Genomic DNA, 72,089 nt, shown 5'->3' on the forward strand with positions numbered 1-72,089 from the left:
TGCCTCATAATGACAGAAGGGAATGATTGCCTTGGAAAAAAAAACAACGCAACCTTGGGAGGCGTTCGAAGCGTGGGGTTGGTTCAAATTCCACCATCTGTGACGTGAGGTGACGCTTCGAAAGTGGCAGTTGAGATTTCAAAGATACGCTGACCTTTCCACTTCGCTGACGTGTCGGTGCACTAGGCGACCAAACTCACCACGACCACCCTTCAAGCATGGCGACCAAATGCTCCGCGACCGCCGCTCATCTGCTCATGCGCTCGTAGACTCGCGGACTTGTGAAATTTTTTTACACTGTAAGACCTGGATTTGCAGAACAAGTTAATTTCCGACTCACGCGTAGAATCAGGGTAAGCGTGACAGGAGTTTGATATTTGAGAAAGATTAATGAAGAAGAAAGTTCAGGAATTGCTTGAGGAATGTTGCGTAGTCGCTGTAGGAGTTAGTGCGAGTCGTCCGCACACCTGCTTTATGGCGAGCGTGTCCAGAATCGGCTATTTCGCTTTTAGAGCAACGTATTAAGTGAGATTTCGAATCCTTAGAAAATTTAAAGATTCTCTTTATTTTTCCTTCGACCAGCGTTTCATTTCGGAACTCTGGACTGTACGCACGATAGTATTTATTTTTCGGAAGTCCGCCGACGCTAATTTCTTTGCTTCGAAACCCTATTTTCGAGCGATGGATGAAGACTTTTTCTATTCGGGACTTCTAACGAAGTTTCCGTCCGCCATGCCAGATTTGTTTCGACATTTCCAATCTTTCTTCAGTAGGAAGTTTTGTCGTTTGAGCATCACAGCAAAAAGTAGTTTTTCGGGACAGATTAACTTACACCGCTTTTGGGATTTTAGATATCGTTTTTCCCAAATGTCAGAGATTTGTTTTGAGTTCTGGAAATCTGTCGCCAGAATCTCTCTTAGAATTCCTCGGTGAACGTGCTGCAAAAATCGGAATCGTGAAATCTTCATTTTCCCGCGATTTCACCCGCCTATAAATAGCGCGAAAAAGCAAAAATCCTCTCATTTTGCTCCATATGACCAATCTTCGTGCAGTTCGTCCCTACTTCTAGGTATCGAGGTAACTATCATGAATCCTACCTCTGATTACTGTTTCTGCTAAGTTTCTGAAGTCGTTTCTGTGCTCACAGTTTTGAGCTTTTTCTAAAATTGTCTGATTTCTTCGATTTCTTGCTTGGGTTATGTTCCTTACGTTCCCATGAGTCTAAAACCTCTGTCAGTAAACGCTGATTGTGATCCAGTTGTCCAGGATCTGAAAAACTGTTTCAAAACCCTTTTTGTCTCACATTTCAAAACTTTATTGTCGAAAAGCTATAATCTGACTTCGTGCCTTTAGGATTTGTTGTCACGGATGTCATGAGGATCGTTGCTGTCAAATTTGTTTTCAGAACTGATAACTTTGAAGTTTTGAGCCTTTATTTTGGACCAAAATGCCCCTGGATAGTCGTATTTCGACCCGATTGTTCCGACAGTTTCTTTGCCTTAGTTTTACCCTAAAACTACCTTGTAAACAGATTTGATCGAAGAAAAAGAGCCGAAGCCCTTTTTCCTTTGTGGCCGTGACCTTGTAGTGTTGGGGAGGGAGTTTTCGTTTTCGAAAACTTGTCTTTTCGTACCCGGATGTCGTATTCTGAAGCTTTAATGCTTTGTCTATCGTTTATGTATTGTATTGCGATCGAACTAATCGATTTTGTTTGGTTTCTGCTTTGTTTTCTCCGAGGTTCAGTTGAAGGAACTTTGGAAGGTTCAGAGCACTTGAGTGAAGGAGCTTGTGATTTCGAAGCTGGATCAGCTCGAGGTTAGGGCAACTTACTGTATTAGCTATGATTGCATGATAGGCGTCGATAAATTCGACTTATGCTTTATCTGATGTTGTTTATGATGATGAGTTGATGTTATGATGCTTTTCCATAACTTGTGATATTGTGATATTGTTGGATGGTGCGTTTTGACGCGATTTCGGAGTGGAGATTCATTGATCTGGTGATCTGTGATATTTCGGGTTGGATGAACAACCCCAGGCAAGTTCAAATGTGGGGTTTGAGACTTAGCCATTTGTTGGGATTTGTTTGAATACTTAGACTTTCCCCGGGAAACTTCTTTTGGGTGGTTGGTTTTCGGAAAACTTAGAACGATAGGGCTTTGAAAACTAGAGACTTTGAGAAACTTAGACTTTGAGAAATAAACTCATAACTTGACTAACTCGAATCGAAACAATTTTTATTAACGTTTAAGGATAGGTGAACTGAAGGGGAAAATATTTACGAAAGACGGGGAAAAGTCGACTTTGTTGTGGGTTTGGGAGAGTTATTGGAATTGGGAAAGCCACTAAGGTGAGCTATGGTGATGATTGAAAGTCACCGAGTACTCTAGTACTCTTGGGAGTGTTGTTCGAGTCGTGCTGTATTGACCGGCACAGACTCCGGGCTTGGTTGTGGGTTTTGTTGTTGGGCTTGTGTTGTATTGACCGACACTAATCCCTTGGGTTATCTTGTTGTTGGAGTCGTGTTGTATTGACCGACACTTAGTGCTCTTGTTGTTTGGGCTGTGTTGTATTGACCGACACTAGACCCTTGTGTATTCTGTGGATGGAGTTGTGTTGTATTGACCGACACTTACTCCGAGTTGTGTTGTATTGACCGACACTAACTCATGGGTTTGTTGAGATGGGGTTGTGAGCTAAACACTTTCGTGGTAAGGACGATTCGTTGTTTGGCTAACCATATTGCATCAATCGGGTGAATAACGGGAATGGTTGACCTGTGCATATCATGGTGAATAACGGGAATGGTTCACCTTGCATATATGATGAATAACGGGAATGGTTCATCATACGGTGAATAACGGGAATGGTTCACCAAGGATGAATAACGGGAATGGTTCATCCAGGATGAATAACGGGAATGGTTCATCCATAGTGAAGAACGGGAATGCTTCACTTGTGGCGAACGGGAACTCGTCACAAATCCGGATTCATATTGTGCATCTCACGCATACATTCATGCTGACTTGGATTGTGTGCTGGTTGTTTATTGAAGCAATATTAGAGCCATAACATGCTAGGATTGTTTATATATGAATATATCAACATATATCTATACCCCATATCACATGTTGAGTGTATATCTACGTATTTCTGTGAGTTGACCCTAGCGCCTTGGCTTTGTTTGTATGTTTGTGTTTGGGCGGTCGGCCTGCTGCCAGATGTCGATGGCCGACTGGTTCTCGATGGTCTCTCCCTCGGGGGGGATCAGGTATGAGCTTGTGGATCGTGCTGCCCCATCGCTTGGGTGATCTATCTTGTGGGTCATCGGGCGACGTACCAGAGAAGGGTCATGGAGGACCGGACTGACGAGCGTGAACATCTGACGGAAGGAGTTCTACGACGCATGGAGCTGAGCTTCAACTCGCCAACTTTAGTTCGCAGTGGACTTGGTACCTGGAGGGTAGGTTTAGGCAGGAGTTATATCTTGTGTAGAGCTCTGATTCGTTTTGCTTTTGGGACAGGGTAGGTTCCCGACGCATGACTTTTTGTGTGATTCTCTTACTGAGGAATCACAGTGAGTCAGTCGGACCATAGGGGTCTTTGCTTAGGCCATTTTGAGGCCGACTTTCTCCTAGTGAGTTGTAATTATAAACTTTCTTACTCACACTTTTGGGTCTGTATTTATTTGCCTGCGGGCACACTACCTTGGAGTCACTGCGAGTGCGCGTGACATGGAGTGCAGCTGAGGCTGTACATGTGTATATATTGTATATCGGTTAGTTTAGTTGTTGGGTTTTGTCTTTTACCTCTTTATCGCTTTGACGTAAAGGAAAGAAAACGAAAAAAAAATTACCTGTTTCCCGCGTAGAGTTTATTTTTGGTTACTAAGGTGACACCCGGAAATCGGGGTGTTACATTGTGGTATCAGAGCTTAGTCGAGTCTTTTGGGAGTCTTTGGGGAATAGGTCTTCTGTGCTAGGTTGTGTGACTCTGCGAAGAGTGAAAATTGATTGTCTGCAGAGCGATTTTCGCTCTAATTGTTTGCGTTACTACTTAATCGGATTGAGTGGTTGTCTAGTGCTACTGTAGGGTTAGTACTAATCGGACGTTTGATGAGACATAGGATGGTGGACCTTAACCGGATGGCGGAGGCAATAGCTACACTGATCGAGGCAATGATGGATCAGGCTGCGGAAGACGCTTATATGCGCGCTGAAGAGGCTGCACGTGAGCATCATCAACGACTGATGGCGACGGCGATGTATCAACAAAGAGGAATGAACCGAACAGGAGCTGGGGGACCAATGAGGTCAGGATCTCAAGGCTACAACAGAAGGGAGAGCTACCATCAGTGGGGACCGTATCAGCGTTTCGAGGGAAGAGATCTTATCTCAAGAGTCTACAAACCAACGAATGCTGATACTGGAGGGAAGCCAGTTGGTGACAAAGGTGTGACATGTACTCGTTGTGGAAAGTTTGGGCATTTTGCTAACAAGTGCTCAATGATTGGACGGAGATGCTTCAGGTGTGACCGAGAGGGGCATCTAGCTGTGAACTGCAAGACACTTCAGGAGGGAACGTCTGGCAGTAAGATGAAAGGGAATGATGCTACCGGAGGGACAGGAAACAAGATTTCGGGAAAAACAGTGACGTGTTACGGGTGCAGGAAAGTGGGGCACTATAGTAACAAGTGTCCAGACGGGGGATCTCTATGCTTCAACTATGGGGGAAGCGGGCACTATGCCAGTAGGTGCAAGATCAAGGGAAAACTATGCTTTAATTGCAACCAATCGGGACATTTCTCCAGAGATTGTAAGGTACCCAAGGGCGAATCATCAGGGAATGTTGGGAAAGGAAAACAACTTGCTACAGAGGAAAGGATTCATACCAAGGAGGGGGCAAGAGTTGAGGAGTCGAACGAGGAAGAACGTGGGAACGATGGTAATATTTTAACTGTTCTCTTATTCTAGAATAACTTACTATTTTATCTTCAAAGCGAGTGTGACGCGCCTAACTTGTATTTGCTACTTAGACTATGATCTTATGATTATTATTCCTAGTAGGACCTTATTCGAAGTTGCTCGTGTTTTAACTATAGAAGTTACACGAGGTTGAGAATAGCACACTAAGTCTAGAAAGTAGTCTTCCACCGATGCGATTATGAGGAAGCTAGTAGCTGAAGAACGAATCTTAGGGAGATTCCGTATGGGTAGTATATGTGTTATGTTGAGGGCGTGTAGTTCCGTAGCGGAATCATTAAAGGATTTAGTATCAGGATATTTGTGACTACTGGAGGATAGGAACTCATTGACTGTTCCAGTGGGTTTTTCTAAATTTCCACCTTCGATGTATTGGGCCTGATCAACCTAATATTGAGGGGGTGATATTCGGAATCACAGCTGGTAATGGACTTTGATAGAAGGATGTGTAAGATGAATTTGAATTGATTGAGGATTAGTCGGATTTGGGAGGAAAGTTCGTGTTAAGCATTTGATTGTAAAAGATTAAGATTTAAATCTTTGGAAGGCGATGAGTGTCGTATAGACATTGATTGGTTAGTTCGTGTGATTACTCCAGGTAGAGGTAGACCAAGTCAAGAGATTTAGTGCTGGAAAAGTATTAAGTAGTTTCTCGGAAGTTATGAAGTCATAGGTTATGTGATTACTGAGTGGAATTGTTAGAGACTAAATAAGTTGGATTTAATCAGGTTTTAGATGATAGTTTGATGGTAGCAAGATTGAGAAGAATTAACTCTGAACTAGATTGTTATAGTCGAGTTCGAGGAATAAGTTTTGCTAAGCGTTGATTAATATGTGGAGACCTTATAGTCTTAAGAGATGAATTTTCATTTGAAAAGTGTTGAATTAATGATTAAGTTGGAGAAAGAAAGTTTTAGCATAAGTTGAATACTTGGGGTTGTTGATATGGATTCCAAAGAAATATGCTAAGATTACTAAGTGAGATTTACTAAGTTGGATTGAAATCTTAGGGTTAAGATTGATCTTGAGAGAGAGTCGGGAATCGCGTACGAGTAGGAGATCTTATGGTTGTAGGTGTGACAATAGGAGTTGAATCTTAGAAGATTGAAGACCTGAAGGTGAGTTTCGGGTTAAGACCATTGAGGTAAAATATAAGAGTGATCTTGAAGTAAAGGAATTCTGGGTTGTGTAGAGTGTTAAGGTTGGTTATAAGTCGGTGATCGATTGATGTTGATTATAAGGTTGCAGACATAATGACATGTGATAAGATTTGAATGATGTTAGCATAATAAGTTATGATTATGGATATCAGGATCAAGTGGTGAGTGTGGAAGCATGACGACACTTATCAGGTCGTTTGGGTAAGTGAAGGAGTTATAGTTTTAAGAAACGGATATTCATTTAAGAAGTATTGAAGGATTAAAGGTCATTAGAGGACCAAACTTGGTGAAGGTTTAGGTTTTAAATCTATGAATGTCTGTCTAAGGTGTGTAGGACTCGAAGTTTGTCGGAATTTGATTGAGAGATTAAGAAGTTGATTGACGAGATGGTGATTGAGTGACAAAAAGGAAGGTGTTGGTATTAAGATGAATACCTGAGGTTGTTATATTTTGACGAGTTTCGTAGAGTTTAAGAGTCAATGGGACTTTGTTATGGATTTTGATGATGCATATTACGGGTAACAAGTGAATTTTACTAAAGTTGAATGAGAATCCTAGGGCTAAGGTTGACCTAGTAAGCTGAGATTCATGTACACATAGGAGATTTGGTGGTATTAGCGGTTACGATAGCAGTTAAATCTCAGAATGTTGAAGGATCGGATGATAAAATGGCTAGTTAAGTCCCTTGAGGTATAGTTATGATTTAATCTTCTAGAGGATAAGTCTCGATTTGTGCGAAGTGTTAGGGATTTCAGCAAGTGTAAATAGGTTTGAGTGAGGGAAGTTTTGAGGAAGAAGACGATAATAATGGATTGTTAGATATTAAGAGGAGGATTATCTTATAAGTTGTTGATAAATTGATGTTGAAAAGGGATAAGATCAGTGAAGGACAAGAAATAAGGACATAAGTCGAGTTTTAATTCGAATAGTGACTAAGTAGAAATTTGATTTCTTGGTGTGTGTAAAGATAGTTACGAAGTTAGAGGTGTTTTAATGGACTAGCAGTTTCCAAGGGGGTGATTTGTCTAGGAGTTATCGAGCGAACAAGTGGAGTTTTGGACTGTAGATGAAGATCACGAGGACAAGTTGAGTATCTACTTTGAGATGACAGAGAGGCACTGAGTTTAGGAAGAATTTCGGACGACCGAAAGTAAAGAAGTAAGTGGCTAAGGTTGTGCGACTGCACGGAGTGCCAACCGGTATCATTTCAAGCAGAGATCCGACGCAAGTAATCGAGTCAGACGACATGAGGTTGAATGATGTTTTGTCTTTTGAGACGCCGACGGTTAGCAGTGGGGATATAAGAGTGAAACAATTAAGGGGAGAACAGATTGCTTAAGTAAAGGTTATGAGGAACAATGACATAGGCAATACTACATGAGAATTGGAAGATAAGATCGAGGAACTGTATTCCGGACTTTTCGCAGAACTCTGAGTTTCGAGGAGGAAACTTTCTTTTTGGAGGGGAGTATTGTAAGACCTGGATTTGCAGAACAAGTTAATTTCCGACTCACGCGTAGAATCAGGGTAAGCGTGACAGGAGTTTGATATTTGAGAAAGATTAATGAAGAAGAAAGTTCAGGAATTGCTTGAGGAATGTTGCGTAGTCGCTGTAGGAGTTAGTGCGAGTCGTCCGCACACCTGCTTTATGGCGAGCGTGTCCAGAATCGGCTATTTCGTTTTTAGAGCAACGTATTAAGTGAGATTTCGAATCCTTGGAAAATTTAAAGATTCTCTTTATTTTTCCTTCGACCAGCGTTTCATTTCGGAACTCTGGACTGTACGCACGATAGTATTTATTTTTCGGAAGTCCGCCGACGCTAATTTCTTTGCTTCGAAACCCTATTTTCGAGCGATGGATGAAGACTTTTTCTATTCGGGACTTCTAACGAAGTTTCCGTTCGCGATGCCAGATTTGTTTCGACATTTCCAATCTTTCTTCAGTAGGAAGTTTTGTCGTTTGAGCATCACAGCAAAAAGTAGTTTTTCGGGACAGATTAACTTACACCGCTTTTGGGATTTTAGATATCGTTTTTCCCAAATGTCAGAGATTTGTTTTGAGTTCTGGAAATCTGTCGCCAGAATCTCTCTTAGAATTCTTCGGTGAACGTGCTGCAAAAATCGGAATCGCGAAATTTTCATTTTCACGCGATTTCACCCGCCTATAAATAGCGCGAAAAAGCAAAAATCCTCTCATTTTGCTCCATAGGGGCCGCGAGTTCAAGGAGAGGGAAGGAGGAAGAATTTTTCGCGAAAACTTGACCAATCTTCGTGCAGTTCGTCCCTACTTCTAGGTATCGAGGTAACTATCATGAATCCTACCTCTGATTACTGTTTCTGCTAAGTTTCTGAAGTCGTTTCTGTGCTCACAGTTTTGAGCTTTTTCTAAAATTGTCTGATTTCTTCGATTTCTTGCTTGGGTTATGTTCCTTACGTTCCCATGAGTCTAAAACCTCTGTCAGTAAACGCTGATTGTGATCCAGTTGTCCAGGATCTGAAAAACTGTTTCAAAACCCTTTTTGTCTCACATTTCAAAACTTTATTGTCGAAAAGCTATAATCTGACTTCGTGCCTTTAGGATTTGTTGTCACGGATGTCATGAGGATCGTTGCTGTCAAATTTGTTTTCAGAACTGATAACTTTGAAGTTTTGAGCCTTTATTTTGGACCAAAATGCCCCTGGATAGTCGTATTTCGACCCGATTGTTCCGACAGTTTCTTTGCCTTAGTTTTACCCTAAAACTACCTTGTAAACAGATTTGATCGAAGAAAAAGAGCTGAAGCCCTTTTTCCTTTGTGGCCGTGACCTTGTAGTGTTGGGGAGGGAGTTTTCGTTTTCGAAAACTTGTCTTTTCGTACCCGGATGTCGTATTCTGAAGCTTTAATGCTTTGTCTATCGTTTATGTATTGTATTGCGATCGAACTAATCGATTTTGTTTGGTTTCTGCTTTGTTTTCTCCGAGGTTCAGTTGAAGGAACTTTGGAAGGTTCAGAACACTTGAGTGAAGGAGCTTGTGATTTCGAAGCTGGATCAGCTCGAGGTTAGGGCAACTTACTGTATTAGCTATGATTGCATGATAGGCGTCGATAAATTCGACTTATGCTTTATCTGATGTTGTTTATGATGATGAGTTGATGTTATGATGCTTTTCCATAACTTGTGATATTGTGATATTGTTGGATGGTGCGTTTTGACGCGATTTCGGAGTGGAGATTCATTGATCTGGTGATCTGTGATATTTCGGGTTGGATGAACAACCCCAGGCAAGTTCAAATGTGGGGTTTGAGACTTAGCCATTTGTTGGGATTTGTTTGAATACTTAGACTTTCCCCGGGAAACTTCTTTTGGGTGGTTGGTTTTCGGAAAACTTAGAACGATAGGGCTTTGAAAACTAGAGACTTTGGGAAACTTAGACTTTGAGAAATAAACTCATAACTTGACTAACTCGAATCAAAACAATTTTTATTAACGTTTAAGGATAGGTGAACTGAAGGGGAAAATATTTACGAAAGACGGGGAAAAGTCGACTTTGTTGTGGGTTTGGGAGAGTTATTGGAATTGGGAAAGCCACTAAGGTGAGCTATGGTGATGATTGAAAGTCACCGAGTACTCTAGTACTCTTGGGAGTGTTGTTCGAGTCGTGCTGTATTGACCGGCACAGACTCTGGGCTTGGTTGTGGGTTTTGTTGTTGGGCTTGTGTTGTATTGACCGACACTAATCCCTTGGGTTATCTTGTTGTTGGAGCCGTGTTGTATTGACCGACACTTAGTGCTCTTGTTGTTTGGGCTGTGTTGTATTGACCGACACTAGACCCTTGTGTATTCTGTGGATGGAGTTGTGTTGTATTGACCGACACTTACTCCGAGTTGTGTTGTATTGACCGACACTAACTCATGGGTTTGTTGAGATTGGGTTGTGAGCTAAACACTTTCGTGGTAAGGACGATTCGTTGTTTGGCTAACCATATTGCATCAATCGGGTGAATAACGGGAATGGTTCACCTGTGCATATCATGGTGAATAACGGGAATGGTTCACCTTGCATATATGATGAATAACGGGAATGGTTCATCATACGGTGAATAACGGGAATGGTTCACCAAGGATGAATAACGTGAATGGTTCATCCAGGATGAATAACGGGAATGGTTCATCCATAGTGAAGAACGGGAATGCTTCACTTGTGGCGAACGGGAACGCGTCACAAATCCGGATTCATATTGTGCATTTCACGCATACATTCATGCTGACTTGGATTGTGTGCTGGTTGTTTATTGAAGCAATATTAGAGCCATAACATGCTATGATTGTTTATATATGAATATATCAACATATATCTATACCCCATATCACATGTTGAGTGTATATCTACGTATTTCTGTGAGTTGACCCTAGCGCCTTGGCTTTGTTTGTATGTTTGTGTTTGGGCGGTCGGCCTGCTGCCAGATGTCGATGGCCGACTGGTTCTCGATGGTCTCTCCCTCGGGGGGGATCAGGTATGAGCTTGTGGATCGTGCTGCCCCATCGCTTGGGTGATCTATCTTGTGGGTCATCGGGCGACGTACTAGAGAAGGGTCATGGAGGACCGGACTGACGAGCGTGAACATCTGACGGAAGGAGTTCTACGACGCATGGAGCTGAGCTTCAACTCGCCAACTTTAGTTCGCAGTGGACTTGGTACCTGGAGGGTAGGTTTAGGCAGGAGTCATATCTTGTGTAGAGCTCTGATTCGTTTTGCTTTTGGGACAGGGTAGGTTCCCGACGCATGACTTTTTGTGTGATTCTCTTACTGAGGAATCACAGTGAGTCAGTCGGACCATAGGGGTCTTTGCTTAGGCCATTTTGAGGCCGACTTTCTCCTAGTGAGTTGTAATTATAAACTTTCTTACTCACACTTTTGGGTCTGTATTTATTTGCCTGCGGGCACACTACCTTGGAGTCACTGCGAGTGCGCGTGACATGGAGTGCAGCTGAGGCTGTACATGTGTATATATTGTATATCGGTTAGTTTAGTTGTTGGGTTTTGTCTTTTACTTCTTTATCGCTTTGACGTAAAGGAAAGAAAACGAAAAAAAATTACTTGTTTCCCGCGTAGAGTTTGGTGACACCCGGAAATCGGGGTGTTACAGACACCATGTTGGCGACTTAAATATTTTTGCACTAAGCACTTTAATTAGTTATTTTGATCCTTAAAGACACACTTACCCCTCATGTTTTGCACTCGGTGTCTTGTGGACTGGGCGAGCCCCTAGGGGGCCTACGCCCAGGGGTTACCCGCCAAGTGGCGGTCGCCCAGCTTGGGAATTGGGCCTCCTCTCGCGAGGCCCAACCGACCCTATAGAGGCAGTTACGTACATTAGGTCCAGCTCCCCTACTATAAATAGAGAGCGGTTACTATTTGTTAGGGACTATTGGCTCATTTGATCAATACACACTTGTGATTTAGTTATTTTCTCTCTCTAAGCGGTTACACTATCTCTCTAGATACTCCCTCTCTTAGTGCAATCTCTCTACTATAGGTACTACCCACTATCTCAATATTCATGGCAAGAACAATGCTCGTGTGCTTTCACCACACACCTTGCATCAATGTCAAGTCAACCCATGTCTATGTGCCACATGGATAAATTTTCTTTAAATGCCTAGAACACCTTGCGTAATCTTGATTGCTTCAACTCATCCATGACTTGTCGCCAACCAATTTCAACTTTCAACCGTGAACCTAATAGGTTCCTAAGAAAGAGAGGTGGTCACAACAGATACGTTTAAATACCAAGTCATTCATAGCAAGAACTTTTCTAAACAACACTTTCAAAGTATCATATTTCTTTAGCAACTTCACAATATGAAACTTCTTTTCTTATGTGGAAGATCAGACACTATTGTTAGCAAGAACTTTTCTAAACAACACTTTCAAAGTATCATATTTCTTTAGCAACTTCATAATATGAAACTTATTTTCTTATGTGGAAGATCAGACACTGCTGTTGTAACATCTCGATCTGGCGACTAGCCTCACCGTAACAACACGAGTCTTTCCAACAAGTTTTGTCCTTACTCACGTGCTTCTCGAGAGAACTTCCTAGAAGGTCACCCGTCCTAATATTGCTGCATGGCAAGCACACTTAACGTTGGATTTTTTTTTTGAGTTAGGCTCCCAAAAAGAAGATGCATCTTGTTGGCATGACTAACATCAATCAAATCTTTTATGTCCTCCTCCACTGTATGGTCTGATACCTATACAATCTCAAAATCCTCTTTTTCGGGTTTGACATTGATTCAATCATGTTTCCCTTCACCTAAGCGGTCACTCCCCTTCCTTGGTGGTCATTCCCCGCCCTTGGTGTCACAGCTGCAACCACAGAGCATACTAAGAATGTGATATCTCATCGAACTGAAAGCTCCAATACCACTTTTTGAGAGACAAGGGGAGTCCAAAGCATGAGACCATACACCAATGGGCCAACACTAAAGATCACTAAGAGATTCAGCCACCTCACATCTTTACCCAAAATGTTAAGAAATTAGATTTATGGCTTATAAAGTCTTCACTTAAAAAGATAAAAAATCATATTCTGGTAGCACAATCAACGGTTCTCAATATCTATTTCTTAAATAAAAGAATAAAACATACTATAGAAAGCAACTCCAAACTCATGTATATATGTGCTCTCCCAGTACTCTCCTAGTTTTCCAGCTCGCGCTAAGCTGTCCCTATCCTTCCTAATTTGTTCCCCTAGAAAGAAAAAGTCACACTTCATATTCCCTTAGAACTGATAAGTTGCTGCTATCTGTTTAAACTTGAAAGAAACAAAGACGTGAGAAAATGATGCTCTATGTACCACATCCTGCAGGTGGTGTAAGTAGTAGCAAAAACATCAAAGGCTTTGCTCTTCAAGTTCTTACAGGTAGATGGTTCATGATGTTCGCATCATTTATGATCATGTCAGTATCAGGAGCAAGCTACATGTTCAGCCTCTACTCCATAGAAATCAAGTCTTCTCTTGGATATGACCAATCCACTCTCAATCTGTTAAGCTTCTTCAAGGACTTGGGATCCAACGCAGGCATTCTCTCAGGCCTAATCAACGAGGTAACGCCTCCTTGGGTTGTCTTATCAATTGGTGCGGTTTGTAACTTTTTTGGGTATTTCACGATTTGGCTTTCTGTGACCAAAAAATTTGCAAAGCCCCACTTGTGGAACATGTGCTTGTACATCTTCATTGGAGGAAATTCTCATTGTTCAACCAACACTGGAGTTTGGGTGACCAGCATAAAGAACTTTCCTGGTATAAGGGGTGTTGTCATTGGAATTTTGGATGGTTACCTCTGTTTGAGCGCCATAATCATCACTCAACTCTGCTATGCCTTCTTCCAAAACGATTCCAAATCTGTGATTTTGATCATGGCGTGGCTACCGACTGCTACCGCTTTAATTTTTTTGCCGGTTTTCAGGAACGGCAGGAGGTGTGTTCAACAGAAAAAAGACTCCAATGCTTTCTACATGTTCATCTATTCGACACTAGCTCTGGCAGTGTTCTTCATGATGATAATCATTCTGCAAAAATGTTTCAAATTCACTCGGAGCGAGTACTATGTTACTACCGCGCTGATGCTTCTCTTGCTCATCCTTCCAATTGCTGTTGTCATTGCGGAAGAACACAAGATTTGGAAGAGCAAACAAGAACACATCAATTATGAAAATCCTCCAATGAAGTCTGAACAGGTTCCCCAAAAAGGAGTTTCCTGTTGGCAAAACATTTTCAGGCCGCCGGAAAGGGGTGAAGATCATACAATACTTCAAGCCATTTTCAGCCTTGACATGGTAATTCTATTCCTTGCTACTATATGTGGATTTGGTAGCAACTTAACCGTGGTAAACAATTTTAGTCAGATTGCTAAGTCTTTAGGCTACCCTGCACATACCATAACCACATTCATCTCCCTCATGGCAATTTGGATATTTCTTGGTAAAATTGCACAAGGGGTTGTCTCAGAGTTTATGATAACCAAATTCAAAGCCCCTAGGCCTCTCGTACTCACAATACTCCTTGTGTTGTCTTGTATTGGTCACCTTTTAATTGCATTCAATGTTCCAAATGGTCTGTATGTAGCCTCCATTGTTGTTGGGTTTTGCTTTGGGGCAAACTGGCCAATACTTCAAACCATCGTATCTGAACTATTTGGGCTTAAACATTACTCAACATTGGCCAATATTGGGTCAATGGCGAGTCCAATTGGGTCATACATGCTCAGTGTGAGGGTTGCAGGGTATCTGTATGACAGAGAAGCCAGAAAGCAAATGGCAGAATTGGGGCTAAAAAGAAAGGTAGGAGAGGAATTGAACTGCAATGGGGGTGAGTGCTACAAATTGGCTTTCATTATAATCACTGCAGTTTGCATGCTTGGGGCGCTTGCCTCATTCATTTTGGTGCTTAGGACTAGACAGTTTTACAAAACTGATATATACAAGAAATTCACAGAAGAAGCTAGAACTGATGCTGAAACTGAAATGGTTGTGTCTCTGAACAAGATTGGACTACCTCCTACTTCGGATGAAGGCTAAATATATATCCCCAAGGCCAACAGCTGCAGCGTCTACAGTACGTACGGTATCATTATTCAGCAGTGTCTAATGTAGTGGTCTGTAAACATTAGTAAATGAAGGTTCTTGTCATGTTACTAGTATCTAAGCCCGTGCTTTGCACGGTTATTATGTTACCAGAATTTTTTTTTAAACAACATATTCCTTACATATGTAATATAACAACTCATGATTGTGAAGTTGTGGACAACAAACCAGATGATACAGCAACTTGTTCAACACATGCCACCACAAACTAAGTGAAATAGCAACGGATGTCCAGTGCAATTCGAGACTCAAAGCCTTCATTTCTTAACCTTTTTTTTCCTAGTTCCTTTTCTCTGTATCTAAAATTGTTTCTACCTATTAATTATTCATTCCTTCTACTATTTCATCAAAGAAATCATCAAGATGCACTGTTATAGTCTCTCAGTAACTCTTCACGTTATTAACTTTTTCTTGGATATCACCACATTGTGTTTCATAACCTGCTATTCTCTCGAACTCCACTTTCAATTCTTCCATCACAAATCACAATATTCGCTTTTGGAAATCAAAAAGCAGAATCCCTAGTTGCCCATAAATCGGTTTTTGGCTTTTTGCTCTATCTCCTTTGCGCCTTCTACTGCAACATTGTTATCATTCTCATTTGTCTTGTCCATAAAACACAAGTTTTTAAATCATCAGTAAGAGTACACAAAAAAAACCTACACAACCAAGAGATCATAAAGAGAAATGAACCTGAAGATCGTTCATTCTGAGAACCTTGGTTGGTCTCCCTTCTAAATCGGACTGACCAGAAGCGGACTTGGAAAGACAGCTTAGAAGGAGCGTGGTGGTGGCGATTTAGAAGGGAGACCAGAATAGGCGAGGACGACAGATTGGACTGACCAGAAGCGGACTTGCCGAGCGAGTTGAGGATGAGGTTCTCGAATCGCGAGTCGTTGTTTCTGGCGACGTCGTTCTCCGTGATGGCGACGGCGAGAAGGTCGCCCTTCCATTCGACGACGTTGAGCATTGGCGGCGAAGGAGAGGTTGGGGGTTTTGGTGGTGGTGGGAGTTGATTTGTGAACTGCTTTGTTTGTGAATGAGTGTGGTTGATAAGCTTGGCTTGGACTAAATTTATACAACTGGACATAAGAGAACACAAGAAAATCTATAGCGCCAAGAAATTTGATTTGAGCGAGACCCGTAATTGACACTGAGCAAATCTGTGGCCAACGCAATGGGGAAATCAGCGACAAAGAGGATCTGTTAAACTGAAGACTAAAAGGACTTCCATAAAAATCGTCTGAGAATATGACACGTGGACAGTTGCTTAGAGAGTGACACTTCGGATTTTTGTCCTCCTTAAGGACTTGTGCTTTGTATCTAGTATAGATGTTTTTCCTTTCTATGTACGGTATCATTATTCAGCAGTGTGTAATGTTGGTTAGAGTAGTTATGATCAATGTTGTGAAAATCGGACCGGTCATCAAACCGGTTGAGGCACAGGTTCAAGGTTCAAAGGTCGAACCGGGATCAAACCGGGGTTCGACCGTGGTAATATAAATAATACAGTACATATATATTAATATAGATAATATATGTTATTTTAGTGAATAATGAATAGCTTATTAATAAATTATAATCAAATACTTTTTGTTAAATATAAAAATAAAAGAAATATAATATTACAAATTTACTCAAATTATTACTTAGTTTATGTCATTAATATGTACATACTTGTAAATTTATTTTTCTTCAATATGATAATAAATAAAAAATATATATTAATGTTTGATAAATAAAAACAAATATATGTTAAAGTAATATGTATATATTATTAAAAATTGTTACTTAAGTAAAATATATGCCTTGAATGCAATATTTGTTTCCTCAATCACTATGTACTTATAATAAATATAAAAATACAAATATTTTATCCCAATAGAACTTGTGGCCTAGTGGTATACAAACCTTTTTGGAACTCCAAGGTCCCAGGTTCAACTCATAGTGAGGACAAAATTTATTCTAAAAATATTTTTTTTCTCAAACCGTTGACCAGTCGGTTTAGACCGGTTGACCAACCGGTTTTCCCGGTTCTTGACCGGTTCACCGGTCTAGAGATCGGTTCAATAATCCCCGATTTAATCACCTGACAAAACCGGCCAATGGTCCGGTTTCAGGTTGAACCGGTCCAACTGGCTGGTCCCGTTTTCAGAACACTGGTTATGATATTCGTATTACAATATTTTTTTGGTTTGATTTCCCAAGGTATCCCCACAGCCGACAGCCATGAGACTAATCCCCCGAGGCTCTGAGATCACGTTAAGTGGGTAGGCCTCTCCCAACAAATGCTTCTCCATACGCACCACCCAGGAATCGAACCCTGGACTAGATGCTTAAGGACAGGGCCGACCCTAGGCTTGTGCAGGCAGACCCACAGCCTAGGGCCTCCAAAAAGAAAGGGCCCAAAAAAAAATTCACATTAAACTTTCCCCAAAAAACAATTTAGTTATAATAATTAATTGTAAAGATGTTATTAATGACTTTAGCTGGTCTAGTGGTTAGTAACTGTTTATGTTAGTTTTATGTATTGAGTTCGAAAACAATTTAGTTATAATAATTAATTGTCAAAATGTTATTAATGAATTTAGCTGGTCTAGTGATTAGTAACTGTTTATGTTAGTTTTATGTATTAAGTTCGAATCCTACCTTTTGGCTTTTGACATGTTATTTGTTAATTAACTTGAATTGAAGGAATTCAAAAATTAAAGCAAAAGGTTTCCAAAATTAAAGCAAAAGGTCCCGCTGTTTGAATTCGAACACGCGACCCCTGGACGGGTTGACAGAGGCCAGTTGCCAAACGAACCAACATAATGGTTTTCATGAAATTTCAAACGTTAAATATATAACGGTATCTGGCAGTGGTATCTCCAAGAGATATTTGTCTTTATTAGGGGTCCATTTTTACTATTTACCCAGGGCCTCCAAAATATCGGGACCGGCCCTGCTTAAGGAGCCCAACTATTTAGCAATTGTGCTACACCTTATTGGGTCTGTATTACAATATTGAAGCACCAAAATCGATCCTTGTGGTTCAATTTCCACATTATATTATTCAGCAGTGTGTAATGTATAGTGGTTTGCGTTATGCCATTATCCCAAGTATTAGGAGTCCAAATCCAAACCATTAAAACGATTCAACATATAATATAATGCAAAAAAACTTAAATATAATGTGCGTATAATGACTTTCAAAAAAAAAAATGTGCGTATTGATGTGGACTGCGGGTTTGCAACAAGCTTTTATTTATATCTTAATTGATTTGATACTTTATTCAACTTTTAACATTTCTCAACTAAGTTTCAAAAAAAAACATTTCTCATCTCAAAATTAGGTTAAGTTATTCAGTAAATGGCACATGATTTTTATATTATATTCTAACATGCTCCCTCACGCAAGAGCCATTTTGGTTTGAAGTGTGGTTAATGCACATGCCTACCATGTGTTTATTATTAATTCAACTTTTTATTAAAAAAATTGGGGTAGTAAAAATTGAACTCTAGACCGCTTAATCATAGAAAGTTCTTATACCATGCCAAGTAACCATTTATTTTAAAGCATATATCATTAGATTAGGATCATCATAAATGACTTTATACTATATTATAATTTTAAGTGCATCTATTTGCTGTCACTTTCTTACATGAAAAGGATTATGGTCATCAGCTTTCCCTTTGGTTCATTAAGGTCTTACGTTTGGTCTTTTAAGAAAAGATAACGATATATTACCAACAAAAGGGGTTACATGTTTCAAAAGTTAAAATAAATTTTCAAGCAAATTGATTTTGGAACAGAAGGCATATTGTAAACAAAATTCATTGAAAGGTACGAAGTTGTCAAAATATGATCAAGGGGACTAACACTGTTCGATAACCAAAGTCCAACACATTTGGTTGACATTTGGGCTCCCTCGGCATTTAGTCAGGTTATTAAAATATAAGAGGTCTAAATCAATTACAAAAACTAACTCAAGAGTTTAATGTTGTCCTATCTTTTATAAAGGATATTTATGTCATATCTCTTGTCAATGTGAGTCTTTTAACACACCCCTTGCGCTCAAGGCTGTACATCGGCAGTGTGGAATTCGCTGGACTTAACAGCTTCGGGGTGACCCAAATAAGGAAGGTCTCCCCAAATAAACCGATCTAGGAAGGACTCTAATATCATATTATAATTAAGAAGTTTTAACTCAACCATAAAAGTTACCTCAAAAGTAGAGATACCTCTAAAAGCTATTTATATATTTCTAGTCAATGTGAGACTTTAACATGCATATTCAATCCCTCCCTGATTTGTTTGATTAAGTCTACTCACTTAAGTAAATCTTAAAGTCTCTTCTCTCTATCTAATCGAGAAGATAAATCTCATATCTACTAGCTATGAGATATCTTGCTAAGAAAACAAAGAAGAACTCTGCCCAATATTTATATGTAATGGACACCTCACTAAATTAATAAATGGCAAGTAATTATGCTCCAAGTAGAAAAGCCAACACTAGTATTGTTCCTTCCACCCGCCATCGTTTTCACGTACAAGAAAAGAGAAAGAAATTAACAACAATTTTGAGCCTTTAGATCGACCCTTTAATTAGGTGGCTGTTAGGGTGCAATTGCAACCTAGGTCTTGCACCATGTAAGAGCCAATTTTACCTGTTATAACAGGTAAAAGTTACCTACTGAAAAAATATTTAAAAAGACATTTTACAAAAATATCCAGCTCTCTTTCCTTTTCTCCATCCTTGTCCTCCACCGCAGCTCCTCCTCCCTCTACCACCATCTCCCTAATCCCTTCATGCACATCCTAAGAACCCAAATAGATCTGTTACTGTAGCCTTGCACCACCGAGATCCCCGCCGGAAAAAGGCACACGAACTATATCCTCCGCCAGAAAACCCACGCGAATCCAGATCTCAGCATCCCCTTCGACATCGAGGTCGACATGGCAGAGGGACCCGCCGTGGATTGTAGCGGAGGGACCCTGGTTTGGTGTGCAGGTGGTTCAAATTTCGAAATCACTGCAGTGGCTGCGGTGGATGTTGATTTGACCAAAAATTGATCGAAGCCAAAAACCAGTGCTTCAAACCCATTTGTGAAGCTCTGCAACAACTCTCCTTATCGCCGCTCTCATGATTATGTTCTTGTTGTGGGTGCCAACCTATTAGTTTGAAACAAAAGCACTGGTTATGAGATCTTTGTTCTTCTTTGCTTTTGTTTAAATTTTCTCTTGCGGAGTTGGATTGGTTTGAAGGTTAAATTGTTTGGTGGTTTTGACGGTATTTTGTTGTTGAGTCATATGGTTTCAAATTAATGCTAAATCTCCCTCTCGATCCTTCTCTCTCTAGCTGATTGGTGTTTTTTGAGAAATGGGTTTGGTTTTTGTTACATAGTGGGTTCATTTTTCTGGGTTAGAGTGGTAGTGGCTGGGAGTGGAGGGATTCTTTATCGTGGAAACCAAGTCTACATTGCTACAAGTCCTTGAAATTGCAGAGCAATCATCAAATCCAGAAGCAGGAACCAACCCACGACCAAATCCTGTGTCAAACTTTCCCAACTGGGGCCACCCGTTTACAAAACCCGGGTTGAGAGAAAACAAATTGAGCAAATTAAACGTATGGGGTTGTTTTCAATACTGTATGTATATTATTAAGAAAATTTAAGATTTTAGTGGGGACTGAAGTGGAGTGATGTTATTAACTGGGTTGATGTTCATATTATTTGGAGTGAAAACAAAAAGTTGATTAGAGAAATTGTATGAAGAACCCATAAATTTTCTCTTGCTGGATTTTAGATTTACAGAACCATATATCTGTTTGATTGTTGGGTTTGGGAAAAGGGGATTGATGGTGGTTGATTTGGTGGTGGTCAAGACCTTTGGTCATGGGGTATTTGGGCTGAGATGCAATTCTAGACTGCGGCAACAGTTGGTGGTGAGGTTTGAGTTGAGGGAGAAATGCATTAGAGGGGCTTTATTGTAAAAAGAAAAATAAAATTATAATAAAATACAAATATAAGATTACAAGTTTAACAGGTTGCACATATAGGATCTAAAAGGAATATTCAATTTCTGTGGTTATAAATGTATCTTGCACCGGTGCAAGACCCAACTTGTATTGCACGTTATCCTTCACCTTAATTTATATCTTTCTTATTGTCTATTTATGTACATGTGCATGTGATGTGTGAGTCTTATATTTTTGTTCTCTCTTTATGGTAAAGTCGTTCGTGCCTTTCAAACACATTATGAGACAATCCGTGAGAAAGAAATTTAGCGTAGCTATGAAGCTCGAAATGTCAACTATTTTGTCTTTTAATAAAAATAGGCTTTGTCGTAATGAATTTGAAATCATCACATTAATTTATTTTGGGAATACCATGGGAGCCCAAAAACTAACATCCAGTCAGTCTTCAAGCAGACTTTCAAAATTGAAGTTGGTATCATTGGCAATATAAAGATCAGTTGGTATACATAACATTGTCTGTTTTCTTTTTACAAAATAATGAGCCAGGAATTCCTCTGCTTTAGGTGATCAAGTGGTACAGAGTGAGTGCACCGACGGAGAAATGTGTTACGAAATTGAATAGGCTTGATCGTGATGAAATCACTTTCCTTAAAGTATTTCAAGCACTCTCTGAATTCGTCTTAGAGTTTGGATGCTAGAATACCCAGGATAATCAGCCTTACTTCGAGTTTGCACAAGACTAATGAAAACTCGAAATGCAGCGAAGTGTTATCTGGAAAAACAGAGGATATGATTGTGTGTTCTGAATTCTGAACATGCACACTATTTATAGGCAAAAACAGAATAATTTGTAAGGTTGCGACCCTTCATAAATTATGTCTGTTACCAACAAATGCAACCCTTCATATGTGAATAGTTGCGACCCTTCATGAACAGGTGCAAAATTCAAATTCTAAAACGAGCAAAACAAACAGACGTTACGGCAACCGCGTTGCCGTCGCCGTCGATGCATCGTGTCGTGCCGTCTACAAGCCGCCACTAGCGCCTCTACGCCCACGCCGTGGCGACACCGGCGAGGGGTGGTGTGAATGGAACATGTGACATAAAAGCTTGGGACCACCAAACCATGCACATGTGACACTATATCTTCTCTTTGTCTCTTTGTTGAATGGTTGGCATTTAATGATATATTAATGCTTTGAATAGTTACTCCACTTTCTATAGGGATGGCAATGGGTAGGGTCTGGGTAGGGTACTATAGTACCCATCCCCATACCCGCGTTTTCAAAAATTACCCGTACCCGTCCCCATACCCGCGTAGGTAGCAACTTGAATGCCCGTCCCCGTACCCTCTGGGTACCTATTTGCCCATACCGGTGCCCATTACCCGCAATTTAGCTAACCAAAATATATTTTTCACTATTTTTGTTAATAGAAAACAAAAATACAACTACAATTTAGATTTATAATATAGCCCTTAGTTGTAGGTTAATAACTTACAAATTTTAAAAATAAGTGGGAGTAAATTAGTGATGATTATGAATACCTTAAATACTAACCTACTTTTTTAAAAAAGAGTAAGTTTGAAAGGTATTGCTTAAGTTAATTTGTTATATATTACCAAATAATAATAATAATAATAATAATAATAATAATAATAATAATAATAATAATAATATGTGTGTGTGGGTATGGGGCGGGTTGGGTACTATAATACCCATGCCCGCACCCATACCCGCTACTTTTTGCGGGTAATTACCCATACCCAACCCCATACCCATCTAGCGGGTTTTTACCCTACCCATAATGGGTATTTTTTGCGGGTACCCTATGGGTCCTAAACCCATTGCCATCCCTAACTTTCTATGTGGGACTTCATTCAAATCCATTCAATGCAACACATTTGTCATTTTGGAACACTATGTAATTATTACTCCTAGAGTAATTATTACAACAAAATGTTCATGCATCATGCATGATTAGGGATTTACATGCAAACACCCTAACATTCATGTCGATACAATATCAGAGAGAATATTTCAAAGTCTTAAAAGAGAAATATGTATAGAAAATGAGCATTAATGCTTAAGTTCTGAAATGATCCTGCATCAAAAGCGTTCATCGCTGGATGCTAACAAGAAGCCGAGACTATAGCCAATTTTGCCTCGGCGTTGGGAGTCACGTTACAAAACTCAGCTAACACATAATGTGACTCTATAAATATCAGACACATAGTGACGGAAATCAAAAGTGTGGGTATGTATTGTATACCTATATCTACTTATTGTTTTAGGGACCAATAAGGAATTGTGGGTATTGACGTTTAAGGGCGCAACAATTTTTTTAATAAAGGTCGGTCGAGAACGACTAAATATGTGCATGTTTGAATTTAAGGATATTTGCTCTGTCCTCTATGATATTGGCTCACATTGATTCCTATTTTATATCCGTACATAGACTATGACATGTAACAAAAAAAAAGAATTTTTTCCTAAACACAACATGTGCGAATCAACTGATATATAACTGGACCGGGCGGGCTTTCTTCAACCTAGCTATTGCCCGCCCGAGACACTTTAGAAACACGGCGGGATATAGCCGCTTGAGATACAGGTGACCCACATGAGATTAAGAGGACACCTGTCCCATTCGTGGTCCCATACCAGCTGTTAGATTTTTCCTCTTTTGTCCTATTTGCATTAGGGTTTGAGCCTCGGTTGGAAGGCCCAAATGTATGAACATTCTAAATAAGGACTACACCCACTATAAAAGGGGGGTCCTCACCTTGTACTAGGTACCTTTTGAATCAGTTATGAGAATATTACCTTATTTACATCATCTTTCCATTTATGCTCTGCTAGGGTTTAGTCAGTGTACACTTTTTACCTAAGTAAGCTCTAGTACGGAACATTGGCGCCGTCTGTGGCTCTGACCTAGATCTACCGGTGACGTTGGAGGGTAGGAGTTGCAGCTGATGGAGACTCGCTCGTGTGGTGTCAGAGGTCGTGGCCACCGCCGTCGAGGTGGAGGTCGTAACGGCGGCCGAGGCGGCGATCGAAGAAATAACCAAGTAATACATCCCGAACCGGAGCAGGAGGCTTCCTCGGAGGGTGTTCAGTCGGTGGCGCGGCCGCATCCCTTAATGGCGACAAAGCCCACTCCGGGAAAACCTTCTGGTCTGGTTGCTAAGTCAGTTCCAGGTGTTCGGCGACGTCAACCAGCGCCGATACACATAAATATGGAGGGCGTGAAAGCAAAAGAACCTATGAAAGAGCAAGAAGTGATCGCGGGAATCACTCCAACAGCTTTGAAACACATGTTGGATACTTTACAAAACGTTCAAAGCCAGAATGAGCATTTGCAAGCTCAGGTGGAGTATTTGAACCAAATGAGGGATTTTTCGGCGAGGACAGCGCATTGAGGCCGAGGACGTGGTTGAATTTCAACCTTTCGTGCCTTCAGTAACGGCCGTAGAGATACCAGAGCATTTGCAGACAATGGCGTTGGATGCTTATTCGGGCGACTCTGATCCAATGGACCATTTGAGGTATTTCAACACAAAGATGGTCATTGGAGGGGCGACTGATGCAGTGAAGTGTCGATTATTACCATCAACATTCCAGGGCATGGCGATGCAATGGTTCATTAAGCAACCACCCTTCTCTATAGATAACTTCACTGATTTATCTACCAAATTTCTGACTCAATTTTCGGCCAACCAGACTACTTAGGCGACGATCTTTGATTTAATCAACATATACCAGCAGCCTGGTGAAAAACTTAAGACCTACATGGCGCAGTTTAGCAAGATGGACATACAGTTGGAAGAAGACAGTCCTGATGTATGTGTGGCTTCCTTTAAAAATGGGCTTCGGGCGGACTCATTAAATCGTGATTTAATGCGACGTCTGGCGCGTGACATGATGGATCTGAGGGCGAGAGTGCAAGAGTTTATTATGATTGAGCAGGATGAACAAAACAAAAAAGAGAGAGAGGATTGGCGAAAGAGCTCCGAGCAAAACACAACCCCTCCTGACCAGCACCAACACCTCGCCAGCCAAGGCCTGAACCCTACCAACATGTTAAGCAGGGACTTCAAAGCAACACGTGGCATAGAAATGCCCAGGGTACCTTGTCGGTGTCAGCGACCCAACCATCCGCACCACAAAACACAACACCATTAACAAGCTGAATGCCCCATTAAGCACAATATTGTGAGCGGTTGGTCAAACAAATGCGGTGCAGTATCCGCCTCCACCTCGGCGACCACCAAATAATGTTGACACCAATAGGTGGTGTGAGTTTCACAAAGCGTTGGGTCATACCACCGACAATCGTTGGACTTTGCGGCGAGAGATCGACCGACTGATCAAAGCAGGACACTTCGCAAACTTTGTCAAAGATACTTCAGTGCAGGAGCCTGCCAAGGCGGTTCAAGATAAAAAAGGGAAAGACAAAGAGGTGGTGGAGGAATTAGGCGACCCATCAGGGGAATGTGCGTCCATCGCAGGAGGATTTGGTGGTGGAGAACTTTCCAGCAAGGTTAGAAAAAGACACGTTGCGGCGGTCCATTCTATACATAAGGCATATGAGGGAGCATGTTGGTTGAACCATTCCCCAATCACATTCACTCCACAAGATTTTTCACATGTGATCCCACATGACAATGATCCCATTGTGGTAACAATCACGATCAACAACTACAGAACTAAGAAATTGTTATTAGACCAGGGATCATCGGCAGACATTATCTATGGTGACGCATTTGATCGTTTGGGTCTCAAGGAGTCAGATTTAAAGCCATACCCTGGAACTCTCATGGGTTTCACGGGCGATCGTGTTAATGTCCCAGGTTATGTGGAAATCCTGACTGCTTTTGGCGAGGGGGACTTCGTCAAGAAATTCCAAGTCAAGTACCTTGTCCTTGCTTGTCGGGCAAATTATAATGCTTTGCTCGGCTGTGATACACTCAACAAAATATGTGCAGTAATTTCTATTGCACACTTGACCATCAAATATCCGGCGTGCAATGGAAAAATTGGAATTTTGCGTGTCGATCAAGAAGCGGCGAGGGATTGTTACCTTAAAAGTGTAGCTCTTTATGGAAGGAAGGCCACCAAAGAAAGCCATAGGATGACTGAGATCTTTCCACAAGAAAGATTCACTTTGGATCCAAGCGATGACACGGAGGACTTTCGTCCTCAGCCTCTTGAAGAAACAAAATCTGCAAATGTAAAGGACAAGGTGCTCAAGATTGGAAGTGGTTTATCAGAGGACCAAAAGGCTCAATTGATCGCCTTGTTAGGCAAAATTTTGGATCTGTTTGCTTGAACGATTAATGAAGTACCAAGAATTGACCTAAATATAATTACACATAAGTTGGCCATTCGCCCTGAGGCAAAACCGGTTATTCAAACAAGGCGACGAATGAGTGAAGAAAAGGATAAGGTAGTACAAGTGGAAACGCACAAGTTGATTGAAGCTCAATTTATTCGAGAAGTGCAATATCCGATCTGGCTGGCGAACGTGGTTATGGTACGGAAGGCCAACGGTAAGTGGAAAATTTGTACAGATTACACAAGTCTGAACAAAGTGTGCACAAAAGACTCTTATCCACTACCAAACGTAGATAAGTTAGTAGATGGAGCCTCTGAAAATGAACTTTTAAGCCTCATGGACGCCTATTCGGGTTACAACCAAATCATGATACATCGTCCTAACGAAGAGAGTACGACGTTCATGACCAATCAGGCTAACTATTGCTACAAAATAATGCCATTCGGCCTGAGAAATGCGGGAGCTAATTACCAACGCCTGATGGACAAGATATTTGCAAATCTAGTGGGAAGAAATATGGAAGTATATGTGGATGATATGATTGTCAAGTCACCTATGGCGAAGGAACATTGTGAAGACTTGAAAGAAGCTTTCGCCCAGTTAAGAAAGTACAGCATGAGGTTGAACCCTGAAAATGCTCTTTTGGAATTCAAGGAGGAAAATTCTTAGGGTTTATAATCACATCTAGAGGAATTGAAGTAAACCCGGGCAAATGCAAAGAAATCTTAGAGATGAAAAGTCCAACCAACGTTTGGGAAGTGTAAAGGCTAACGAGACGATTGGCTGCTTTATCTCGTTTCTTGCCTATGGCGGGAGATAAAACCACCCCGTTCTTCACATGTTTGAAGAACAATTCAACATTTCAATGGACGGAATCATGCGAGCTAGCATTTAACAAGTTGAAGGAATTATTGGCAACATCGCTAGTTTTATCTAAGCCGACCCCAGATGTTCCTTTGATCCGTTACTTGGCGGTCATCGACACGGCGGTCAGCACATTTTTACTTCAAGAGGAGAAGAAAAAGTACAAGGTTGTTTATTTCGTCAGCCACACTTTGCAAGGCGCAGAAGTACGATACCAAAAAATTGAAAAAGCGGCCTTGGCAATCTTAAAAACAGCAAGGCGACTTCGGCCGTATTTTCAGAGCTTTCAAGTGAAGGTTAAAACTAATATTCCGTTGAGGCAAGTGCTTCAAAAGCCTGATTTATCAGGGCGATTAGTTAGTTGGTCTGTTGAGCTGTCGGAGTATGACATTCAGTATGAGCCAAGAGGGACCGTCCTTATCCAAAGCTTAATCGATTTTGTACCTGAAATGACGCCTTCGGAGTGTGACGGGGTGAGTGGTGAGCGGATCCTATCTGTTGATGGATCCTCGAATGACAAAGTTAGTGGGGTTGGAATAACCATTGAAGGCCCAGACAAAATGACAATTGAGCAATCATTAAAATTTGAATTCAGAGCAATTAACAACCAAGCAGAATATGAAGCATTAATAGCCGGATTGAGACTCGCCATTGAACTGGGAGTCCAGAAATTGTTTATCAAAGGCGATTCTTAGCTGGTGGTCAAACAGGTGAAGGGAGAATATCAAGTGAAGGACCCACAACTTTCCAAATACTTGGAAATCGTGCAAAGACTAATGATGGCAATTGAAGAAGTTAGGATAGAGCTTATCCCAAGGAGTCAAAATGAGCGGGCGGATGTTTTGGCAAAATTGGCTAGTATGGGTCGACTAGGCAATTACCAAACAATAATACAAGAAACTCTTCCTCGCCCAAGCATTGACCTAGTTGAGATAAAAATTTAGGCGACAAAAGTAATAACAGAAGGGGAACCTTCATGGATGGAATCAATCAAAGAGTTTCTAAAAAATCCTCCTAAAGAGGATAATTTGAACACAAGAGAAAAGCGAAGAGAGGCCAGTTTCTTCACCCTAGTGGGCGAAGAGTTATACAGGCGTGGGATCATGTCACCATTACTCAAGTGTGTGGACATCAAGGAAGCTCAGGCTATCATGGCGGAAGTTCATGAAGGTGTGTGCTCCAATCACATAGGTGGGCTGTCTTTAGCAGTAAAAGTTTTGAGGGTTAGTTTCTATTGGCCAAAAGTCAAGAAAGACTGTTTAGATTATGTTAAGAAATGTACCAAATGTCAAGTCTTTGCAGATCTACATAAAGCCCCGCCAGAGCACCTGACAACCATGATGGCGCCATGGCCATTCGCTATGTGGGGGACAGACATTCTCGGACCATTCCCAGTAGCAAAGGCACAAATGAAGTACATAGTGGCGGTGGTGGATTACTTCACGAAATGGATAGAGGCCGAGGCACTGGCAACCATTACAACCGCCAAAGTCAGAAACTTTTTGTGGCGGAGAATAGTGTGCGGATTTGGCGTTCCAACGACGTTAGTAACGGACAATGACACTTAGTTTACCAGCAATTTAACAAAATAATTCTATGTGGATCTTGGAATTAAGATGAGGTTTGCTTCAGTTGAACATCCTCAAACTAATGGACAAGCTGAATCAACTAACAAAGTGATTTTAAATGGTCTAAGAAAGAAGTTGGATGAAGCGAAAGGTTTATGGGCTGAAGAACTACCTGACGTTCTATGGGCATATAATACAACTGAGCAAACAAGCACTGGAGAAACGTCGTACTGGTTGACATTCGGAACCGACGCCATGTTAGCCGTGGAGGTTGAGAATCAAAGTTGGCGGGTATCTAGGTTTAACGAAACAGAAGATGAGGAGAATTTGATTGCTAATTCGATCATGCTGCTTGAAGAGCAAAGGGAAGCACACTTAAGAAATGAAGCGCGAAAGGGAAGGATCGCCCGGAAATATGCGACAAAGGTGGTACCAAGAACATTGAAGGCGGGAGATTTGGTGCTTCGAAAGAGGACACTAACCACAAAACACAACAAGCTCTCTCCAAATTGGGAGGGACCCTTTAGGGTGATTGGAGACATGGGGAATGGAGCTTACAAATTGGAACAACTAGATGGCGGAAAAATTCCTCGCACATGGAACGCCTCGCACTTGAGGCAATATTTTAGCTAAAAGAAAAAACAAAAAAGAAGTCGCACTCTTTTTTCCTCTAAACGAGGTTTTTAATGAGGCGACAAGTAAAAATGAAGGGACGATAGCTCCCATATCCAGAAATCAATGAAATTTTTTCTAAGTTTGATGTTTATTTCAATTACGCAATCTTACTTATGTTTCTAAAGGCGTAAATCGCCTCAAGGTACAAGATACCGCGAGTAAGTCTTTCGGAATAAGATAGTGTCGCCACTGAGCAAACAAAGTCTTGGAAATTCTAGTGGCCACTAGAAACCAAGCCACGTCCGTAAAGTGACTAAGGCCAATAAAATGTGCCTAAGCCCTGAAATAAAACTCAAGCCGGTAAGTCTCTCCATGGGCGAGCGCAAGTCTTAGTAAACAAAACCAACAATAAATAAACTCAAGCATGAAAGTAGAAATAAAGAAGCAAAACAAAAAACTTCACTTGCAACGAAAAACTGAAAGGCAATTCATTCATAAACGGGGGCGGGGCCCATTACATAACAACAAAATGGGGCGGAGCCCAGTACAAGGAAAACAAAGAAAATAAAAAGTCCATGCAAGGACGGGAAAAGCCTAATTACAAAAAAGGCATTCATAAAACTAAATCAGGCGGGGGCCTGGTCATTGTTAGGAGTATCCTTGTCCAAGGAGACATTGGGATCCCGCCCATCATCATCAACATCCTCATCATCCTCTTCTTCCAACTCACTCTCTGAATCAAATTTCGGAAGAAGATCAAGATCGATATCATCAGAGCCAACAACTTGGCCATCTCGAATCTCCTTTAAAAATCCAATTCGGGAAATGTCAAGATCAGGCTCAACAACACTTAGTTGCTCTTTAGCCTTGACGAAACCTAGAGAAAATTGGTGAGAAGCTCGCCCAAGGATGGAGGCCTTCAAACGCTTGTACTTGCCCGCTAGTTTCTTGCACCTCAACCGAGCAGCTGTGTGTTTGGTATCAAAAGTGTCCTTCAAAGACTTAGCCTTTTGAAGGAGTAAGTCAGAAGTAGACAGTTGCTCTGAAACCTTGGCGAGCTGATCCTCAGTAGGCTTCAACGCTAGATTAGCACGCTTGCTGGCGGTCTCTGCATCACTTTTCAGCTTGTCATAGGCGGTATTCCATTCATTCACCTTCTTTTCAAGGCGGGATTTAGCAGTATGAATGTTGATGACCCGGGATTTAAGGTTATTTTTCTAGTTTATTTGCATGATTTTAATATATTATTTAAGATATTTTAGTCATTTTAGGACACTTTAGGTTTATTTCATGCATTTTAATATTTTTATTAAGTTTTAGTAATTTTCTATAATTTATATTATTTTCTAGATATTATTAGGATTTATTTACTTTAATTTAGGATTAGATAAGTTTATTTTAAGTTACTATCTTATTTTTATCTTCTATTTATTTTATTTTATTGTTATTTTAGGAGAAGATATGAGAAGAGAGAGAAAATCAGAAAAAAAAAAAAAGGAAAAAGAAAAAGAAATTCGCAGCTTTTAATGGGCTCTGTTCCAGTGTGCCGCGCGTCCAGGATCTTATCGTGTACAAGCGCATCAGATCGTGCCACTTAGCTGACCCTGTTATCCAACGTCCAACCTTCTAAGGGTGCACCGTGTTATGGTGCACCTGAACGCACAGGATCATCTGCTCATCAGAAAAAGACAAAAACGCACAGGCTACGAAAAATCATTATAAAATCAGTTTTAAACCTATTTTTTGGGATCTTTTTCATCTTTCTTTTCTCCAAAACCTAATAAAAAACCTTTGGGAGACTTGGAGGCAATTTCTTGGTGGAGAGGAAGGCTAGGCCCTTGAGGGCCGGTGTCAGGGCTATGGAGGAGGTGACAACTTCTCCGGATGTTCATGGCTCTGTTCTATTTTGGGTTTTGCTTTTCTCTTTACCTATTTTATTGTTTTGACTCTCTTTTGGTATTTGGAATGACTTATTTGATTTTCTTTCTTGTTCAATATACTTTTATGCAATTATAATTATGAGTTTTCATTATTTGGTGTTTCTCTCTATGTTTAATGCTTCAATTGGTTAATTGGTAATTTAAAGAGTTTATATTAATTCATAAATAGATTGAAAAATTGATATGAGTTAATGTAGCTTAGTTCATAGAAAGGGGAAAAATTCCTATGTCTTATGTTATTGATTCTCTTTGCGCGTTCATGTATCTTTTGCCAATATGATGCTTTTTAGGATTTGCATGACAATTGAGAAGTTGGTGTGAATTTAGTTAATGAGAGAAACCACCCTTTCATCAGTCATCTTAAGAAAGGCATGTCTTAGGTAGGGTTGAGATTTTCTAGGTGACAATAGGAGACATTAACTCTTAGGTATGAATATCATGAGTTGGAAATGAGATCTATACCGAGTGACAAGTCGGGATACTCACCTCTCTAGGATAGAATTATCTAGTAGGAACTATTAGGATTTCTTGAGTGACAGTTAGGGATTCTATCCACTAGGACATGAACTTCTTAGGTTAGGAACAGAGCTTGGGAATGTCTTATCGAGTATGTATGTGCTATAATGCTCCTTTATGATCACTAGGACTTAAGGAATTAAGGCTAGGTTCTTAATTGGTAGATTCACTTAGCTAAGAAATTAGTAGGTGAATAACTCTTATCAGCATCTTAAATGTTAACTTCATCTTATAAGAGTATATTGGTTGAGAATAAGTTGTAAATCAATGAACTCATTTTCCAAATACATTTTCTTCTTTGTTTGCCTCCGTGAAACTTCTTTTCTCGCTTTAATTATAGTTTTTCCTAAATTTAAATAAAACACATATTATGTTTAAACTGTTCAAACAGTGTTTAACTAGTGAAATTAATACGTAGCAACACAATCCCTGTGGAGACGACAAAACCCGATACTATACTACGATTGAATCTTGAAAGGGATTTGATAGTAGTTAGTGGAGGAAATCCTCTTAATTAAATATCCTTTCATCAAAATGGCGCCGTTGCCGGGGATTGTGCTTCCGCTTCTATTAGTTAAGCTAGTCGGGTGTTGTTTAGAGCATTATCATAGTATGCATTTTTTTATGTTATGCTTCTTATATGTCAATTCAATTGATTTGTTCTTGTGCTGAATGCTTGTTGTGGCCTGATCAACTATAACATGATATGAGGTTTGGAATTCTGTGAACCTGACTTAGAATGAATTAGCTAGTGGATTTAATGAGAATTAAGTTCCTTAGTCATGAATTGATGATTTGATGCATATGATTTTGAGTCATAGTCTCTCATTAAATTATTTGAGTTATGTTGTGGTGTTTTAATTTGTGTGCTCGTTTTTGCAAGGACTAAGTGATTTTACAGGAATTAATCTGAGTTAGAGGGCCCAACTGACCATGTCCTGGTGCTTTCAAGTTTGCACCCAATTTGAGTACAGGGAGTTTTTCTGAACCACTCATCTCTCATTTAATTTCATGATCATGCATTTAGCATTAGTTATTTAGATTGCACACACTAGTATGCACATGCCTTGGATTTTTGGTATTTACACTTTTGTGCTTGAATAATGCTTGTTGTTATTTTTAATATAAGTTCTGAGTTTGATGCTAGTTGTTATAATAAAATGAGCTTGATGCATGGGTGTGAGTGAAACTTGTGGAACATGTGGAGAGTTAGGTGATAGAGACTTGAGTGAGTTTTAGGAAAGTGCAGTAAGGTTATTAAGATGCCAGGTTAGTGGGGATAATGCATAAAATATGTAGTTTTCCTTTTAATCTTTATATTGAGTGTACACTCTTTTTGGCTGTGAGGTTAAACAAGGGGCACACATGTGAAAGTAAAGCTAAAGTGTTAAAGATGCAAAAAATAGTGAAAGAATGTGAGTAAGGGAATGGGAAGTATTTGCACCACTGAGCATACCCCCAATCATATTCTGACATTGTTAAATAAAAGAAAATAATTTCGCCCTGAGTTGCTAATAACTGTGAAGGGTTGAGACAAAGCTAAATTGAAAAGGAAAGAACATGTATGTGCTCATAATAGAATAAAACCGTTGGCCAACATTAGTGGATTCTCAATATGGGGTTGGGGAATTAGGAATAAAATGTGAAGCCCCACATCCTGATATTTTCTATAATTCTTGTTTGCACTTACTAAAAGTTACTCGGTTTTAAAGCTTAATTTTCAGAAAGAACTATTTTGAGGAACTCATCCCATGTATCTTTTGTGAAAATATGTTTAATAGCATCTTACTTTGAACTATTTTCTTGAGCTTTAGGACAAGCAAACTTAAGTTTACGCTTGAGGACAAGCTGTCGTTGAGTATAGGGGTATGATGACCTGGGATTTAAGGTTATTTTTCTAGTTTATTTGCATGATTTTAATATATTATTTAAGATATTTTAGTCATTTTAGGACACTTTAGGTTTATTTCATGCATTTTAATATTTTTATTAAGTTTTAGTATTTTTCTATATTTTATATTATTTTCTAGATATTATTAGGATTTATTTACTTTAATTTAGGATTAGATAAGTTTATTTTAAGTTACTATCTTATTTTTATCTTCCATTTATTTTATTTTATTGTAATTTAAGGAGAAGATATGAGAAGAGAGAGAAAATCAGAAAAAAAAAAGGAAAAAGAAAAAGAAATTCGCAGCTTTTAATGGGCTCTGTTCCAGTGTGCCGCGCGTCCAGGATCTTATCGTGTACAAGCGCATCAGATCGTGTCACGTAGCAGACCCTGTTATCCAACGTCCAACCTTCTGAGGGTGCACCCTGTTATGGTGCACCTGAACGCACAGGATCATCAGCTCATCAGAAAAAGACAAAAACGCACAGGCTACGAAAACAGTTTTAAACCTATTTTTTGGGATCTTTTTCATCTTTCTTTTCTTCAAAACCTAATAAAAAACCTTTGGGAGACTTGGAGACAATTTCTTGGTGGAGAAGAAGGCTAGGCCCTTGAGGGCCGGTGTCAGGGCTATGGAGGAGGTGACAGCTTCTCCGGATGTTCATGGCTCCGTTCTATTTTGGGTTTTGCTTTTCTCTTTACCTATTTTATTGTTTTGACTCACTTTTGGTATTTGGAATGACTTATTTTATTTTCTTTCTTGTTCAATATACTTTTATGAAATTATAATTATGAGTTTTCATTATTTGGTGTTTCTCTCTATGTTTAATGCTTCAATTGGTCAATTGGTAATTTAAAGAGTTTATATTAATTCATAAATAGATTGAAAAATTGATATGAGCTAATGTAGCTTAGTTCATAGAAAGGGGAAAAATTCCTATGTCTTAGGTTATTGATTCTCTTTGCGCGTTCATGTATCTTTTGCCAATATGATGCTTTTTAGGATTTGCATGACAATTGTGAAGTTGGCGTGAATTTAGTTAATGAGAGAAACCACCCTTGCATCAGTCATCTTAAGAAAGGCGTGTCTTAGGTAGGGTTGAGATTTTCTAGGTGACAATAGGAGAGATTAACTCTTAGGTATGAATATCATGAGTTGGAAAAGAGATCTATACCGAGTGACAAGTCGGGATACTCACCTCTCTAGGATAGAATTATCTAGTAGGAACTATTAGGATTTCTTGAGTGACAGTCAGGGATTCTATCCACTAGGACATGAACTTCTTAGGTTAGGAACAGAGCTTGGGAATGTCTTATCGAGTATGTATGTGCTATAATGCTCCTTTATGATCACTAGGACTTAAGGAATTAAGGCTAGGTTCTTAATTGGTAGATTCACTTAGCTAAGAAATTAGTAGGTGAATAAATCTTATCGGCATCTTAAATGTTAACTTCATCTTATAAGAGTATATTGGTTGAGAATAAGTTGTAAATCAATGAACTCATTTTCCAAATACATTTTCTTCTTTGTTTGCCTCCGTGAAACTTCTTTTCTCGCTTTAATTATAGTTTTTCCTAAATTTAAATAAAACACATATTATGTTTAAACTGTTCAAACAATGTTTAACTAGTGAAATTAATACGTAGCAACACAATCCCTGTGGAGACGACAAAACCCGATACTATACTACGATTGAATCTTGAAAGGGATTTGATAGTAGTTAGTGGAGGAAATCCTCTTAATTAAATATCCTTTCATCAAATGTCCCGCAGGTACTGAACCATCCCCGTCACAGAGCTGGCGGCGGAAAGAGCATGATGGATGGCCAGTGAAGCAATGTTTGGGGCGCCTTGACTAGCGACGTCCTTGTGAAGCCGATTATCAAAAGTGCGGTTCATAAAGTCTAAACCGTTGAAGTGCGGATCACTTAGGATCAAGAGAACGGGAGGAAGATTGCCCCCAACAGCTGAACTAGAGCCAACATGAATAAAGGGTGTTGTCGGGCGGTCATTGGCAACAGCAGCATTTGGATTCTAGCGAGGCGGCGATGGATTAACATCCCCCTTCTTTTTCTCAATAGCCGGTTTGGATTTGGGAGTGGGGCCGGTGTTGTGTTCTAAGGTAAGCTTTAGTGAGAAAAGGTACAAAAAGCAAACCCTAGCAGAGCACTAAAATAGCAAAGATGTAATAAAAGGGAATATTCTCATTAAGTGTCAAAAATTTCCTGGTACAAGGTGATGACCTTCCATTTTATAGTGGGTATGGTCATGACATGGACTTTTCCTACATTTGGGCCTGACAACCAGGGCCCAAATCCCTATGCACATAAGACAAATCCAAAAGAATCTTCCAGCTGACTTGCGGGTCCACTTAAAAAAGGGGGGCGAGAATCCTCGGTATTTCGCCAGTTACCGCCATGTCTTCCTTCGTTCGGCTGATTGCTTGTTTTGGGCGGTCATGGAGGTCTTTTATATCCCGCCTAGTCCACATGCCCCCAAGACATGAGGCTCAAGTAGATTGAGTCAAAATGTCTTCAATATGCTATTTTGTCGCCTGCCTCCATTACTCATTGAGTGATTTTTGGTGAAGTTATTTGTGAATGTATTGGTTATTCTACACTGCCCCTTTCACGTTTGTTGTTATATCGCCACTCTCCGTACTCGTTGATATGCCGCCACTTGTTATGTTTTGTTGTTATGCCGCCACTTTTTATGTTTTGTTATATCGCCCATTTTGTGTTTATAGAGATATGTCGCCATTGTCTCGACCATCAATCAAGTCTTTTCCACTGACACACGCAATCCTTGTTTTCCGGGATTCGTCATCATTTGCCATGAATGCAGTTTCTATTTGTGTGTCTCGAGGAGTTATACCTTTTCACTTCGCACCTTTTTAATTTTTTTTTAAATTTCAAATCCCACGACGCTTCGCTATCTATCCCACTCATTCTCTCTCCTCTTTTCCCCTATAAAACCTCTTTTACCTCTTCCCTTTTTTACTTTCTGAAACTTTATCACTTTCTCCTCTTCGAACTCCGGCGAATCCTTGCTTACTCCGGCCGTCGTCATTGCGCGGTGTTCTCCTTTAGCCGACGTTCTCCTTACCCAATCTCTCATCTCTTCCTCCGGTGAGTTCTTTACATCCTTTTTTTCTTCTCATTTTGTTTTCTTTCTCTTTCTTGACACTGTTCATCTTCCTCTTTTAACTTTCATGAAATTACCTAGCATGTCATTGAATAGTGTTAGCGTTTCTTCCTTAGAGCTTTCTTGACCTTCAACGGAGGGGGAAATTTCTGCCCCCTCTGTTATTGAGATCCAATCCTCGCCTTCCATTCACGAGGATTCTGGACCAACTGGTTCTGTTGATTCTGTCCTTTCTTCCAATGGAGATTTATCTTCGCCTGAATGGCGTACAAACGTACATTTGGTTGAAGATAAATGTCTGTGGCGTTCCATCTGGGGTAGTACTGGGAGCATTAATTCGCTTCGAATATCTGCTCAAGGGTTTACAAAGGTAAATCCCGCCACTTCTCATAACGAGGACCTCCAGCTAAATGTTCTTCCCTGCGGCGAGGATGATTGTGTTCTTTCGCGAAAAGATTCATCAGAAGAGTCTCCCGACTTCTTTTTCGTTTATGGTTACTTTTTCACTGATTTGAACATTAAACTTCCTTTTTCGCCTTTCATATGTCATGTTTTGTCCTTTCTTAATGTGGCGCCTTGCCAACTCCAGCCCAACGCTTGGGGCTTTATCCGTTGCTTCGAAATCCAATGTGATCATTTGAGCTTCACGCCCACCTACCCTTTGTTTTTTCTTTTCTATAAATTTGTTACTAAGAAACCTACTTCCGTGAAGTGGGTTCCTCTCCTAGCCTGCAAGAAAATGAGCCGGTTTATTGCTCTTAAGAGCCATTACAAAGTGTGGCAGAAGAAGTATTTTAAAGTTGTTGAGTCGCTGGAAGTAAAGAACTTGTTTTGGGATTCCAACAATTGTCCTCTCTTCCCATTTTACTGGACAAAAAATCCTCGCTGAAAAATCTCCATTTCATATGACGCCTTGGACGATTCTGAGCGAGGGGTTGCCGATTATCTTCGTTCATTGCCAGTTTTCTCTGGTCATGAGTTGATTGAGGCGTCAAAAACTAGCACCTTAAATCAATTTTTTAGTAAGTTAATGATCTTTACACATAACTTTCTTTTTTATTCATGCCTCACTTCTAACTGTAATACTTTCCTGTGTAGCCACGATGGGTAAAGGGAAGGTCGATGCCAACCCTTTGAAGATGAAAGAATAACTCGCCTAATCTGCTGAGGCGGCGAGAAAAAGAGCCGTTGATGTTGAGCAGAAGAAAAAACTTGAAGGTACTTCAGATTCAGACAACATCAGGGATCCTAAGCGCCAGAAAACTTCAGGCGCCACTGAAAAAACTGCTGGTGACAAACCCTTGCACCAGACGACTCTAAATCAATCCGGTTTGGCCTCAAGAAGTAAACCAGTAGAGAAAAAGAAGGGACATGATAATGTCCCGCCACCTCGGGGAGATCCAAATGCGATGATTAACCGCCCTTTGACTCCGTTTGCTCATGCTGGCTCTAGTTCAGCCATTGGAGGCGAGGCTCTCCCTACCCTGCTGAGCCTGTCTGATCCTCATTTCAACGGATTAGATTTTATGAATCGAACATTTGACAACCGGCCACAAAGACATTTCTGGTCAAGGTCCCCCCAACATTGCTTCCATGGCCATTCACCATGCCCTTTCTGCCGCCAGTACTATGGCGGGTATGGCTCATTATGTGAAGGATTTACATGCACCTAAGAATCGTCTTGAGAAGAAGGCGGCTGACTGGAAGGCTGCGTATGAGCGAGCAAAGGTCGACGCCGAAACTGCCAACAAGCACCTGAAGTCTTCCGAGGAAAAATGTGCTAAGTTAACTGAAGACTTGGCGACTTCTGACTTACTCCTGCAAAAGACTAAATCTTTGAAGGAAGCCATTAACGTCAAACACACTGGTGCTCAAGCTAAGTGCCGGAAGATGGAGGAGAAGTATGAACGCCTGAATGCTTCCATTCTAGGGCGTGCATCCATTCAATTTGCTCAAGGCTTTCTCAAGGCTAAAGAGAAAATCAGTGTTGTTGAACCAGGCTTTGACCTTTCCCGTATCGGGTTTTTGAAGGAGATTAAGGATGGGCAGGTAGTCAACGATGATGATGTTGATATTGACCTCCTTCCTCAATTCAACTCTGAGAGTGAATCTGAGGAAGAGAATGGTGAAGATGGTCATGGCGAGGACAAGAATGGGGATGAAGGGAAAAGGACCCAAAAGCTGCCGCAAGCCAAGACAACAACGCCAACAATGAAAACCTGGCTTGATCTCATTTGTTGTTTTATTTTGTTTGAGCCAAGCTTTGTTTTGGGCTTCGCCCCTTTTTTTTTTGTTACTTAAAGCATGTATGGGCCACGCCCTTTTCTATCTTTAATGAAGTTCATTTCAGTTTAACTATGTTGTTACTTTGAAGTTGTTATTTACTGAGCTTTATTAACGTTTAGGTTTATGTACCTTAGCCGATTTTTCGACGAGGCTTGGTTTCTAGTGGCCACTAGAATTGCCAAGGCTTTTAATACTTGGTGGCGATACTTTCTTATTCCGAAAGGATTATTCGCGGTATTTTATACCTTGATACGACTTACGCCGCATAAATTCGTAATATAAATAAAAAATAAACAAACTCTTGGAATGATCTTTTCATTGCTTTTCAACACATGGGAACTGTTGTCCCTTCATTTTTACATATGCCGCCTCATTAAAAACCTTTCCAAAGAAAGGGAAAAAGAGTGCGACTTCATTCGTTTTTGTTGTTCCACTTAACTAAAGTACTGCTTCAAATGTGAGGCGTTCCATGTTCGTGGAATCTTTTGACCATCAAGTTGTTCCAATTTATAGGATCCACCTCCAACATCGCTAATTATCCTGTAAGGCCCGCCCCGATTGGGCGAGAGTTTGTTATGCTTGTCACGTATAGTCTTCTTTCGAAGCACTAAGTCTCCTATCCTCATAGTTCTTGGGACCACCTTTGTTGCGAACTTCCTTGCAATCTTCACCTTTCCCGCCTCATTCCTTAAGTGTGCCTCTCGTTGTTCCTCAGGCAGCATGATTGGATTTGTTATCAAATTCTCCCCATTGTCCTTCTCATTAAACCGAGTTACTCGCCAACTTTGGTTTTCAATTTCCACTGGGAACATGACATCAGTTCCATAAGTTAGACGATATGGGGTTTCCTTCGTGCTTGTCTGTTCAGTCGTGTTGTATGCCCATAGGACGCTGGAAGCTCTTCCGTCCAAAGACCTTTCGCCTCATCCGATTTTTTCTTTAAGCCCTTCAAAATAACCTTGTTGGCTGATTCTGCCTGCCCGTTGGTCTGAGGGTGCTCTACTGATGCAAATCGCATTTCAATTCCCATATCCGCACAAAATTCCCTGGTGACATTGCTTGTGAATTGAGTCCCATTATCCATTACCAAAGTCATGGGGACCCCAAACCTGCACACAATTCGTCGCCATAGAAAGTTCCTGACTTTAGCGGTCGTAATAGTCGCCACTACTTCCGCCTCTATCCACTTAGTAAAATAATCAACCGCCACAATGATATACTTCATTTGCGCCTTTGCTACTAGGAATGGTCCTAAAATGTCAGTCCCCCACATAGCAAATGGCCAAGGTGCCATCATGGTTGTTAACTCTTCAGGCGGGGCTTTGTGTAGGTCAGAGAAAACTTGACACTTTTCACACTTCTTGACGTATTCCAGGAAGTCTTTCTTCATTGTTGGCCAGTAAAATCCTGCTCTCAATACCTTTAATGCCAATGATCGCCCTCCTATATGACTAGAGCATACTCCTTCGTGAACTGCTGCCATGATTCCCTGGGCATCTCTCATGTCAACACATTTGAGCATAGGGGACATAATTCCCCGCCGATATAGCTCATCGCCTACCAGCGTGTAAAAACTAGCTTCCCTACGCTTTTCTTTTGTGTTCAGATCATCATCCTTTGGTGGGTTTTTGAGGAAAGTTTTTATTGACTCCATCCACGAAGGCTCGCCTTCGGTTACCGTCTTTACCGCCTTTAACTTAACTCCCACCAAGTCAATACTGGGGCGAGGAAGGGTTTCCTAGATGACTGTTTGATAATTGCCCAATCGCCCCGTACTGGCCAGTTTTGCCAGCACGTCCGCCCTTTCATTTTGACTTCTTGGAATATGTTCTATCCTGATCTTCTTTATTTCCATCATTAACCTGTGCACCACTTCCAAGTATTTAGAAAGTTGTGGATCCTTCACCTGATACACTCCTTTTACCTGCTTAACAACCAGCTGTGAGTTGCCTTTGATGAACAATTTCTGAACGCCTAATTCAATGGCGAGCCTTAATCCGGCGATTAGTGCCTCGTATTCTGATTGGTTGTTGCTCGCCTTAAACTCGAATTTCAAAGATTGTTCGATGACCATCTTGTCTGGGCTTTCAATAGTTATTCCTGCCCCACTTCCCGTATCGTTGGAGGATCCATCAACAGACAGGACCCACTCTCCCTGAGTCTTCTCGCCTTCTGTGGGTGTTAATTCCGCCACGAAGTCAATCAAGCTCTGGATTGTAACTTGTCCCCTTGGCTCATACTGTATATCATATTCAGACAACTCGACTGACCAACTGACCAATCGTCCTGACAGATCGGGTTTCTGGAGTACTTGCCTTAAGGGAACATCAGTTTTAACTTTGATTTGGAAACTTTGGAAGTATGGTCTAAGACGTCTCGCTGTTTTTAGAACTGCCAAGGCCGCCTTTGTAGGATCACGCGCTTACCACTACGCCAAAACCAATTGGTGTTAGTGAGGGCGCAACGTTATTTCTTATAGCGTAGCAGACAGCGCCCCGTTTCGAATGCTACCTGCAGGCAGGATGCTGGCCCACCTGGACCCAACAATCCCCCCCCCAGCACCTGCCAGCCAAACTAGCTGCACAGCATGCCTTCCGTGGGATTCGAACACGGGACCTGGCTCTGATACCACTTGTAGGATCACGCGCTTACCACTACGCCAAAACCAATTGGTGTTAGTGAGGGCGCAACGTTATTTCTTATAGCGTAGCAGACAGCGCCCCGTTTCGAATGCTACCTGCAGGCAGGATGCTGGCCCACCTGGACCCAACAGCCTTCTCGATTTTTTGGTATCGCAATTCAGCACCTTGCAGAGTATGACTCACAAAATATATAACCTTCTGCTTTTTCCCTTCTTCCTGAAGCAACACCGTACTGACCGCCCTACCAGTTACTGCCAAGTAGAGCGTCAAAGGAACGCCTGGTGTGGGTTTGGATAGTACTGGTAATGTTGCTAATGATTCTTTCAATTTAGTAAAAGCTTGTTCACATGCCTCGGTCCATTGAAACTTCGAATTCTTTTTCAAACAAGTGAAGAACGGAGCTGCTTTGTCGCCCGCCATTGGCAAGAAGCGTGTTAAGGCAACCATGCGTCCTGTTAACCGTTGTACTTCCTTGACATTTGTTGGGCTTTTCATTTCCAAGATCGCCTTGCCTTTATCTGGATTTACTTCTATCCCCCTTGATGTTATCATGAATCCCAAAAACTTTCCCCCTTGAATCCCAAATGAACATTTCTCGGGATTTAACTTCATACAATATTTTCTTAGCTGAGCAAATGCTTCCTTAAGATCATCGCCGTGGTCACTGGACTTGGCGGGCTTAACAATCATATCATCCACATATACTTCCATGTTCCTTCCAACTAGGCTCGAAATTTTTTTATCCATGAGGCGTTGGTATGTAGCTCCCGCATTTTTCAAACCAAAAGGCATAGTTTTGTAACAATAATTCGCCTGATTAGTCATGAACGCCGTACTTTCCTAGTCTGAAGGATGCATCATGATTTGATTATACCCAGAGTATGCATCCATGAGACTTCAAAGTTCATTTCCGGAAGCCCCATCCACTAATTTATCAACATTGGGAAGAGGATATGAATCTTTGGGACATACTTTGTTCAGGCTTGTGTAATCCGTGCACATTCTCCACTTCCCATTGGATTTCTTGACCATCACTACGTTGGCAAGCCAGGTTGGGTACTGCACCTCACGAATGAATTGGGCCTTGATTAACTTTTCAGTTTCTACTTGCACCGCCTTGTTCTTTTCATCACTCATCCTTCGCCTTGGCTGGATAACTGGTGTTGCCCCTGTCCGTATGGCCAGTTTATGAGTGATCACATTGGGGTCAATCCCTGGTACATCATTAATTGTCCATGCGAAGAGATCTAGATTATCGCCCAAAAGGGTGATCAACCTTTCCTCTTGTTCTTTTGTTAAACTGCTGCCGATTTTCAAAACCTTATCCTTGACTTGCGCTGATTTGGTTTCTTCCAAAGGTTGTGGGCGGAAATCGTCAGCATCATCCCTTGGGTCTAAACTAAACCCTTCTTGTGGAAAAATTTCGGTGATACGGTGGCTTTCCTTGGCGGCCTTTCGCCCGTAGAGCACCAAACTTCTTAGGTAACATTCTCTCGCCGCATTCTGATCCACGCGAAGGACACCGATCTTCCAATTGCAGGCTGGGTATTTGATAGTTAAATGAGCGGTTGAAATTATAGCGCATAACTTGTTAAGAATGTCCCGCCCCAAAAGTAAGTTGTAATTAGCTCTACACGCCAATACTAGGTACTTGACTTGAAATTTCTTGACAAACTCTCCTTCACCAAAGGCTGTTGGTATTTCCACGTATCCCCGCACATTGACGCGATCCCCTGTAAATCCCACCAAGGTTCCTTTATATGGTTTCAAATCTGACTCCTTCAGCCCCAGGCGATCAAAGGCATCTCCATAAATGATGTCTGCCGAAGATCCCTGATCTAAAAACACTTTCTTCGTCATGTAGTTGTTAACCCTGATTGTTACAACAATTGGGTCATTGTCATGGGGAATTACATGTGCAAAGTCCTGAGGGGTGAATATAATTGGAGAGTGATTCAACCAACATTCGCCTTCGAATGCTTCGTGCACGGAATGTACTGCTGCCACATAACGCTTTCTGGCCTTGCTAGAAATCGCGCCCCCTCCAAATCCTCCTGCAATGGATGAGCATTCCCTAACAGGGTCGCCCAATTCTTCTACTATCTCCTTTCCTTTTCCTTTGTCCCCTTGAGTTACCTTGGCGGCCTCCGGCGTTCCTGCGTCTTTAACAAAATTTGCCAGATGGCCAGCCCTAATTAATCGATCAATCTCCCGCCGCAAATTCCAACAATTATCCGTGGTGTGACCCAACGTTTTGTGGTACTCACACCATATGTTTGTATCCACATTAGTTGGTGGTCGCCGAGGTGGCGGCAGATACTACACAACATTTGTCTGTCCAACTGCTTTCAATATGGTGCTTAGGGGCGCATTCAGTTTAGTAAGTGGAACCGGATTTGGCGAGGCAACATGTTGGCCAGCCGAGGTTGTAGTGGTACCTTGGGGATTTCTATGCCATGTATTCTGGAATCCAGGTTTGGAGTTTTGATATGGACCAGGCCTTGGTGCGCGTGGAGTTTGAGCTAGCCTTGTATCCTTTCCAGCCTTTGGTTTGTCCTGCGGAACTCCGCCGGGCTGGACGTGTTTCCGTCCCTCCTCCCTTTCTTGCTTTTTCTGATCGTCTTGTTCAATTAAGATGAATTCGTGAACGCGAGCGCGAAGATCCATCATGTCCCGCGCTGGTCGTCTTGTTAAATCTCGATTCAAATCTCCCGCCCTAAGGCCATTTTTGAAAGACGCCAGGCATACATCCGGGTTATCTTCCTCCAACTGAACAGCCATCTTACTGAAGCGCGCCATGTAGGTCTTTAACTTCTCTCATGGCTGCTGATGTATGCTGATGAGGTCAAACATAGTTGCTTTTGTAGTTTTGTTGGCGGAGAATTGAGTTAAGAATTTAGTAGACAAATCCGTAAAATTGTCAATTGAGAAGAGCGGTTGTCTAATGAACCACTGCATCGCCATTCCCTTGAATGTTGAAGGCAACAATCTGCACTTCACCTCGTCTGTCGCCCCTCCAATAACCATTTTGGTGTTGAAGTACCTCAAATGTTCCATTGGATCAGATTCGCCCGAAAAGGTGTCTAATGCCATTGTTTGCAAATGTTTTGGTATGTCCACCTTTGTGATGGCTGGAACAAAAGGTTGAAATTCGACGACATCCTCAGCCTCAAGACGTTGCCCTTGCTTAAAATCTTGCCTCTGTGTTAAATATTCCACCTGGGCTTGTAACTGCACATTCTGGTTTTGTACCTTTTGCAAGGTATCCAGCATTTGCTTTAAAGCCACGGGCGTGATACCCGTTATCACCTCTTGCGCTTTCCTCAGAGAACTGTTCTTAAGATCTTCTAAGTTTACGTACTCAGGCAGCGTTGATCGTCACCTAACACCTAGATCTGATTTGGCTAACAGATCTGAGGCCTTTCCCGGAGCTAGTTTTACCAGTGACGTTGGTGACTACGCCACCGAGTGAACACCCTCAAAGGAAGCCTCCTGCTCTTGCTCTTGAAGTACTGCACGATTGTTGTCTCGACCGCCGCCGCGTCCGCCCTGACGACCACCGGCGATGATCACGGCGGCCCACACCGCACGAACGAGTTTCCATGAATCGTAACTCTCACCCGTAGATCTAGGTTAGAGCCACAAACGGCGCCAATGTTGCGTTCTAAGATAAGCTTTAGTGAGAAAAGGTACAAAAAGCAAACCCTAGCAGAGCACTAAAATAACAAAGATGTAATAAAAGGGAATATTCTCATTAAGTGTCAAAAACTTTCTGGTACAAGGTGATGACCTTCCCTTTTATAGAGGGTATGGTCATGACATGGACTTTTCCTACATTTGGGCCTGACAACCAGGGCCCAAATCCCTATACACATAAGACAAATCCAAAAGAATCTTCCAGCTGGCTTGCGGGTCCACTTAAAAAAGGGGGGCGAGAATCCTCGGTATTTCGCCAGTTACTGCCATTTCTTCCTTCGTCCGGCTGATTGCTTGTTTTGGGCGGTCATGGAGGTCTTTTATATCCCGCCCAGTCCAGCCGGGTTGGCTCAAATTTGTTTGTTAGAGAACCCTATCACTAGTGGTCTTCTCAGCGACGCCAGAATTCTTTGACGCTTGGGATCCCACTCATTGCCAGCATCGGAATTGCCTTCAAGGCGGGACTCTTGATTTTTCTTCTTCTCACTTTCAGCAGCATTCTTCTTCTCAATTTCAGCAGCGGCTTGAGCTAGAAAAGCCTTCATTCTCAATGCACTAGTATCAGCCTTGCCTTTGCCCATTTAGATGCACAAGAATATATCATGTTAAAACACGAGAAGATTATGAGTGGCGAGCTATGGGAACGGGCATACAAAGAAATAATCAACTTACTAAAAAATTGAGCCACAGTTCCATTCTTGGAGGCCTCAATCAAGTCATGGCTAGAAAATTTGGGCAATGATTGGAGGTAGGTGGCGACCCCTCTCTCGGAAATCTCTAAAGTTTCAAATGAAACAGAAATTTTCCGGCGAGGATTTTTGGTCCATTAAAAAGGAAAGAGAGGACAATTATTTGAATCTCAGAACAGATTCCTTATCTCTGGCGATTCAACAATCTTGAAAAAATTTCGTTGCCAAACTTTGTAATTACTCTAGGGAGGGGTGAATAAGCTCATTTTCTTTCGAGCGAGGAGTGGGATCCATTTAATGGTAGTAGGTTTCTTGGTGACAGACTTATAAAAGAAAAAGAATAAGGGGTATGTCGTTGTAAAGTTTAGATGACCGCACAAAATTTCAAAGCATCGTATAAAACCCCATGCATTAGGAAGAAGTTGGCAAGGCGCCACGTTCAAAAAAGAAAGAACATGGCAAATAAAGGGAGGAAAAGGAAGTTTTATGTTAAGATCGGTAAAAAGATATCCATACACATAAAATAAATCGGGCGATTCATATGGCGTCTCCTTTCGGAGAGTAACAAAGTCATCATCGCCGCAGGGTAGGACGTTCAATTACAAATCATCATTACAGGTGGTGGGGGGATTCACCGTCGTGAAACCCTCGGCGGTTAATCGATGAGAGTTGATGCTCCCTACACTACCCCAAATGGAACGATACAGGCATTTATCCTCAACCAAATGTACATTAGATCGCCATTCTGGCCACGATAAGCCATCATTGGAGGAAAGGACATAATCAATAGAGCCGGCGGGGCCGGACTCATCTTGAACGGTGGGGGAATCAGGAATCACGACAACAGACGACGAGGAAACTTCCCCGTCCGTTGAAGATGAAGACACTTCCAGAGATGAAACACTATTGCTATTTAAAGACATTATGGGAAATTTCATATAAAAAGCAAACGATGAAGAGCGAAGAGGAAGATGCAATGTAGAAAGAAGAAGATAAAGGCACTGAAACTATAATCAGAGGAGAACAGGGCAAGAAACTAACTAGGAAGAGGCGCACGACGGCCGGAGCAAGATCAAATTGGAAACTGGAAGAGCTTGAGAAAATAAGGAACTACAAAAGCTTGAAACTTGGAAACATAAATGTGCAGAATGACGATGAAAGGGGTTTTTATAGGCAAGGCAAAAGGAGAGAGAATGAGTGGAAAGGGGAGTGTGAACCGTCGCGTACTAAAGACGAGGGAATTTTGAAAACTGAAACGGCATGAGTCGAGGTTTGCACCAATCGGGCACGCCCTTAAAATGCGCAGAAATGACAACTGTATTTATTGCTAATGATGGCAAATTTTTGGGAAAATGTAGAAGCGTGTGTTAGTAAGCAAAAAAGTGATTGATGTTTGATTGACAAGCGGCAGAAAGGCCGCCGCTTAACCCTTAAAATCAAGAAGTGAAAAGATAAGCTTGAAAACCGAGACACCTCAACCTGTGGGGACGTGTTTCATGTCTTGTGAGCCAGTGACCCGGGCAGCCCAACGTCAACTTATTGACCGCCCTTGTACACTTAATAGGAACGACAGGATTTGACTACTCTGGACACTTTGTGGGCTTGGCGACATTGGTATTTTACTTTAAGGAACCGGGTGACACAGTAAGGCACTTCAACTTAGTGACATCTAGTTTCGTGTCTTGTAGACTTGTGGATCGGGCGGGCTTTTCTCAACCTATTGCCCGCCCGGGACACTTTAGAAACACGGCGGGATATAGCCGCTTGAGATACAGGTGACCCACATGAGATTAAGGGGATACATGTCCCATTCGTGGTCCCATGCTAGCTGTTAGATTCTTCCCTTTTGTCCTATTTGCATTAGGGTTTGGGCCTCGGTTGGGAGGCCCAAATGTACGAATGTTATAGATAAGGACTACAACCTCTATAAAAGGGGGGGGGGGGTTCTCACCTTGTACTAGGTACCTTTTAAATCATTAATGACAATATTACCTTATTTACATCATCTTTCCATTTATGCTCTGCTAGGGTTTAGTCAGTGTACACTAACTTCTTATAAGCATAAAAAAAAATATAATTAGTTTAAGTATAATTGATACTAACCCTATTTGCACTCGTCGAAACTGTAAAGTAGATTAAAATACCAACAAAATGTGTTTTCCCTCAACAAAGATAGTAGAAAATAATAACAATAATTCATTCACACTCATTACACTCACATTTAAAGAGAGATGTGGAGAGTTAAAAAAAAAGATATCGAGAAAAGGGAGGAAAAACTACTAATAAGAATCAATGATAAAAAAAAATTGGGAACCTTCTATTAAATCGGGCGTATTGTTATTCGGAACCCCCCCCCCCCCAACATCTATTCACCCCCTATAATGTGCGAAATGTCAGAAATACCCTTAATCAAAAAAATTGAAAATAACCTCCTCCCCCACCCTCACATTCTCTGTCTTCTTCAAACCTCCCACCCTTCCTAAACAATTCTCTGCTTTCCATCTTCTTCAACTTCCATACCCATAATAGAAACTCCCTCCCTCAACCTCGCCCACCGATGTCACCGTCAAAGATTTCTCCATCGCCGTTGTCCCTGGTCGCCTCACTCCATCGGTCTCTTCGCAAGGTACTGTGCTAGAATTTCGCGATCGAGATTTTCTCGCACTCATTAGCGTGTGTTACTGACGCACTTGTTAAGTGCGGCAACGACGCACTCTAAAAGTTCGAGAATAACGTGCAATATTGTTAGTTGGATACGCATACACCATAGCTTTGGGATACATGTGCAATGAGTGTGAACCTGAAGTTACATGGGCGCTTGAAAAGTTGAGGGGGTTGATACTTATGGAATAGGATATGCCTAAGGTCATTGTAACTAACAAGGATAATGCTTTGATAAATGCAATTGCAACCACATTCCATATATCCACTCATTTGCTATTCCAATTCCATATTGCTAAGAATTTCAAGGCAAAGTGCAAGCTTACTATCCAACCGAAGGAGTTGTGGAAAGAAGTCGGGGACGCATGGAGTAATGTCATGTAATCGGCATCCGCGGAGGAGTTTAATACGAATATGGACTTCTTGCATTCACTTTGTGGGGAGCAATCTGAGTTCATGCAATCCATCAACACTACTTGGTTGTCGTATAAGAAACAGTTTGTGAGGTACCTCATTGACCATTACATGCATGTGGGGAAAACAGCAACAAACAAGTACATTCTTATCCACTCACACTTGATTCAAAAAAATGTATCCTTAATATTAATGCTAGTCATTTGCATAGGGTTGAATGTGCACACGCAAAACTCAAACCGTGCATCAAAGATAGCAAAAGTGACTTGTGTGCGGCTTGGAGTACTATACATAGGTGCACACTACTCCAACATGCAAGGATTTATTATGCTCTTCAAGTTAGTATATTCATCAAGAAGCATATTTTCAAGGATAATTTGTACGACAACTTGAAGGGTCTAGTCTCAAGGTACACACTTACGTTGATCGCAAAGGAGAAAGTGTGGGTTGAACAATCAGGAGGATGCACGGCCTTCCTTGTTCATGTGAGATTGGCAGGTACACTTTTAATCCATTACTGGTAGTGGACCTACATTGGAGGAGGCTTGCATCAATAGCTACACCTGATGAATCCCAACCTGTTTTGGACTAAGCATTGTTACAGAGATGGCGGTCATATCAAAGATGTTTGAAAATGGGTCTGTTCTAAGAAGACATTTTATCAAAGAGAAACTTCGGGAGATTGCCTACCCAGATGAGAATTATGTGTGTCCTCCTCCAGACATATTACCTACAAGGGGCCGACCCAGAGAAGCTAAGGGTTCAACTAGATGCAATCCTTTGGGTGGGGAGCATATTGATTTGTTTGAGTCACTACAAGCTAGAAACTCAACCCTTCGATACATTCAAGTGCCTAAGGGCACAACAGCAGGTCAGCCGAAATGAAAGAGTCTAACCCCTAAACTATCTAATGCCAACAGTAAAGGTAAGAAAGTGGCCTCCGACTCGCCTCAGCTTCCCCCACCGTCCAAGCTACCCAAAGTTTATCGGCCAACTACATTCTTGATGTTCCCACATTCCTCCGTGATTATGTAATGAACATTGTTAATGTTGATGATGATGGGAATTATGGATATAGGAGTATTGCTTCATTGTTAGATATGGGAGAAAATAAGTGGCGTGGCGTGCGGCAAGAAATGGTAAATGAGCTCAAATCACGGAATACCACTTATCTTAATTTGTATGGCACCAACAAACATTACCAAGAGGTACTAGAAGCCTTGCATCTTGCTCAAAGGTGATTGAAACAGAGGAGAAGTGATTAAGCATGTTGGATATGGGCACATTGTTGCTACAATGTATCAGATTGTGTTCGTGACATTGTCGATTAAGGGGTGCTCTACCTTCTTTCCTCTCACCGGTCCAGTGCCACATCTGTTAGACCACAAAATTATATGTTTACTACTCGTCAACAACAACCACTGGGTGAAGATACACTTGTCTTTTACTTTGAAAACACATTACATGTTATTATATGAGACTATTTAACAACAACATAAATCATCATCTTGTAGGCGTACATGTCAAGTGACTTTCCTATGCCAATGACTAATCCACAATGGCGCTATCATTGTACCCAAAATGCTCGTGATTGGGAGCGACATACTTGCATGCGTAAATACATGGATATGCTTACGGAGCAAAACGCATCAAGGAGCGAGAAAATCGTAGATGTTACGGATGACTAGGTTCTTTGATTATGTTAATGTTATAATAGTGTAATTTAACCTTGAAATACTATAATATTTTAATCTTATGATTGTGATTGTTATTTTTAGCTATTTCTACCATATGTTGTGCTGTTCTCATTTTGTCACGATTTTGTTTTGGCATGTTCTGCAATGTGTCGCTCTTTTAAGGTGCGTCACTAACGCACTTTCAAAGTGTGACGCTAACGCCGTTTCAAAGTGCGTTATTGACGCGCCTCAAAAGAGCGTTGCTAACGCAGTTTACAGTTGCGTTTGTCACGCCGTTTCAAAGTGAGATAGAAAACACAGGTGTGTCTTTTGGTTTCACGAGTTACTATGGGTATGAATAGATGTCGGGGGGGGGGGTTCAAATCACAATACCCTTAAATCAGATTCTGGGGACTTTACCGTAGCAACTTAAAACCCTATCATCTTAGCCTTGTTTCTCTAAACTCACTCAACCTATCTATTCTTTCAAATCATCTGAACTCTGCGTCTACCAACTCTCTACTAGACTAAGGCTCGCGAAACTTAGGAGATTGGGCAATATATGGGGTGGATGTCTTACAAAGGCAATGAGGAGGAGATGCATCAGGGTTTAGCAGGGCAAATAAAGGTTAGTCACCAAATTTAGTAGATTGAGTTGTTTTTAGGGTTTCTTCGGTTGGTTGTTTAGTTGTTTCTGGTTTTTCCAGGTAAGGTGGAGCGTTTTCTAACCCAAGGAAACTCTAGTGTATACATTTATTTATTTTTGAAAACCGAAGTATTGTTTTTTTTTAAAGAAAACTGAAGTAATATTGAATAGAGAGAAATAAGATGGGAACAACATTTCCCAACTAAGGATCAAACTACCGCAAAAAATGAAGTCAGACTACAGCATAAAATGAAGTCTTAAAAACAACACCCCAACTAAATGAAAAATCAGAGCCAACTTTTGTAATTCAGGTTCCCTGTAGTACAAATGTCCTGAACGATACTGGGACAATAGGTTCAACAATCGCTTAACAGTAAAACAGAACTTATACCAGAAACAACAACACACAAGAATTGTTAACCCAGTTCAGTGAAAAACTTTCACCTACGTCTGGAGGGTTTGCACGCAAAGAAAGGAAATCCATTATCTCAAGATTCAGGAATTATAGACACTCATGAACACAACAGTTCATAGTTCACTTCCTAATCTACCCAGTGTATTTCTACTTAGAATCTCAACCTAAGTATGAGAGCCCTTCTCACTTTCTCTCAACCACTGCCACAGTGATTGGTGATCACAATGAACAATCAGAGTTTGAACGCAATCAAATAACACAGAACCCTTCTTTGCTTTATAGAATCAGTGAGCAAAGAAGATTCACAACTAACAAAGGACAAAGCACAATCACAAATCCTAAAACACTTGATCTCTCTCTATTAGCTTCGGTGGTCTTCATGTTTTAGGTCTTCATCCTTTTATAGACTTCAGCAGCGGTAGCATGGGCTCTAGGGTTAGCATGGGTTGAAGTAACAGATTGCAGCAACAGCAATTCAAAATGCAATCTTGATAGATTTTGTTTACTTATTGCACAAGTAAAGATAGAAACCAATCTTTTAACAAAGATTGTTTCAACAAATAACAAGCCATAAACAGAAACCCTTATGGAATAGCTACTTGTTCCCCAAGTAACACGTAAAACATAACTGCAACAAATCTTGAGAGGGCCCACAACAGAAACTCAAGCTGAGGACTGATGTCCTAGTTTCACGGAATCAGATGCCACGTCAACTGCTTCGACAATCGGTTGTTTTGACAAAATGCAAGGCAACATGTACCAACAATCTCCCTCTTTGTCAAATTTTGTCTAAAACAACACACAACCAGAGAGGATAAAAATAGAGAATCAATTCTCCCCCTTAAGCATTGCTCCCCCTTAAATGATGCATCCATAGCAACAACTAGCATAGTTGGAACATTACACTTAGCAGCAAAAACACACAAACAGAAGTACTATCAATCATTAGCATATGATGACTTCACAGTAGATCAACTTGAACATCAACATATCAGAAAACACTATCAGAAGTTACTTGCACATAAGCTAACCACATAAAACCAGAAGATGCAACTTGAAACAAACCTAGCAATTGTCTTGAACTTGTCTTCAAATTGAACAGACCAAAGCTAACACTAGAAAAACACACATAGTCTTCACAGTAGCAACTTCACAGTAGTAACATAGGTCTTCACAGTAGCAGCACAGATTATTACAGACCAGAGCAGATAAAATCTTCAAACTTCAAACTACTCCCCCTTTTTAGCAAAAATTTGCAAAGGGTGCACAAATACATCCAAAAACAAAAGAAAATCGCAAAAGAACAGAACAAACTAGTCTTCATAACTAGACTCCTCTTCAGACTCTTCTGCACTTTCCTCTGCAATCTTTTCAGATCATTCCTCCTCTTCATCGCTCTCATCCTGAGCAGCTGTAGCTGCAGCACTTTGCTCACCTCCTTGGCGTTCTTCTTCTTGCAGCTTTAGTAGCAAAGCATCAACCTTGAGCTTCCTGGCAGTGCTCATTCTGATTATCTCCTGCAAAGCCTTGGAGACTTCCTCTAATTCAACAATGATGGCCTGAGTGCCATTTTCAGTCACAGGAGGGGAAGATGTCCTGCTGGTTGGCATGGCAATGTCTAGGACATGTGGCTCCATAAGCAAACGTTGATCCAAGGTGATTGGAACTCCACGAGACATAGCCACTTCATCAGCCCTGAGAATCTGAGGATGCAGAAAACTTCTTTTTCTAAGAGGGTCGAATGTCCAGGACATCGGCTTCAGCATCTGACTCAGAGTCTTCAACATCAACTAGAAACTTCCTTTTCTTCTTCTCACTTGGAGTCTTGACAGCCTTTTGCTTTCCCTTATCCTTCACACTTGCTTGTCTAGATTTGTAGGTTGCAGGAGATGACTTGGATCTCTTTGGTGGAGTGGGAGTGACTTCAGGTGTAGAGACCCTTCTTTTTCTTTTCATCCTGGCAGCAACGCTATCAGAAATAGACTTAACCAGGGGCACATCATCAGAATCATCATCAGAGATGTCCTGAACAGGGGCTGGAGCCTGGGTTGGCTCTGCAGGATTGGTATCCTCAGAATTGCCATTCTTTGGATCAGTGTCCTTCGAAGAAGACGATACAGGGATATCAGGCTTGGTAGCCTTGCCTGAATCTTCAAGAGAAGTGGACTCCTTTCCAGAATTTTCTTGATCAGAAATTTCCTGAGACACAGATGTCTCAACATCGGGCACAACAACAGGAGGCGATTTCACAGGAGAACCTTCAACATTGATTTCCTCTTCATCCTGGGTATCTTGTCTTCGTCTTCCCAGGAACTTTCTTTGACACAAAAGATGGTTGGGAAAAACCACTCTTCAAACCCATGCATTTAACTTCTTTAGCAGTTCTTTCAATCTTTGCCTTGACAGAGTCATTCTTTCCTGAACTTTGAGACATGATAAAATGAGAGCAAACACAAACAGAGCACAGAACGATGAAGAAGAATTGAAAATGAGAGATAATGACTCTTGAAGAAAATAGATGAACAAGCGGTTGAGAGAACACAATTTCCTAGTTGGAGGTAGTTATAGGGCAAGTGAACCATAAAACAACCTTCTCTCTGCTGATGTCACAACGACAGTTAATGATGACCAAAAATAGACTAGTCGTTGACACATTAGGGCACGCTAATTGCTATGCATCAAAAAAGCAAATCCCTAGATTTCCTCTTAATTTTTCAAAGGTAATTGCATCAAGGGGTTTTGTGAAAATATATCAGCCAATTGCTTGTCAGTTGTAACATGGTCCAAATTGACAATTTTATCCTCCACTAAGTCTCTAATAAAATGATGTCTAATGTCAATATGCTTGGTCCTACTATGTTGTATGGGATTCTTGGAAATATTGATTGCACTGAGATTGTCGCAGTATAATGTCATGACATCCTGTTCAACATCATACTGCTTCAGCATTTGCTTCATCCACATGAGTTGAGTACAACTACTTCCTGCTGCAATATACTCTGCTTCAGCTGTAGACAATGAGACACAATTTTGCTTCTTGCTAAACCATGAAATCAAATTATTCCCTAGGAAGAAACATCCACCAGATGTGCTATTTCTATCATCTGCACTACCTGCCCAATCTGCATCACAGAATCCAACTAAAGAAGAATTTGTATCATGAGTATAGAGAATACCATAGTCACTTGTGCCATTGATGTACTTGATAATTCTCTTGACTTGTAGCAGATGACTTGCCTTAGGAACTGCTTGATATCTAGCACATACACCAACAACAAAGGTGATGTCTGGTCGGCTAGCAGTAAGATACAACAAGCTACCAATCATACTTCTATAGAGACTTTGATCAACATCTTCTCCTTGCTCATCCTTGACAGTTTGATGTGTGTAGCAGCAGGAGTTCCCTTGTGACCAGCCTTTTCAAGGCCAAACTTCTTGACTAAGCCTTTAGCATACTTACTCTGTGATATGAACATAGAATCCTCCATTTGCTTGACTTGTAGCCCTAGAAAATAATTCAATTCACCACCTAAGCTCATCTCAAATTCAGATTTCGTTTGTCGGACGAAATGCTCCACCATTGAGTTCGACATTCCTCCAAAAACAATGTCATCCACATAAATCTGTGCTATCATGAGCTTACCTTTGTCATTCTTCACAAACAGAGTTTTATCAATTCCACCCTTACAGTAATCATTGCTTACAAGGAACTCGGTTAACCTTTCATACCAAGCCTTAGGTGCTTGCTTCAAACCATACAAGGCTTTCCTCAACTTGTACACATGATCTGGATGATGTGGAACTGTAAATCCTTTAGGTTGTTCAACATAAACCTCTTCACTCAAATAGCCATTCAGAAAAGCACTCTTCACACCATCTGATAGAGTCTGAACTTCAAGAGACAAGCAACACCTAACAAGAGTCTTATAGATTCCAGTCTAGCTACTGGAGCAAAAGTCTCATCAAAATCAACCCCTTCTATCTGAGTATATCCTTGAGCAACTAGCCTTGCTTTATTCCTTGTGACTGTTCCAGTTTCATCACTTGGTTCCTATGATGTTTACTTCTTCAGGCCTAGGCACTAACTCCCACACTTCATTTCTCCTGAACTGCTCTAGCTCTTCTTGCATAGCATTTATCCAGTATTCATCAGTGCGAGCTTCATTGACATTCTTGGGTTCTATCTTAGAGATGAAACAACCGTGAGCAATCATACTTCTGGATCTGGTAGTCACCCCTTCTTGAAGATTACCAATAATGTTTTCTTGAGGGTGATTCTTCTGTACCCTGATTGATGGAGCTTTGTTTTATGGGATATCTTTGTCTTCCTTTTCATCAGCACTTGTCTCTGAATCATTGTCGAGGGCGGTCGCTGGAGCATCGGCTTGAGCATCAGCACCATCATCATCTTCATTCAAAACTGCTTCTTCCTTCTTGCTTGGTTCATCATCCACAGTCACATTCACAGATTCCATCATGGTCCTTGTGCGAGAATTAAAAACTCTATAAGCTTTGCTGTTCATAGAATACCCCATGAAAATCCCTTCATCACTTCTTGGATCAAGCTTCCTCCTAGGATCACGATCTGCAAGGATATAACATTTACTTCCAAATATGTGAAAGTATTTTACAGAAGGCTTTCTACCTTTCTATATCTCATACTATGTAGAGGATGTCCCTGCCCTGATGGTGACTATGTTGTGTATGTAACAGGCAGTACTCATAGCTTCAGCCCATAACTGGTGTGGAATCTTCTTAGCAGGTAACATTACTCTAGCTGATTCCTGGAGAGTTCTATTTTTTCTTTCAACAATTCTATTCTGCTGTGGAGTGATGGGGGCAGAAAATTCATGGCAAATACCTTTTGTTCCACATAACTCCAAGAATTTTGAATTCTCAAACTCCCTTCCATGATCACTTCTGATTCTCACAATCACACAGTCCTTCTCATTATGAAGTCTCAAACATAGGTTCTTGAATATTTCAAAGTCTCTGATTTTTCTCTCATAAATTCAACCCATGTATACCTTGAAAAGTCATCTACACAGAGAAACACATACCTTTTTCCTCCCAAGCTTTCAACCTGCATGGGACCCATGAGATCCATGTGAAGCAATTCCAGAACCTTTATCGTGGTATGATGCTGGAGCATCTTGTGTGGCACTTTGGTTTATTTACCAATCTAACATTCTCCACATAGCTTTCCTTCTCCCAAGCTCAAATTGGGCAATCCTCTTATTGCTTCATCAGCAATAATCTTTTGCATGCTTCTGTAGTTGAGATGTCCTAGTCTTTGATGCCATACATTCACCTCATCTTCTTTGGTTAACAAACATCTAGAAACATGAGCTTTTTCTTCTAATGTCCACATATAACAGTTGTCTTTTAATCTGATTCCTCTCATCACAATTTTGTCCTCATCAGTGGTCACAACACATTCTATTTTATTGAACTTCACATCATACCCTTGGTCACACAGTTGGCTTATGCTGATCAGATTTGCAGTTAAACCATTGACAAGTAGCACATTATTCAAGTTAGGAGATTCTGTGCTAACAAGCTTTCCTACTCCCTTAATCTTTACTTTAGCTCCATCTCCAAAGGTAACGTAGTTGGTTGAGTGACTTCTGATGTCTTGTAAGAAGCTCTTGTTCCCTGTCATGTGCTTAGAGCAGCCACTATCAAAATACCAGTCTTCCTTTGATGATGCTCTGAAAGATGTGTAGGCTACCTGACATTTGATTTCACCCTTGGGCTTCCATTGCTTCCTCATCTGAATAGGCTTTGAGGCCCTGATATTATTGTGCATCTAAGGATAACCATATAACTTGAAGTAGTAGGGCTTTATATGACCATTCCTACCACAGTAGTGACACTTCCAAGGTACAGTTTTGTCAAACTTAAGTTGAGGCTTCACATGCTGAGGCACATGTTGGGGCAATGAATCCGACAACTGATAATTCCTGGGCTTCTTGAATTCAGTTTGTTTTGCAACAGACACAAATTTCTTTGATCCTTTCTAGTCTCCTTTGTTTGTTGTCTTGTAGTCAAAGCCAATTCCCTTCAAACTTCCTCCTTGCTTGTTGGTTTCTTTCAGAATTTCATCAAGCATATCAGAACCACTGTTTTGCATTCTAACAGATTTGTGAGTGGCTTCAAGTTTTCTTGTCAGAGTTGCCACTTCCTCTTGACGTCCTGCATTAATCAAGTTTTCTCTCACAAGTTTACATGCTTCTTCCCACTTGTTATGTAGCAGCTTGTAAGTCTCAGCCAGTTCCTCATCTGAGATGTCCTCATCACTTGTCTCAGACTCTTAGATGGTTCCAAAGAACGCATTGACTTTGTTTGCAGTTATCTCCTCCTCATCTTCAGTGTCTTCATCTAACCAAGTTACCATCATGCCTTTCTTCTGCTTCTTTAGATAGGTGGCACACTCAGACCTGATATGACCATAACCTTCACATTCATGACACTGCACTCCTTTGTTCTGCCCAGGTCTTTCTTCTTCCTTGGTCTTCCTCTGTGAATTAGAAAACTTGGGTTTGTTGTCGAACTTCATGTCCTAGACATTAGGCCTGGTTCTTTTGTCAATCTTTCTCAAAGCTCTGTTGAATTTTTTTGCTAACATAGCCAGAGCCTCAAGGAGATTTTCACCCTCACAGTCTTCATCGTCATTTTCATCAGTGTTAGTCACAAAAGCAATACTCTTATTCTTCTTTTCAGACTTCCCACTCAGTTTCAACTCAAATGTCTGTAAAGAGCCAATAAGTTCATCAACCTTCATGTTCTCAATGTCTTGAGCCTCCTCAATAGCAGTGACTTTCATAGCAAATTTCTGTGGAAGAGATCTCAAGATCTTCCTTACAAGCTTCTCATCTGACATAGGTTCTCCCAAAGCAAATGAAGCTTTAGACAAGTCACGGACACGCATGTGGAATTCTGAGATAGTCTCTTCTTCAGTCATCATCAAATTTTCAAATTGAGTAGTGAGCATCTGAAGTCTTGACATCCTTACTCGAGTAGTTCCTTCATGTGCAGTCTTCAGAATTTCCCAAGCATCATTTGCCACAGTACACGTATTGATCAGCCTAAACATATTCTTGTCAACTCCATTAAAGATAGCATTTAGAGCCTTTGAGTTTCCAAGAGCAGCTTCATCTTCAACACTAGTCCATTCCTCTTCAGGTTTCTCCACAACAGTGGTAGAGGTGCCTTCAACCTGAGGCTTAGTGGGGTGCTTCCAACCCTTGACAATAGTTTTCCAGTAGTCATAGTTAGTACCATCCAGTATGGGTGGCCTATGGACTGATCCTCCCTCCTTGTTATCCATGAGAACTTGAATCAAACTCCTTGGAGCTCACCCAACCAGAACAGGGTGCCTGCTCTGATGTCAATTGTAATTTAGGTTCCCTGTAGTACAAATGTCCTGCACGATACTGGGACAATAGGTTCGACAATCGCTTAACAGTAAAACAGAACTTATACCAGAAACAACAACACACAAGAATTGTTAACTCAGTTCAGTGAAAAACTTTCACCTACGTCTGGAGGGTTTGCACCCAAAGAAAGGAAATCCACTATCTCAAGATTCAGGAATTACAGACACTCATGAACACAACAGTTCATAGTTCACTTCCTAATCTACTCAATGTATTTCTACTTAGAATCTCAACCTAAGTATGAGAGCCCCTCTCACTTTCTCTCAACCACTACCACAGTGATTGGTGATCACAATGAACAATCAGAGTTTGAACGCAATCAAACAACACAGAACCCTTCTTTGCTTTATAGAATCAGTGAGCACAGAAGATTCACAACTAACAAAGGACAAAGCACAATCACAAATCCTAAAACACTTGATCTCTCTCTATTAGCTTCGGTGGTCTTCATGTTTTAGGTCTTCATCCTTTTATAGACTTCAGCAGCGGTAGCATGAGCTCTAGGGTTAGCATGGGCTGAAGTAACAGCTTGCAACAACAACAATTCAAAACGCTATCTTGGTGGATTTTGTTTACTTATTGAACAAGTAAAGATAGAAACCAATCTTTTAACAAAGATTGTTTCAACAAATAACAAGCCATAAACAGAAACCCTTCTGGAATAGCTACTTGATCCCCAAGTAACACGTAAAACATATCTGCAACAAATCTTCAGAGGGCCCACAACAGAAACTCAAGCTGAGGACTGATGCCCTAGCTTCACGGAATCACATGCTACGGCATCTGCTTCGACAATCGGTTGTTTTGACAAAATGCAAGGCAACATGTACCAACAACTTTAATAAAGCTTATGTTTTAGAAAAAAAAAACATTATTTTTTTCTTATATTATAATAAAATTAAATAAATAATTATTCACTGATAATGAAATAGATCACCTAATTATAAAATTAATTTAATAATAGTAAATATAAAATAATTTTGTATTATAATTTGTTGTTGTATAATATAATTTCTATACTTATATAACAATTGCAAATTTAAATATCAATTACTTTTAATTTTTAAATTTAATTAAATTTTATCGTGTATTACTCTTCACTATTAAGTTAAAAACAATTTTTTAAGTTTTAATTAAGTTAATTAATAAAAATAAATTTATTTTAATTAATTTTGAAATTTAGAATCATTTATCCAAATGTAAAAAAATTACATTTAATAGAATATGTTCTGATGACCCTATTTTAGTAGTGTTTTTATGGTCATTTCTTTGTTAATTTTTAGTCTTTTTGTTGAGTCTCATGTAGTGTTTCATGCATTCTCATGCATTTTTATCTTTATTTGTGTTTTTACTTTGTTTTGGTAATTTCATAGTTTTATAGGGACCTTCCTTGCATTTTAAGTAAGTTTAGGACTTGCATATCTTTTCTACTTGAATTGAGGGTCTTTTATGCTAATAAACTCTTGGAAATCCTAGATATTTTCCTTGCATTGTTCCCAAGCAGCTAGGTCTGAAAACTGATGAAGAAAGAAGGTCAAGAGGCTTGGAGAATTGAAGGGAGGCATTAAGAGGAGTTAAGAAGAAGTTCAAGAAGCTTTCTAGCATGTAGAGAGCGCTCAGGCGCTCATATAGAGCGCCTGAGCGCCAATTGATTCGTAGTTTCTGTCATGCTAGAAAGGAATTGGCGCCTGAGCGCTCCTGTTGAGCGTCTGAGCGCCAATTACCTCCAGAAGCTGCTTTTTCCACTTAGAATTGGCGCTCAGGCGTGCTTAATTGGCGCCTGAGCGCCCAGACTCGACCTGTTTGCCTATAAATAGGTTTTTTGTCATTTCTTTTGTAACTTTTGTCATTTCTATACATTCCTAAATAAGTTAGAAGTAGGGTTAGGCTCTGGAGCTTGAGGAGAAGCATTCTCCAAGTCCATGTTCCAGGTTTTATCCTTCATTTCTTGTATGGATTCCATAGCCATGCTTGGCTAAACCCCTTTTGCTTTGGGTCCTTTGTAAGACTTATAATGTTTTAATCTTAATTCCTATTTCTATTCATGAATCCTCTGAGTAAACCCTTGAATCCCATATCCATGCTTTATGTTTCAAGTTAGAACTGTAAGATCAAGTTTTGATCATGTAGTACAACTCTATGTTTTGATGATTACAAGTTCACGTTTTAGCATAAACAATTATGGTACTCTAACGTGTTTTCTGAGTGTGTTCAAGACAGGCTTTGACCTTGATATAATCTCACACAAGTCAGAAGCACTTTGCTTAAAGAGTGACCCTAGCAACGCTTTCGCAATCTCTACGTTCAAACTGAACAGTAGAAAAGCTTCAGAAGATCTGAAGATAGTCAAGCTTGAAGGTATGAAAAACGGTAGAAAGGGGGGGGGGTTTGAATAACGTTTTCAGTATAAAACTTGCACCTTAAAGATTTTGACAAATCTTTCGAGAACTTAAGTGCTAAAGATAAGAGATAGAAAAGCACACAAGGATTTTATCCTGGTTCACTTGATAAATCACTCAAGCTACTCCAGTCCACCCGTTAAGGTGATTTCTTCCTTCTTAGAATGAAGGCAATCCACTAATCAGGTAAGAGTTACAACTGCACTTGAAACCTACAAGTGACTAACAATTACACTGACTTAGCTCACACTAAGATTCACTCTCTTAGTCTTCTCTAGGATCCGATCAGCCTTGATCTCCTAAAGGAACTAAACAAACTGTTTATCAAAGAATTGTTTACAAGAGATTTGCTTCTAAAAAGCTGATAGTAAACTCAATGAATTTCAGATCAAAGAAAGCTTAGAAGAATTTAAATTTGTCTTGCGCGTATGTGAATGCTTCTGGCCACTTCTTTCAGTCTTCAGCCTCTTTATATACTCCAAGGATTAGGGTTGAGCGTTGCATGGAAAATGCTACCGTTGGAGGGCAGTTCTGGAAAATCCAGCTTCTGCTATGTCTGAGACTGTTAGGTAGGTCTTCAGGAAGGTACAGTTGCTTTTGTACTTGGATAACGACTTGACCTTTAAACCTAGGAGACTTCTGATCAGGGGAATGCTTCATATTGGAACTTGTGAAGCCGGTTGATCAGAGTCAGAGGGAAAGCCCAGATCCTCTGACCATTGTTTCTTCTGATTCTGAACTCAGAGGGAAGAACATGGTCTTCAGAGTATCTTGCTTTTGGACAACAGAATTTCACTAATCAGCTTCTGGATCTTCAGAGTCTTCTACACCGTCAGAATATCTGAGCCTTCAGTGTTTCTTGGTTATCAGACTTTCTGGATCTTCAGAGCTTCTAGTGACTGAGTCCACATCAGAGTTTGTATAACTTCAGAACTTCTGAAGCTTTTCCACTGTTCATACTGAACATGGTGAATGCGAAAGTGTTGCTTGGGTTGCTCTTTATACACAGTGCTTCTGATTTGTGTGAGATTGAGTTGAGGTCAGAGCCTGTAAATAGCACACTCAGAAAAACACGTTAGAGTACCACAATTGTTCATATCAAAAGGTTAACTTGTAATCATCAAAACATAGAGTTGTACTACTAGATCAAAACTTGATCTTACAATCTCCCCCTTTTTGATGATGACAAAACTAAGATTTTTGATGAACAATTCTTAAACATTAAACTGAATTCACTCAGAGTTTAGAGATATAGAATAAGACTTATCCTGATGTGAATAGTTTATCTTGCTCATTCTGAATTCAAGTCACTGCTTGATTCTGAGCTTAGCTCCCCCTGAATCTAATACTTGATGAAAACGTTAGTAAAGTCTAGATTCTGAGCTAAATGATATAAGAGTTCAGAGTGAAAAACTTATGACATAGATGAAAATCGAGTAATCAGAGCGCATAAGTAATCAGAGTCACGGACAAGGTATCAGAGTCTTGGGTATCAGAGTCAACTTAGAATCACTTCAGAAGAAGTGAAATGTATTCCTTGTATTTGCCCAGTGACACATCTATGGTCATGAAGGTGGAACTCTTAAATTCTCCAAAAGAAAAATAAATCACACTAACACATCTTACACATCAAAAACTGGGTTTACTCCCCCTTTTTGTCATAAGCAAAAAGCTTGGGGTGTGAAAAACTTAGCTTGAAGTACAAGGTACTCCCCCTTAGAGAAGGTCTAAGTTTAAAGAAAATGAAAACGATGCAAGAATCAGAGTTAGGCGAAATGAATAGAAGAGTTAATGCAAGAGAAGAACGTTTACCACCGGTCAAGGGAGTAAAGAGAAGGGTCAGTTACCAAGAATTTAATCTCGAGAAACTGTAGGAGCATTAACTTTCAGAGAGAAAGTGAAGCCTATATAAAGAGTGGGAGAGAGAGGTAAGCTTCACAACGCGAACAATTTTCAGTAAGGAGAAAAAAAAATGGCATCATACATCGTAGCACTAGAAGAGCTGAGGAAGAAGGCCTTCGAGGAGGACTTGTTCCTGAACATCAGGCATCCAGAGGGTACAACGACCATCTCGGAGCTGACACGGACACTGCTGGAGGAGGACCTGCGTCCAGAGTTGAAGAGAGACCTGAGGGAATTTCTTGCCTTCGTGGAGGAGGTGCAAGAACTCAGCCGGCTTGAACTCAAGCTGCTGGAAGAAAAAGAGATCTTGGAAGAGAAGCTCAAGACTGCAGAAGAGATTCTGGAGAGGGATGAGCTAAAAGACAGGCTCAGCAACATCCAGTATGCACTGGAGCGTCTGGAGAAGGATAGGTCAGAGCAGCGCCAGGAGTGCAGAAGAATGAGGAGGGATCCTCCATTCTAGACTTTAGGGAAAGAATGTATGATGTAAACATAAAGAGATTATGAATAAAAAGATTTTTGCAAACACATGTGACAAAAAAATATATATAGATATGCATAGATAACCACAAACGAACAAAGTAGAATAAATAAGTAAAAAGAAACAGAAGTTAACAAAATAAAACAACGTTAAAGAAAAAGAAAGGTGAAGAGATCCTAAAACTAGGGTTTATCAGTTCGACGCAGAAGTTCCATCATCATGTGCTTCATTTCAATTAGCACGGATTCATGAGTGTCAAGACGCTGTTCCATGATGTCGAGTCTGGACGAGCTTGACTGAGTAGAACCGGAAGGAACATTCTGAGCAGATTGTGGAGCTGGAATGGAAGCAGAAGCAGCAGAAGTAAACACTACTGGTGCAAGTGCTTGGCATCTAAGAGCTTCAGCCTCAGCTTCAATTCGTTCTGCCTCTAATCTAGCTTGTTCAGCTTGAGCTGCTGCTTGACGTGCAGCTTCTTCTGCTTGAGCTTTCTTTCTCTTAGCTTCTTCAATAGCTTCAAGAAGCTTATGTCTCTGTTCTTGTTCATGAAGAGCCACCCTTCGAGAAAACCTTTGCTTTGCAGCCTCGATCCTCTGACTTCCTTCTGCATGCAGGAGCTGCATCATAATTGGAACTTGAGCCACTAGCCAAGTGCCCAGATTGTTCCACTCATCAGCCACATGTTCAGCATTCTCACTTAGGTCAGTCTGACCGTGCACATTGCGTAGCATCAAAGAGGCTTCATGATAGAAAATATTGATGCACTCAGAGAGAGATGTGGGTCGGAGGTGAGTGTAAGGAATTATGGAGAGGTTGGTTTCAGGAGAGGCTGGGTGATTGCTGCTGTGAGCTTCAGAGGCACCTTGTGGAGAGCCAATGTTAAACATTTGAGCATTGGGTTCAGAGGTTCCAAGGTGAGGTTCTGAAGTTTCAACCAGAGGATGGGGTGATCTAACCGAGGATTGGTTAGACACAGATTGTTCTGGTTCAGGTTCTGGTTGAATAGGCTCTTGTTGGTCTGGGGCAGGGTGAGCTTGTTGAGCCAAAGGGTCTGCCTCATGTAAAGGATTGGCCAAGATAGGTTCATCTGGGTCAACTAGACGTTCAGGTCTAGGGCCAGGATATCTCCTAGGGCTTGGACAAGTGAGATAATACTCTTCTAAAGTAGACACCTTTTCTTTTCTGACCTCCATGAATTTTCTAATGGATTCAGAGTTATTGGAGGGAGAAGAGTCAGCAACATTGGTTGGGAAGGATACAGGTGTAAGGGCTGTGGAAGAGTCTGTATCCGTGGGTCTGAGAGCCAGACGTTCTGATGCTCTTGGGACAGAGTGATCAGAGGTTCTAGGTCCAGGTTCTGTTTGGGTAGGCTCTGGTTGTTCATGAATGATGGGTTCAGAAGTTAATGGGTTGTACGGAATGGTAATGGGAGAGGTTGGTTCTTCTGACCTAGAGGGTTGGTTCTGGAGCAAATTCCAGAGAGGTGCTTCAGTAGGGGAAGGTTGAAAGAACGAAGACCTTGGGGAATGTGGTGGAGAGGTGGTTTGTGCAGCTGGTTGGGATTCAGGAATAGGAGTGAGGGGATTTGAAGAGTGTTTGAGCATGACAGATATGGGGAGTGCATCAAATAAATTCAAATCATCATCAGAAGCAATTGCAGACTTACTTGAATGTGCTGATGATCTTGTCACTCTGGCAGGAGTTTCAATCCTTCTGACCACTTCAGCAGCTGGTTCCACCCGAGTAGGCTTCACCACGATTCTGACCTGCTTCTTCTTCTTCTTAGGAGGACCATCCTCATTATCACCATCATCACCATCATCGGGCTTGCTGGTTTCATCTTGCTTTCTCTTGGATTGACCAGCCTTCTTCTTTTTGATCAGAGGGACATCTGATTCCTCAGAAGATTCTTCTAGGATCATCTTCCTCTGAACTTTCTTCTTGGGAGGAGAAGGAAACTCTGGAGCTGGCGGCAGTCTGCTGAAGAAATCATCGAGATCAATTTCAAATCCTTGAGCCCTTAGGTCTTCAACATAGCACCTAATGGCGTCAGGATTGTCTGCCTGTGTCCACAGAGGGTAGTCATTCAGAGGCATCCTTCTACTTCTGATCTCAGAAGATGTGTCTTCATGGGAAGGAGCAATCTTCTTCTTGATTAGGCCCATCTTCTTTAGAGAATTTGCAGTGAAGACATCACTGACAATGGTGGTCAGATCCTCTGTGCATCCAGCATTTATCAGATCTTGAATGAGGCCACTCTCAATGAAGAGATCAGACAAAAGTCTCCCGAAGGGAATATACTTGATCGCTGACTTGATGGAGGCAGTGGTACGAGACTTCCGGATACATTCCTTCAAGTAGGAGAACAGGAAGTAGGGAAAGCAGATCTTCTTCTGGTCTTGGATGAAGAACAACATCACCTTCTGGTTGAAGTTGATGTAGTCTGGGGAACTGCCCTTTGGTCTCTGGATTATGCAGTGGAGCAAAATTTTGTGCCAGATCCTGAGCTTGGGATGAAGGTCCATCACCTTGTAATTCGTCTTGCCCGGTTTGTAATTGGTGTACAGGGCCTTGTTGATCTCATCCTTCGTCTTGGGTTTCAGCTTCGATTCCGTGAATTGGAAACGATACCCAAAAGCAGTGTCTGCACCCAGCAAATTCACGAAAGACTTCTCTGTGATGATGATCTTTCTTCCAAGAATGTGAGATACCACCTGAGTATCATCGCAGTCGGCGTGCTTCCAGAATTCCTTGATCAGTTTATCATACACCGGTCCTCGAAGTCTGTTGAAGTAATTTCCCCAACCTTGAACTTGGACTTCAGGACGGAGATCATACCCATTTGTAGCCAGGTTGTCGAGGTCGAATCTCCATTCTGCCAGGACTTGAAGTTCCTCAGGAGCATAAACGCAATGAACGGCACAGCCCCGTTCTGCAATTGGAATAATCTGCTCTTGAGCTTGACCTTGATCTTGTGTCGGATTCTCAGGGCCCCTTTGACCCGTTGCTAGACCAACTACCATGTGAGGGAACTGGGTTGCATCTGCAGTAGCTCTTCTGGTTTGACTCACCATTTTTGAAGCGGTTGAAGGTTTAGGTAGAAGATGAAGGTTGAAAGATGAAGAGAGATCGAGAGAGAAAACGAGGATAAGCGGTTTTGAAATAGCAGAGAGAGAGAGAGAGTAAAAACCGGAAGCGAAAGAGATCGTGTGTGTATAGTGGGTTTTGACAAATAACCGTTGTTGATTCAAAAAGCAATTTAAGATCAACGGTTGAAAATTAAAGATAGATAGTAACAGTAAATACACAAATCACACACAGGAGAGAAGCACATCTACACGCAATCATGACAGACTGTCACACGGGCACAAGGAACTATGCATCAGAAATACTGACACACGTGTTGTTGTCTCAGCTTCAGAGTCAGTACCAATGGGTACACACACTCTGATTGAGTTACCTTCTGGACTAGACATCTTCTGATCAAGAAGTATCATAGTCAGAGGTTCTGATCCATCATCACTCTGGACAAAAATCCATGTTCAGATTTTTCAGAATAAAATTAAATCTATCCTCTGCTAAGGGCTTTGTAAAGATATCTGCCCATTGATGGTCAGTATCAACAAACTTCAGAAGAAGTACGCCCTTCTGTACATAATCTCTAATAAAGTGATACTTTACCTCAATGTGCTTTGCCCTTGAATGCAAGATAGGATTCTTACTCAATGAGATTGCAGCAGTGTTATCACAATAGATTGGGATATTGCTCTCAAGGATCTGATAATCCTCCAGCTGATGTTTCATCCAGAGCATCTGAGTGCTGCATATTGCTGCTGAGATATATTCTGCCTCTGCAGTTGATAGTGCAATGGTTGATTGCCTCTTGCTTGCCCATGAGACTAGATTGCTTCCCAGAAATTGACAATTGTAAGATCAAGTTTTGATCTAGTAGTACAACTCTATGTTTTGATGATTACAAGTTAACCTTTTGATATGAACAATTGTGGTACTCTAACGTGTTTTTCTGAGTGTGCTATTTACAGGCTCTGACCTCAACTCAATCTCACACAAATCAGAAGCACTGTGTAACGCCCCGATTTCTCGAGTGTTACACAGTAACTAATTAACCAATTTTCGTAAAGAGTTTTCGTCGATTCACTTATTAATCTTCAATTAATGACAAACCTTTCATTTTACAAAAACTCTTGAAACATAACCTTTCCAAAAAACACGCGGAAGTAACCAACTTCGTAAAACTTTTTAAATAACCAACTGTAAAAAGTACGAAACAAAGGCCTGAATGAAAATAAAGATTACATCAAAACTTGTTCATTCGAATTTAAGCAATAAAATTGTTCGATACCAACACTTCGGAAACTCTCAACCCCAACAGAAAACAAAAGACTCTCAACCCAAACCCTATTCCTTAGCCTCTTCCTCTTCCTCTGAAGTGTAGTCGTCCTCCGGTATTGGCACGTCACGTAGCATCAACTCCCAAGAATGAGTCATCGCCATTATCTTCACGACCATCTACCCCCCCCCAAATAAACACATAGCAAACAAGCAGGGTCAGGTCCAACAAAAAGAATGATAATGACAAAATCAACAACAACATATATAATATAAGTACATTATATGTCTTTTATGGGAAAGAGTCAGTTACTAACGGAATCTCACTTCACACAACCCACCAAAACTTCCATGGCCATAATCACGATCATCCGCAGATTAACAAATCTCGGAGGGGACTCACCGTACAACCCTCAATCATGTGGGGGGACTCACCGTCCGCCAGACTCACCGTCCGTCCACAGAATCACAAGGCGACCGCAGTCAGCCAATCACGTGGGGACTCACCGTACAACCCACAAAACACCCTCGCGTGCAAGGTACCATCGTTCTCATGGTCCATAGTCCTCACCAGACCTATGTCCAATTATTCACATTTACTTGCAAGCGAGTTTATTACACTTTTCTCTTTGTTAAGTCTCTAAAATCAATCCTAGAGTCTTATCATACTCTTTATACAACAACCTTCACAACACAACATTCACGGGTTACAAGGGAATTACGGCTAGGTGAGCGACCCTTGAACCATCAACTCAGAAAATAAATATAATCCACGTAAAGGAACGCAAGAACATTCACTCATGCATAATATATCATCGCAACTTCAACATATTGACAGCAGAAACAACTTTCACAAAAATAGAGCCACAGAATGCATCTTTCAACCAAAAATCACATATGATACCTTTCTAGAAAGCTATTTTAAATATCTACAACTCTCTAGATACACACTTGTTCATTTGAGTCCCAGAATAAGGTGATATTAGGCCTTAAAGCTAACTGTCCGGAACAGGAAAAACAGCAGGTGTGACAGTTACTAAACACGACTCCCAGATCACATTACTAAACCAAAAATTATGATTTTTATATGTCTGGAAAGATATTTCGAAAATCTACAACTTTCATTTTAATCACTTTTTCATTTGATGACCTTAAACAGGTAAAAAGGGGCTCTGAAGTCCGCTGTCCAGTACAGGAAACTGGCAGCGAAACTCCCATGGCTCTATGGTTTTCAAAAATAATTTTCCTTTCTTTCCCTTTGATCATGGCAATCTTGGTACAGCCCCAACAACCCAAATATCCACTCAAAATTTCAGAACCAAACATTTAGCAAGGATCATGTTATAACAAGTGTAAAATAGCACAAAACTTAACAAATACCATGGCAACTCGCATAAAATCATAGATTCAGATCATAAACAGCGTTTGAGGATCATATTCATGGCTTTTCAAGAGAAAAATTCCAGCAAGCAAGCATGTACAGGAAATCATGCAAAAACAGTCCAAAACTCAAGTTGTTTCTCATGGCAATTCATGGCATATTCCCTAAAGAACCTACCCATTCCTAGAACCAGCCCTTACCTCGGGTTTTGAATGAATTTAGATGAAAAGAAGAAGCTTTGGTGATGAAAACAAAGTCCAGAACGCTGCTGTCCTCGTTCCTCTCTCTTCCTTCTTCCTCGCGAAACTCTCCCCCTTGTCGTTCTCCTCTCGCGCGCGCTACACGGCGGTGGTGGTGGCTTGGGCGGCGGCTCCCCTTGCTCTCTCTCTCTCTAGAGTTCTCTCTTTTCTCTCTTCTGTATTTTCCCTTTCTGTTCTGAATGAGGGAAAGAAAATAGGGTTTTCCCCTTAATCCCATGCAAACCACAAGTGGGTTAGGGTTTGGTTTTCCCTTTTCAAGCCCAAATCTCATCACCTTTGACCCAATTAATTAAAAACCATAACCAGGTCTTATTTAATTAAAAACCTACTCTTTTTAATTAAATAACCAAACCAAATTCGGAATTAAAATAAAAATGCACAAATTAATTCGCTGGCACTTTACTGCCAGAACCACACTCGGTAAAATTCGAATTTCTCGAGCTACAAGGGTCGGAATGACCTGATTCCACTTCGAGAATTTTCTAGACTTAAAGGGCTACAACGCTCATGAAGAAAGTTTTCCCAAATGAAGTCGTTAAGACCCTCTAAAAATTCACACAAGTTGACAGTTCTAATCTGCCAGTTATCAAACATTAGCTAAAACCTCAATTTTATTCAAACTTCCATAAAATTGTTCCAAATTGGACTTAGGGCCTTACAATACCACCCCCCTTAAAATAGTTTCGCCCTCGAAACTTAAGGGTTTACAAACAAATCGGGGTGTGACTCCCGCATCTTATCCTCTAACTCACAGGTCGCGTCACCGGTCTCCTGGTTCCACACGATCTTCACTAAAGGTACCTCCTTGTTTCTTAAGCGCTTTATACTTCGATCGACGATCTTGATGGGTGGCACCTCCATTGTCAGATCATCTCTCAGTTGTATATCGTCTGGCGTAATCACATGCGAATCATCTGCCATGTACTTCCGCAACTGCGACACATGAAGAACGTCATGGATGTTGGATAGAAAAGGCGGCAACGCAATCCTATACGCCACTGGCCCAACTCGTTCTGTTATCTGGTACGGTCCAATGAATTTTGGAGTAAGCTTCTTAGACTTGATCGCCCTTCCGACACCTGTCATCGGGGTAACCCGTAAGAAGACATGATCTCCAGCTTGGAATTCCAGCTCTTTCCTTCGATTGTCAGCGTAACTCTTCTGACGACTCTGTGAGATCCTCATCTTTTCTTGAATTCGCTTTACTTCTTCGGTGGTTTGCTGAACCAGCTCGGGTCCAATCACTAAGTTCTCCCCATCTTGATGCCAGCACAAAGGCGTCCGACACCTCCGACCATACAAAGCTTCATAAGGTGCCATCCCGATGCTCGCATGAAAGCTGTTGTTGTAGGTGAACTCAATCAGCGGCAACAACTCATCCCAGCTTCCTTTATTATCTAGCACACAAGCTCTTAGCAAATCCTCCAAGGATTGAATAGTCCTTTCAGTTTGCCCATCCGTCTGTGGGTGATAAGCGGAACTCAATCTCAGCTTGGTTCCCAAAGCTTGTTGCAAAGCCCCCCAGAAACGTGAGGTAAACCTCGGGTCTCTGTCCGACACAATGCTAGACGGTACACCATGCAGACGAACAATCTCCGCGATGTAGATTTCTGCTAGTCTCTCCACCTTGTAGTTCAGATTGATCGGCACGAAGTGAGCGGTCTTCGTCAGTCGATCAACCACTACCCAAATTGCATCAAATCTTCTTCGTGTTAGGGGTAACGCCGTCACGAAGTCCATAGAGATGCTATCCCATTTCCACTCCGGAACATCCAACGACTGTAGTTTTCCTGCTGGCTTCTGATGTTCCACCTTAGCCTTCTGACAAGTCAAGCATGTCGACACATACTCAGCTACTTGTTTCTTCATTCCAGGCCACCAGAAATGAACTTTCAGGTCTTGATACATCTTGTTCATCCCCGGGTGAATGCTCAACCTGCTCTTGTGACCTTCATCCAAGATTAATCTTCGCATAGCTGCGTCATTGGGTACACAAACCCGTCCCTTGCAACGCAGTATGTTATCGTTTCCGATAGCGAACTCCGGTGCCTTCCCTTGAGTAACTAGTTTGCGCCACTCAAGTAATCCTTCATCAGTCTCTTGCTTCGATTTGATCTCATCCAAGAGCCCACTCGACACCGTC

At 41.1% G+C, this 72,089-nt stretch overlaps 2 protein-coding genes across 2 annotated transcripts; both read left to right on the forward strand.

The window, feature by feature from the left end:
- The first annotated feature begins 12,849 nt into the window (after window positions 1–12,849).
- LOC130737889 (uncharacterized) lies at window positions 12,850–15,090 on the forward strand. The gene has a single exon (XM_057589745.1). The coding sequence runs from the start codon at window positions 12,969–12,971 to the stop codon at window positions 14,706–14,708; it is 1,740 nt and encodes a 579-aa protein (XP_057445728.1). The 5' UTR covers window positions 12,850–12,968; the 3' UTR covers window positions 14,709–15,090.
- Window positions 15,091–24,525: 9,435 nt separating this feature from the next.
- Window positions 24,526–26,065, forward strand: LOC130736339 (uncharacterized). Its single transcript, XM_057588176.1, has 2 exons — window positions 24,526–24,861; window positions 24,980–26,065. Exons 1-2 carry the CDS (start codon window positions 24,526–24,528, stop codon window positions 26,063–26,065), a joined length of 1,422 nt encoding a protein of 473 aa, XP_057444159.1.
- Window positions 26,066–72,089: the final 46,024 nt, after the last annotated feature.

Source organism: Lotus japonicus, chromosome 2, assembly GCF_012489685.1.
Source record: "Lotus japonicus ecotype B-129 chromosome 2, LjGifu_v1.2".
Lineage (NCBI taxonomy): Eukaryota > Viridiplantae > Streptophyta > Magnoliopsida > Fabales > Fabaceae > Lotus > Lotus japonicus.

Bases quoted from the DNA above. Each gene is read 5' to 3' on its own strand.
- LOC130737889 (XM_057589745.1), top strand. From the start codon at position 12,969: ATGATGCTCTATGTACCACATCCTGCAGGTGGTGTAAGTAGTAGCAAA.
- LOC130736339 (XM_057588176.1), top strand. From the start codon at position 24,526: ATGGCGCAGTTTAGCAAGATGGACATACAGTTGGAAGAAGACAGTCCT. The intron at 24,862-24,979 runs GTACCTTGTCGG...AATGCGGTGCAG, and splicing joins GTGGCATAGAAATGCCCAGG to TATCCGCCTCCACCTCGGCG.